The following is a 66,384-nucleotide window of genomic DNA, read 5'->3' on the forward strand; positions in this document are numbered from 1 at the left end:
ACACTCCTCCCTGCCATCTAATGGTCAACCCAAGGTACTGCATGTCCACTACACTTTCCTAGCTGTTTCCCCAGTGTAATAACTGACACCTACCTACACTGTGCAAACCTTTCCTTCTTCACTCTGACTAGTCCGTCCGTCCGTCAGGTCACCTTCCTTACACTCCCCCTTCCTTTGTCCATTGTCGTCCTCGACAATAGTCATCCCTGCCTTCGTCGTTCTGAAACTACACCTACATTCTTTTGTCGGACCAGCTGTTGAGCCAAACCCACTATCTGCGGGGGCAGAACCATACTGGGAGCACTATGCTCTGAGCAGCCTACTGCTACTCACCAACGCGCACGCCACATGACAACGTCTTTCAAATTGGGCTAGGTACACCCGTATTCTCTATACGGCGTGTATCTTTCCCCTACTCTCCCCTACTGTCACCTTCCACTATTCGGTACACCATGATCGAGGTCTCTTACCTTCCAGATCATTACCAGCGCCCGCCTTCCTCCTTCAGGGGTGTCCGTGGTGTTGGGGACCTGACCTAGGACGGCTGTCTTCCTCACGTCTTCCAACTCATTTTCCTTTCTTTCAATAACATGTCATGGTCGGCGTCCCGGTCTCCCAGACCTCCTCAACTCTTAGATCCCTACCGGATCTCACACTTTCCTTTGGTCCCGCAGACCTTCCCTTACCCGGACCTGTTGCATTTTACTTTGGCATATTATACATTAAACAACTTTATAATAGCACAAGTACCCATTTTTATATTTTTTTTCGTTTTCTTTTGCTTCTAAAACCAACATATAATATAACATTGCATGTCTTCTTTCTCCCCCCTTCCTTGGACATGAACACTCCTCCAATTCTCCATATCCACGTTCTGTAAAGTTTCAAATCAGCAACTAACATCCTGTAAGAGGAACATACTAAAAACAAACTCAACACATAAAACATTTTTTTTTTAAACTAGAACTGTTCTTCAGAACCTACACTACAGTGCACCGAACTCTCGACAGTCTACTTCACTACGCAGTGGCTAGTAGTGAGGGACCCCACAGCCGTGGAGCCCCCGGGGATACTGAGGGTGTCCATTCAAGTCCTCTTCTTTTCCATGACGGCCTCTCCTTGAGTGTGGAGCAGGTTCCACACTTCCTGCTCCCGGGCCTTCTTCCTGATCACCTCCGCTACCCACACGGAGGGAACAGCACGGGCCCTGGAATCCGGTGGGCGGGACTCCACTGAAAAAGACCACAAGACAGAAACGGCCGAAGATTTCTGCGGCCCAGCAGCCGCTGGGGTCAGGTGGCAAATGGGGACAACCGGGTCCTCGGGGGCTGGAATCACAGGGCCCGCTAAGTCGGCCGCAGCCGACTCCAGCAGCGGCATAACCGCGGCCTCAGGACAGGCCGCATCCACTACTTCCAACGGAGCCGGAGTAACGGCGGATTTCAACGATGCAGCTGCTATTAGCAGGGGAAGCGCAGCAGCGTCTTCTTTGGGTGAGCTCTGCACTAGTGACTCTGGGCGGGGTAGTTCGGGGACATGATTGGGAGCCTCGCTCAGTTCTGCATACACCACAGGGCCTGATGTAACTAGGCCTTCGGGTGCGCAGGGGGCCACGTGCTGTGACAGAATGGTGGGGGCCGCTTGCGGAGGCTCTGGTAGGGCCGGGGGTACTCTCACCTTCCCCGGCGCTGCGGCCTCCGTCCCATCATCACGCGATTTCCCCCGCAGCCTCCATTCCTTGCTCCACTGTCCTGCGGGCCTTCCCTCCGGACTCGGGGGCTCCGCTGAGAAGTCCTCTGCTGGTATTGGTGGCGGCCGTTCTCGCTGACTCCACTCAGGCTCCGCTCCCCAGCTCAGCATCCCGCTGCCTGCCCGTGGTTCTACAGATGACTTCTGGTGCAGCTCCATCTCCTGCTGCCATTGCCACTCTAGGCGGCCGATGCCCCGACACCCGCAGCGTCTCATACTGTCCGTTGGGCAGCACTCGAATGGCATCAGACAGCCGCAGCCAAGTTTTTCTTCTGTGCCACTCCCTCTATGAGGTGGGGTGTCGGCAGGCCTCTCCACCCACCTGTCAGGGTCCAATAAATGGAAGCGTCGATCTCCAGGCACATACTGCTTCCTTTTGGGGTACGTTGGAGGGGGTCCCAGTCCATTCTGATCAACTGCAAACACCCGGACCTCTCCTCTGCGCTGAAGCAACACCGCCATACTGCACAGTACCTGGTACCGCCCCGGATCCTCTGCTGGCCACACAGATCCGCCACAGCGCTCCCCATTTGTATTCCACAGGTAGGTAATTTGTAATCCACAGGTAATTGTAATCCAAACAGAGTAGTCCAAGTCCTTTTCCATTCTTTGAGGCAGGTCTGCCGCAGAAGATGATGTATTAGCGGCGGCGATCCTGCCGACTACGCCAAATGTAGGGTCGGTGGGCCGGGCTGGGGGGGTGGTCCCTCTTCTTACCGCGCAGAGATAAAAACAGAGACACGATGGAGGCAGATTCTGGGTGCAACAAGTCCAAGTTTATTTCTCACTTGCCGTCCGCCTGACGGCCTCTGAAGTACACCGCACTTCAATTCACTTCACTTTCCTGGGCCTCCGTTTCTAGGCCCGCTTTACACACCGTACCTTAGCACCAGGGACGTACATGCACCATCCCCTCCTCACTCGTCGACGCTCCTGACAGGTCCGTCACTGTGGCCGCCTTAGGCCCGTACACCAACAGCGCTTCCACTGATCAGTCGTTGTGTCAAATACGGTGTCTCACACCCAGTGCCTCGTCCCTTCTGCGGTTCTTCCTGTCAGGACCACCCCCCTGACGTTCTCTCTCCTCAGTCCCCCTGGTCTGGATTCTCCTCACAGCGCACAGACTGTCGCAGTCCTCCTGTCACTGGAGCTCCCCCTGGGGACTGGAACCTTCTGGAACCCTCCCTCAGTATTTATAACCAACCCGGTTCCTTGAAACTGTCACCACGCCCCCATGACCAACGGTTTCTAAAGCCCTAAGCTGTTGTCAAGTCCTTTGCTCACACTCCTCCCTGCCATCTAATGGTCATCCCAAGGTACTGCACGTCCACTACACTTTCCTAGCTGTTTCCCCAGTGTAATAACTGACACCTACCTACACTGTGCAAACCTTTCCTTCTTCACTCTGACAAGTCCGTCCGTCCGTCCGTCAGGTCACCTTCCTTACACCACACATAGGGGAAAACTAATTTGATCTTCCTTGGGTCTTCATGACTGCTACACCACTACCTTCAATGGACTCATGATGACAAAAGACCAACGAGTCCACCAAATTATTTCCTGCCACAACTAGAGAACAGACTCATGTCTAAGTTCCATCTCTATATGGACTGCATGGTCACTCAACTTGCCTGTGTAGATCGCCACCATATCTCGTCAGCACATGCACTCTTGGGGGGTTCTCTACAAGTGGGTAACTCCATCTAGCACAAGGGCTGAAGTCTCCTCAGTCTCAATAATAAAAGTTCCTGGAGACTTAACACTACTCTACACTCCAAAAGTTCTCTCTGCTACTGACCTCAGAGCAGAAGTCTCCAGCTACTATCACAGCGCTGGAAGCAGGACTTTCTGATGGCCCTCAATGATCCAAGCAACCTTTGTGTTCTGCTTGGACCACAATGGATTTGTCAAGCCTCTCCTTCTACATTTCCTGGTGACTCTACAGCGGATTGGTTTTAGCCCTTTTCATTCAACCAAAATGACAAATGGTGGTCAAGAAGGAACAGTCGGGCATATTGAGTCACAGACTAAACACCTGCAGCTGATACTGCCTGTCCTTTTGAGATAATGTAATAGAAGATATGGTGGGCACTCAGGGGTGAAAGTCAACTTTGGTGCCTAGTGGTAGAGTAGCGCACATATGTCTGTTCCTTTGCCTTGAACAAGATCTGAGAACCCCAACTTTGAACTGATTCATCCACTGACTTTTTTTGCTTCACTAATAAAATACGTTATCACTTGGAATACATGTGTGCCGCGGTACTCCATACTATACTATGTCCCTTAGAGATGTTGCTTGGGATGTCCATGGGGCCACCATGACGGATCAGAGGTTGGGATTGTTCTTTATTACCCTGCTGGTGTCTCACCTACAGCTCTTACAGTAAATTCTCGGTGACATTGGCTCAGGTCATCGCCTTCTTCCTGCCAGAACTTTCTGCCTGACGATTACACTTTCTTACGACAGTCCTAAGTCCCTCTGCTTAATATTAGAGTCTCAGAGTAAATATCACTGATCTGGAAATGCATCAAGTTTCCATGTGTTTATGGCTAAGAAGGAAATCTTAATTTAGAATTAATGATTAAAGATGTTATGTAACAAGTAGTCCGCGGTTTATGTCCAATAAAGGGTATTTTATGAAGGTCAATGTACTTATTTTTCTTCATTGATATCATGATCTTTGACCCAACCCCCATGACGTATTTTCTTTTCTTGTCTCATGATCTCATCATGTTTGTATATGTATATATATCCATCTTGTTTGTTATGGTAATATGGCCTGAAGAAGGCACTGGTGCTGAAACGCGCAGCCTGTATATACATGGTTTTACTATTCTGTCTGTCTTTTTAGAGAGGACCTGTCAGCAGGTCAAAAGTGGACAGTTTTTGCTTTGATTTTTTTATTTAGCGCTATATTTTAATGGTGTTTTAACCCCTTAATCCCATATGACGTACTATCCCGTCCATGCGCCCTGGGACTTAATTCCCAGGGACGGGATAGTACGTCATAGCGATTAGCGGCGCCCATGTGGTCAGCGTCGCTGATCGCAGTCGGGTGTCAGCTGATTATCACAGCTGACACCCGGCACAATGTGTCAGGGGCAGTCACGGACCGCCCCCGACACGTTAACCCCTTGCACACCGCGATCAAACACGATCGCGGTGTACCGGGGTTAAAGGGAAGCATCGGCAGGGAGGGGGCTCCCTCCGTGCTTCCCTGAGTCCCCCACGGCAGCGCAATGTGCAGCGCTGCTGCGGGGGGCTCCTTCCCTGCAGGCCCCCGAATCCAAGATGGCGACGGGGACCTTCGGGGGCCTGCAGGGAGCCGACTTCCTCAGTACCTGCAAAGTGCAGGCATGAGGAAGCCTGCTGCACTGCCTGTGATGTGACAGATCAGCGATCTGTCACAGGACGGTGATGTCCAACCTGGGACAATGTAATAAAGTTAAAAAAAAGTGTTAAAATAAAATCACCAAATAAATTAGAAAAAAAAAAAATTCCCCCAATAAATTCATTTTTTTGAAATAAAAAAAAACAATAAAAGTACACATATTTGGTATCGCCGCGTCCGTAACGACCCGCCCTATAAAACTGTCCCATTAGCTAACCCCTTTAGAGAACCCCTTAAAAAATAAAAGTAAAAAACGAAGCAAAAAATAATGATTTATTATCATACCGCCGAACAAAATGTGCAATAACGCGCAATCAAAATGACGCATATAAATATCCATGGTACCGCTGAAAACGTCATCTTGTCCCGCAAAAGCGAGCCGCCATACAGCATCATCAGTGAAAAAATAAAAAAGTTATAGCTCGCAGAATAAAGCGATGCAAAAATAATTATTTTTTATATAAAATAGTTTTCATTGCATAAAACTGGCAAAACATCAAAAAAGACCTAAATGAGGTATCGCTGTAACCGCACTGACCCGAAGAATAAAACCGCTTTATCAATTTTATCGCACGTGGAACGGTGTAAACGCACCCCCCCAAAAGAGATTCATGAAACGCTGATTTTTGTACATTCTGCGTCCCAAAAATCTGAATAAAAAGCGATAAAAAAAGTCACGTGCCCGAAAATGGTACCAATAAAAACGTCAACTCGTCCCACAAAAAATAAGACCTCACATGACTCAGTGAGTCAAAATACGGAAAAATTATAGCTCTCAATATGTGGTGATGCAAAAACTATTTTTACAATAAAAAGCGTCTTTTAGCGTGTGACAGCCGCCAAACATAAAAACCGCCATAAATAGTAAATCAAACCCCCCGTTATCACCCCCTTAGTTAGGGAAAAATAATAAAATTAAAAGAAAATGTATTTATTTCCATTTTCCCATTAGGGTTAGGGCTAGGGTTAGGGCCAGGGCTAGGGTTAGGGTTAGGGCTAGGGTTAGGGCTGAGATTAGGGTTAGGGTTAGAGTTAGGGCTAGGGTTGGGGCTAGGGTTGGGGCTAGGGTTAGGGCTAGAGCTGAGATTAGGGTTAGGGGTGTGTTGGGGTTAGGGTTGGAGTTTGAATTGGGGGTTTCCACTGTTTGGGCACATCAGGTGCTCTCCAAATGCAACATGATGTCTGATCTCAATTCCAGCCAATTCTGCATTGAAATAGTCGAATGTTGCTCCTTCCTTTCCAAGCTCTGCCATGCGCCCAAACAGTGTTTTACCCCCACATATGGGTATCAGCCTACTCAGGACAAATTGCAAAACAACTTTTGGGGTCCAATTTCTCCTGTTACCCTTAGGAAAATAAAAAAATGGGGACTAAAAGATCATGTTTGTGGAAAAAAATTATTTTTTTACTTTCACGCCCCGGCGTTATAAACTTCTGTGAAGCACTGGGGGGTTCAAAGTGCTCACCACACATCTAGATAAGTTCCTTAGGGGGTCTAGTTTCCAAAATGGGGTCACTTGTAGAGGGTTTCAATAGTTTAGGTACATCAGGGGCTCTCCAAACGCACATGACACCCGCAGACCAATCCATCAAAGTCTGCATTCCAAAACGTCACTACTTCCCTTCCGAGCCCCGACGTGTGCCCATACAGTAGTTTTCTCCCACATATGGGGTGTCAGCGTACTCAGGACAAATTGGACAACTTTTGGGGTCCAATTTCTCCTTGTACCCTTCGGGAAAATAAAGAAATTGGTGACTAAAAGATCATGTTTGTGGAAAAAATATGATTTTTTTATTTTCACGCCCGGACGTTATAAACTTCTGTGAAGCCCTTGGGGGTTCAAAGTGCTCACCACACATCTAGATAAGTTCCTTGGGGGGTCTAGTTTCCAAAATGGTGTCATTTGTGGGGGGTTTCTACTGTTTTGGTACATCAGGGGTTTTCCAATCGCGACATGGTGTCCGATCTCAATTCCAGCCAAAAACGTCAAATGGCGTTATGTACTCAGGACAAATTGCACAATAACTTTTAGGGTCCTGTTACCCTTGGAAAAATAAGAATTGAGGGTGAAAAGATCATTTTTGTGGAAAAAATATGATTTTTTAATTGTACGGCTGTGCGTTATAAACTTCTGTGAAGCCCTTGTGGGTTCAAAGTTCTCACCAGACATCTAGATAAGTTCCTTAGGGGGTCTAGTTTCCAAAATGGTGTCATTTGTGGGGGATTTCCACTGTTTTGGTACATCAGGGGTTTTCCAATCGCGACATGGTGTCCAATCTCAATTCCAGCCAAAAACGTCAAATGGCGCTGCTTCCCTTCCGAGCTCTGCCATGCGCCCAAATAGTGGTTTACCCCCACATGTGGGGTATCAGCGTACTCAGGACAAATTGCACAATAACTTTTAGGGTCCTGTTACCCTTGGGAAAATTAAAAATTGGGGGTAAAAAGATCATTTTTGTGGAAAAAATATGATTTTTTAATTGTACCGCTGTGCGTTATAAACTTCTGTGAAGCCCTTGTGGGTTCAAAGTTCTCACCACACATCTAGATAAGTTCCTTGGGGGGTCTAGTTTCCAAAATGGGGTCACGTGTGGGGCGTTTCCACTGTTTAGGTACATCAGGGGCTCCCCCAACGTGACATGGCATCCGATCAGAATTCCAGCCAATTTTGCATTTAAAAAGTCAAACGGCGCTCCTTCCATTCTGAGCTCTGCCATGCGCCGAAACAGTGGTCCCCCCCCACATATCAGGTATCTGCGTACTCAGGACAAATTGCACAATAACTTTTGCTGTCCAATTTCTCCTGTTACCCTTGGTAAAATAAAAAAATTGAACCTGAAGTATTTTTTTTGTGAAAAAAAGTTAAATGTTCATTTTTTTTTAAATATTCAAAAAATTCCTGTGACGCACCTAAAGGGTTAATAAACTTCTTGAATGTGGTTTTGAGCACCTTAAGGGGTGCAGTTTTTAGAATGGTGTCACTTTTGGGTATTTTCTATCATATAGACCCCTCAAAGGGACTTCAAATGTGATGTGGTCCCTAAAAATAAAATGGTGTTGCAAAAATGAGAAATCGCTGGTCAATTTTTAACCCTTATAACTTCCTAACAAAAAAAAATTTTGGTTCCAAAATTTTGCTGATGTAAAGTAAACATGTGGAAAATGATACTTATAAAGTTTTTTGTGTGCCGTATCTCTGTGATTTAAGGGCATAAAAATTCAAAGTTGGAAAATTGCAAAATTTTCAAAATTTTCGCCAAATTTCCATTTTTTTCACAAATAAACGCAAGTTATTTAAATGAAATTTTACCACTAACATGAAGTACAATATGTCACGAGAAAACAATGTCAGAATCACCGGGATCCATGAAAGCGTTCCAGAGTTATGACCTCATAAAGGGACAGTGGTCAGAATTGTAAAAATTGGCCCGGTCATGAACGTGCAAACCACCCTTGGGGCTTAAGGGGTGAAAAGTGTGTGTGGCTAGCTTTATGATCTGGGGGCGTGTCTTTATGCTGCGTCACTTTGTTAACCTGTGAGCCACACCCACTTGATAAAGACTGCCAAAAAAGGGGACTAAATATAAAGCCTCATATCTCTGGAACCGTATGGCGGATTTTAAAAAAAATAAAAACACAGAATCAGGGGAGAAGCGGGAATAAAATAAGAGCAAAAACAGAACAGGTGAACGGTCCTCTATGTCATTAGCACCATTCATTCCCTTTTTTTTCGTTTTTATATTTTTGTAACTATATAACAAGTAGATCACACCAACAAGGTCGGTGTTAGGATCACATGAGGAGGTGAGTTCAGAATGCTGCAGGATAGAATAGACACATTGACCCAGGGCACTGGAGCAGCAAACTGGAAGGACAGTGAGAACATGGACACTGTGGGCAGTGCTGGACACAGACAGGAGAGGCAGCTGTCCAGCAACAGTGCATGAGTCATTTGCAGTCCAATAACTCATCATAATGCACAATTTCTGCTTTTGGAGATAGATGTGGCCCCGATACCTTCTGGTCCGCTGTGCGGCTGCAGAGTTTGCACTAATATGTCTTCTCCTTTCACTGGGAACCATAGCGCAAGGAGAGCAGAAGAAGAAGGAAATGGCAAGTCCAAAGCAGAAAACAGTGCAAGGCAGGGTAACCGCAGGAGTTATGCAAACATGACCGTATACTACTGTGCGTTCCCGAAAATTGACAGTTTGGTCTGGTGGTATGGTCGGTCCAAACTGTGCTCTCTGCGATGCTGTAAGTAGAGGTAGCAAACAGCTTGCAAGCGCTGCGCTCCTTGCCCGGTAAACTGTCCTCTTGCAGCGTAACATGGGCAATGAGCGGTAAACCATGTGACTAATAATAATACCACCATTCTTGAGAGGGTTTTTAATAAATGGCGCCATTTAACTTTTTAAATAAAAGATTTATTTTTACAAAGGGGATATAGCAACTAAAGTCAAGTTCCATGTCATGCATCTACGCAACTTTAACTATCTCTTCAGTCCATGTAGTCCTATCTAAAAAATGAGTTTTTAAATACGAGGGTCGCCCATGAAATCTTTTTTGCATGGTCTTGTTTTGCAATGCAATATGTTATTTAGTTAGTTGAATGGTCTCATGAAAAAAATCAAAATAAATCCAGATTACTCATGAGACCATTCAACTAACTAAATAACATATTGCATTGCAAAACAAGACCACGCAAAAAAGATTTCATGGCTGGGCCTCAAAGTTTTCAGGTGCCCCTCGTATATCTATTTTTTATAACGCTGGTGGGTTCCTAACATCTATGGCACCTGGGTGTGATTTTTCCTCTAGTCCAGAGGAACATCACTTACTCCCAGCTAATGTTGAGTCACTTTCTTTATTTTCCTGACATCCTCCTGCTATTGTGAGTAAAGGGAATTATGATACAGTCCCTTACACGCAATGGACTAGTTGGTAAGTGGTCCTTTATTTACTTTTCCAAATCCGTATGTCTACACTTGCCTAATGGTCATATGATCTTCTCCAATGGAAGAAACTAGATAAACAACCCTTATGTCCAGGAATCGATGTGCATGGTGGTCGGTGCCAACATTTTTGCCTTATCCTTGTTATGAGTCATCTTCACTCCTTGTTCCTGTACTGCATGGCAGGTACACAAGGCGCAGTAATCCCCTTGTCCTCCTCTGGAGATGCCCACATGGAGACACGATGTCCGTGTGAGAATTTAGCTTTTGGCTCCGGAGTTGTCCCATTGTTGACATTTGCTTTGTCTTTGCGGCTTGATCCTTCTGCTAGGTTCTTATGTTCTTACACGTCACGGTTGTGCTGTTTTCTTAGCTAATTTCTGGACCATTTTTACACTTTGTCAACACTGCGTATTACTGATCAGTTCAATTACATAACGTTCTGATCATCTCAGGAAGAACAGATTGAAGGGCGTTGGAGCGATCGACTTCATTACAATCATCAGTTCTGTAAAACAGAAGGGTGACGATGTGAGATATCGGTCATTTCAGCTTCCTAGAGGGGCTATTACCAATGACAGACAAATCAGTCGGCCACTTACATGCTTCATCTGTATATTGGCGTTAGCTGTGACATCACGTCTACAATCCACATCCAACCACTGAGCTCAACGGCTCGTGCCCTTACATCCTCAGAGGTGTGGAGCTCAGTGATCGACTGCAGCAGTGATTGTGAAGAACGGGCTATGGACCTGGGAGTCCTGTCTGTGTTTTTTGTTTTACAATTATGCAATCACTTTGGCGCCATTTTTTAGTTTTATTTTGGAAGCGGAAAATCCCTTTAAGTTTCAAACAACTTTTTTGCTATTTCAGCATTACTAGATAGTCTCTCCATTGGAAAAGTAGTTGGAAGGAAGAACATTTAAGTTTTGATTATTTCAAGATAAAAGTGAAAACAATATTTTTTGGGGTCAAAAAGTTTGTATGAGCAAAAACGTTGTGCTGTGCAATGAGGAACACAGACAGGTAAAATTTCACATCCGATATTCCAGGCGCTAGTTTCTAAACTTTACTAGAAAGTCACAAAGTTGCAAAAAAGTTAGAAAACAAAGCAACAGAACCACAACCAAATGTTAATGGAGTCATAGTCCTTGTTACGACCTCCTTACTGGGTGAAACATGTCTTAGTAATCTGAGAAGACAACTTGATTCTGATGTAATTCTTGGCAATTCTTGGTAATACAATATTCCGACACCTTGAGTCTTGATAAGATATCAGTGAGATTCAATAACAAACACAGGAAAGAGGAATGAAACCTATATCTCGGGATGAATCCTATAAAACGTCACTGACCTTTATTAAAGAATTGACCCCCGGAGGTCTCGCCACGATGCCCTGTGTCAACCCATCCAGATCTTCTCACCATGGAGAGTAGGAAAGGTTATATATGGAGGAACGCATGTCTGCTCCTGGCCGGGGTTCTTCATGTTCTAGGCTCACGAGGACCCCTGGATTTGGAAATTGCAAGAAAGTTAACACATCCAGAACGAGAAGACATCGTACTTATGGAATGGGGATATGACAGAGAAGTCCAAGAGATTGCTATAGAGATACAGACACCACTGGCCTCCTCCTTAGCTCTGGGTTTTGGCTCAGACAATTCCATCAATAAGACAGACTTTGTGGTGGCAGGATGGAACGAACACAACGAAACATATTTTTATGTAAGTAAAACATCAAGATAATTGAAGACGGTGTTTTATGATACTATAGCTTCAAAAACAGACATACAGTATATCTTAAGTTACACAGGATATATTTGTAAAGGGTTGATAAATTAAAGCAGTAATAATCTTGTGCTGCCATGTTAGAGTAGTTACATTCATGTGTATAGGAGCAGTATTATAGTAGTTATATTCTTGTACATAGGGGCAGTATTATAGTAGTTATATTCTTGTACATAGGGGCAGTATTATAGTAGTTATATTCTTGTACATATTGGCAGTATTATAGTAGTTATATTCTTGTACATAGGGGGCAGTATTATAGTAGTTATATTCTTGTATATAGGAGCAGTATTATAGTAGTTATATTCCTGTACATAGGGGCAGTATTATAGTAGTTATATTCTTGTACATAGGGGGCAGTATTATAGTAGTTATATTCTTGTACATAGGGGCAGTATTATAGTAGTTATATTCTTGTACATAGGAGCAGTATTATAGTAGTTATATTCTTGTACATAGGGGCAGTATTATAGTAGTTATATTCTTGTACATATTGGCAGTATTATAGTAGTTATATTCTTGTACATAGGGGGCAGTGTTATAGTAGTTATGTTCCTGTACATAGAGGGCAGTATTATAGTAGTTATATTCTTGTATATAGAGGCAGTATTATAGAAGTTATATTCTTGTACATAGGGGCAGTATTATAGTAGTTATGTTCCTGTACATAGAGGGCAGTATTATAGTAGCTATATTCTTGTACTGTATATAGAGGCAGTATTATAGAAGTTATATTCTTGTACATAAGGGCAGTATTATAGTAGTTATGTTCTTGTACATAGGGGCAGTATTATAGTAGTTATGTTCTTGTACATAGGGGGCAGTATTATAGTAGTTATATTCCTGTACATAGGAGCAGTATTATAGTAGTTATATTCTTGTACATATTGGCAGTATTATAGTAGTTATATTCTTGTACATAGGGGGCAGTGTTATAGTAGTTATGTTCCTGTACATAGAGGGCAGTATTATAGTAGTTATATTCTTGTATATAGAGGCAGTATTATAGAAGTTATATTCTTGTACATAGGGGCAGTATTATAGTAGTTATGTTCCTGTACATAGAGGGCAGTATTATAGTAGCTATATTCTTGTACTGTATATAGAGGCAGTATTATAGAAGTTATATTCTTGTACATAAGGGCAGTATTATAGTAGTTATGTTCTTGTACATAGGGGCAGTATTATAGTAGTTATGTTCTTGTACATAGGGGGCAGTATTATAGTAGTTATATTCCTGTACATAGGAGCAGTATTATAGTAGTTATATTCTTGTACATATTGGCAGTATTATAGTAGTTATATTCTTGTACATAGGGGGCAGTATTATAGTAGTTATGTTCCTGTACATAGAGGGCAGTATTATAGTAGTTATATTCTTGTATATAGAGGCAGTATTATAGAAGTTATATTCTTGTACATAAGGGCAGTATTATAGTAGTTATATTCTTGTACATAGGGGCAGTATTATAGTAGTTATATTACTGTACATAGGGGGCAGTATTATAGTAGTTATGTTCCTGTACATAGAGGGCAGTATTATAGAAGTTATATTACTGTACATAGGAGCAGTATTATAGTAGTTATATTCTTGTTCTTAGGGGCAGTATTATAGTAGTTATATTCTTGTACATAGGGACAGTATTATAGTAGTTATATTCCTGTACATAGGGGCAGTATTATAATAGTTATATTCTTGTACATAGGGGGCAGTTTTATAGTAGTTATATTCTTGTATATAGAGGTAGTATTATAGTAGTTATATTCTTGTACATAGGGGCAGTATTATAGTAGTTATATTCTTGTACATAGGAGCAGTATTATAGTAGCTATATTCCTGTACATAGAATCATAGAATCGTAGAGTTGGAAGGGACCTCCTGGGCCATCTGGTCCAACCCCCTGCTCAAAGCAGGATTCGCTAAATCATCCCAGTCAGATGTCTGTCCAGCCTCTGTTTGAAGACTTCCATTGAAGGAGAACTCACCAATTCTCGTGGCAGCTTGTTCCACTCATTGATCACTCTAATTGTCAAAATTTTTTTTCTAATATCTAATCTGTGTCTCCTCCCCATAGGGGGCAGTATTATAGTAGTTATATTCTTGTACATAGGGGGCAGTATTATAGTAGTTATATTCCTGTACATAGGGGGCAGTATTATAGTAGTTATATACTTGTACATAGAGGGCAGCATTATAGTAGTTATATTCTTGTATATAGAGGCAGTATTATAGTAGTTATATTCTTGTTCATAGGGGCAGTATTATAGTAGTTATATTCTTGTACATAGGAGCAGTATTATAGTAGTTATATTCTTGTTCATAGGGGCAGTATTATAGTAGTTATATTCTTGTACATAAGGGCAGTATTATAGTAGTTATATTCTTGTACATAAGGGCAGTATTATAGTAGTTATATTCTTGTACATAAGGGCAGTATTATAGTGGTTATATTCTTGTACATAGGGGCAGTATTATAGTAGTTATATTCCTGTACATAGGGGGCAGTATTATAGTAGTTATATTCCTGTACATAGGAGCAGTATTATAGTAGTTATATTCTTGTACATAGGGGCAGTATTATAGTAGTTATATTCTTGTACATAGGGACAGTATTATACTAGCTATATTCCTGTACATAGGGGGCAGTATTATAGTAGTTATATTCTTGTACATAGGAACAGTATTATAGTAGTTATATTCTTGTACATAGAGGCAGTATTATAGTAGTTATATTCTTGTTCATAGGAGCAGTATTATAGTAGTTTTATTCTTGTACATAGGGGCAGCATTATAGTAGTTATATTCCTGTACATAGGGGGCAGTATTATAGTGGTTATATTCTTGTACATAGGGGCAGTATTATAGTAGTTATATTCTTGTTCATAGGAGCATTATTATAGTAGTTATATTCTTGTACATAGGGGCAGCATTATAGTAGTTATATTCCTGTACATAGGGGGCAGTATTATAGTAGTTATATTCTTGTACATAGGGGCAGTATTATAGTAGTTATAGTCTTGTACATAGGAGCAGTATTATAGTAGTTATATTCTTGTACATAGGGGCAGTATTATAGTAGTTATATTCTTGTACATAGGGGGCAGTATTATAGTGGTTATATTCTTGTACATAGGAGCAGTATTATGGTAGTTATATTCTTGTACATAGGAGCAGTATTATAGCAGTTATATTCTTGCACATAGGGGCAGTATTATAGTGTTTATATTCTGACCCTCAATTAATTTCTGTGTGGAGACAGCGAAAACCTTTCTTTGTGAAGAAAGTGTTGCTGTATCGCAGTACCGTTGATCCCATCAGCGTTACTCATCTCCATCAAATTTTTATCACAGGGAGCGATGTAAACATGGTGCTCACTGGCTATCATGATCTGTCACATAACTTTGGAGTGCAAAAGACAGAAGCTACAGGCCGTAGGCGATTCTATGGGATTGGCATGAGAGGGCACATTTAAAAATGTGCGCCGGAATGTCACGCGTTTGTGAGTAGGAAAACTGTGAAAGCTGGTGATAAACCACCACTGCATGTCATTGTGAGTCGAGGTCCATAAGAAATGGAAGCCATTGATCATCTGAAGCTGGATCCCGGCCATCAGGACAGGGCATAGCTACGTCTTAACCATCATCTATCAGTTCAACAAATTTGTAGTGCCAGTCCCAGTGAAGGATTTGACAGCCCAGACTTCACATCTGAGGAGCAGGGAGAGGTAAACATTGCAAATGCTGTGGCCCTGCCCAAGCAAGGTGGGCACACTCGTGGGTGTCGGTACTGGCGCTGGGCCCCTCATAGTACGGCGGTGTGTCTGACGGCGGGTGTGCACCCCCACTGTCAGAGACACTTGATTGCACTATGAGTGACCCTGTGCCAGTGGCTGCGCCCAAGAGTCGGCCCACCCACCAGTCCAGGGCAACGGCACTCGCATGGTTGGGTGCGCTAGGTGGTGACCCGGCCATGGGGGGGAGGCAGCCCAGTTAGGGAGGTTTACAAAATGGCATATGTTGATGTTGGACATTCAGTTGCTGCAAAAGGCGAAATTGAGCAAGTGCGAGGAAGAGAAGGACCAAAGCAAGTCATTTTTCTGGCAACCTAGGTGTCATCAGGGGAAGGTGGGACAAAATCCTTGGAAACCCATGCATGGTTCATTTTAATGAAGGTTAGATCATCCACATTTTGGGTCGACAGAAGGGTCCTTTTTTCTGTCAGGATTGATCCAGCAGCACTGAAGACTCTTTCCGATAGCACACTTGCAGCTGGACAAGCGAGCTCCTGTAAGGCATATTGTGCCAATTCAGACCAGGTGTCCAGTTTAGCGACCCAATAGTCAAATGGGAATGACCTGTGCGGGAGAACATCGATATGGGACGAGAAGTAGTTTGTAACCATAGTTGACAACTGCTGTCTCCTGTCACTTTCAATCGATGCAGTATTACCAGTCGTGTGAGCGGAACTTGAAAAATCAGTCCACAACATGGTCATGAAACCAATGTCTCCAATGCTACTTCTGATGTGTGCACCACGAACACCTCTTCCAAGCTGCCCCCGGCCCCTACGGCTCGTGTGAGAACCATCACCGCGGCTGTGTGCTGGGAATGCCTCAACCAGAGTTGCTTGTTTGTTAGCCAATATTAGGTCAAGGTTCTCCTGTGGCATTATGTTTTGGAATTTGCCTTTATAGCGTGGATCTAGGATGCTGGCCAACCAGTAGTCATCATCGTTCATCATTTTGGCAATGCGGGGGTCCCTTTTTAGGATCTGCAAGGTTTAATCTGACATGTGGGCCAATGTTCCCGGTGTCAAAGATGCACTGCGAGTGCTGGGTGGAGGAGCACTTTCTGGCAAATCCACATCCCTCCAGTCACGCACAAACCTGTACCAGACCTTGCCACGCCAACATTTTCTCTTGTCCCACGAGAAGCATCCTCCTCCCCTAAATAATCATCCCCATCATCATCCTCCTCCTCCTCCTCCTCTTCCTCTTCTTCCTCGACCTCGTCCAGGAGAGGTCCCGGAGCAGACAATGGCTGACTGTCATCAAGGCTTCCCTCCTCCTCTTCCTCCTCGTCTACCTCGGCTGCAGACGCCTGCTCCTTAATGTGCGTCAAAGTTTGCATGAGCAGACGCATAAGTGGGATGCTTGCTCATGCTTAGGATGGCTTACCAGCTTACCAGCCATGTGCATTCCTCAAAACACTGAAGGACTTTACAGAGGTCTTTCAGCTCCGACCACTGCACACCTGTCAACTCCATGACTGCTCTCAAAGTGCCTGGCCGTGTATCCTCCCACAAATGCCTCTGTTCGCACAGCCGCTCAACCATGTGCAGGGTGGAGTTCCACCTTGTTGCAACGTCGATAATTAGGCGGTGCTTGGGAAGGTGGAGCAATCGCTGCAGCTTCTGCATACGACTGGAATGTACTGGCGACTGGCGGATGTGCGAGCACAGTCTTCGCACCTTCTGGAGCAGGGCTGTTAACTCCAGATAATTATTGAGGAAGCACTGCACCACCAGGTTCAAGGTGTGAGCCAAGCAAGGTATGTGGCTGAGTTTTGAAAGGGCTATGGCTGCCACAAAATTCCGGCTGTTATCACTAACTACCTTGCCTGCCTCAAGATGTAGACTGCCCAGCCATGACTCAGTTTGTCACTGAAAGTAGTCGGCCAGTACCTCCGCGGTGTGTCTGTCGCCCAAACACATCATCTGCAACACAGCCTGCTGACGCTTTACACTAGCTGCTCGACACCTCGTGTGTAACACTGGCAGCTGCGGATGGAGTGCTCGTGCGACTGCGCTCTGTGGATGAGCTTTCGCTTCTGGAGGAGGAGGAGGAGGGTCGAACGCCTACAGCCAACTGTTTCCTATACCGTGGGCTAGGCAGCACTGTCCCACCACCGCTGTCCCTGTGGACCCTGCATCCACCACATTAACCCAGTGCGCAGTGATGGACACGTAACGGCCCTGGCCATGCCTACTGGACCATGCATCAGTTGTGAGGTGCACCTTTCCACTCACTGATTGCTTGAGTGCATGGACAATGCCGTCTTTCACATGAAGGTGGAGGGCTGGGATGGCTTTGTGGCGAAGAAGTGGCGACTGGGTAGGTCATAGCGTGGTACTGCATAGGCCATGAGTTCGCGGAAAGCTGCGCTTTCAACCAACCGGTAGGGCATCATCTCTAACGAGATTAGTTTGGCAATGTGGGCGTTCAAACCCAGTGTACGCGGATGAGAGGATGAGTACTTTCTTGTCCTACTCATAGTCTCTGGTAAGGTGAGCTGGACTTGAGAGATGCATATGGTGGAACTAGCGGTGGACATGGCGGACTGAGAGAGGGTTGATGATGGTGATGGAGTTGGTGTTCTTTCTGATTGCCTAGATTCAGTCTTTCGTTGATATAACATTGTGATTCCCTGACTGCTTTGGCCTTATAGTAGTTATATTCTTGTACATAGGAGTAGTATTATAGTAGTTATATTCTTGTACAGTTAGGTCCATATGTATTTGGACAGAGACAACATTTTCCTAATTTTGGTTCTAGACATTACCACATTGAATTTTAAACAAAACAATTCAGATGCAGTTGAAGTTCAGACTTTCAGCTTTCATTTGAGGGTATCCACATTAAAATTGGATAAAGGGTTTAGGAGTGTCAGCTCCTTAACATGTGCCACCCTGTTTTTAAAGGGACCAAAAGTAAGTGGACAGATTAAATAATTGTAAATAAAATGTTAATTTCTAGTACTTGCTTGAAAACCCTTAGTTGGCAATGACTGCCTGAAGTCTTGAACTCATGGACATCACCAGACGCTGTGTCTCCTGCTTTTTGACGCTCTGCCAGGCCTTCACTGCGGTGGTTTTCAGTTGCTGTTTGGGGCCTTTCTGTCTGAAGTTTAGTCTTTAACAAGTGAAATGCATGCTCAATTGGGTTGAGATCAGGTGACTGACTTGGCCATTCAAGAATATTCCACTTCTTTGCTTTAATAAATTCCTGGGTTGCTTTGGCTTTATGTTTTGGGTCATTGTCCATCTGTAGTATGAAACGACAACCAATCAGTTTGGCTGCATTTGGCTGGATCTGAGCACACAGTATGGCTCTGAATACCTCAGAATTCAATCGGCTGCTTCTGTCCTGTGTCACATCATCAATAAACTCTAGTGACCCAGTGCCACTGGCAGCCATGCATGCCCAGGCCATCACACTGCCTCCGCCGTGGTTTACAGATGATGTGGTATGCTTTGGATCATGAGCTGTACCACGCCTTCGCCATACTTTTCTCTTTCCATCATTCTGGTAGAGGTTGATCTTGGTTTCATCTGTCCAAAGAATGTTCTTCCAGAACTGTGCTGGCTTTTTTAGATGTTTTTTAGCAAAGTCCAGTCTAGCCTTTTGATTCTTGATGCTTATGAGTGGCTTGCACCGTGCAGTGACCCCTCTGTATTTACTGTCATGCAGTCTTCTCTTTATGGTAGATTTGGATATTGATACGCCTACCTCCTGGAGAGTGTTGGTCACTTGGTTGGCTGTTGTGAAGGGGTTTCTCTTCACCAAGGAGACTATTCTGCGATCATCCACCACTGTTGTCTTCCGTGGGCGCCCAGGTCTTTTTGCATTGATGAGTTCACCAGTGCTTTCTTTCTTTCTCAGGATGTACCAAACTGTAGATTTTGCCACTCCTAATGTTGTTTCAATTTCTCGGATGGGTTTTTTCTGTTTTTGCAGCTTAAGGATGGCTTGTTTCACCTGCATGGAGAGCTCCTTTGACCGTGTGTTTCCTTCACAGCAAAACCTTCCAAATGCAAGCACCACACCTCAAATCAACTCCAGGCCTTTTATCTGCTTAATTGAGAATGACATAACGAAGGGATTGCCCACACCTGTCCATGAAATAGCCTTGGAGTCAATTGTAAAATTACTTCTGGTCCCTTTAAAAACAGGGTGGCCCATGTTAATGAGCTGAAACTCCTAAAACCTTCATCCAATGTTAATGTGGATACCCTCAAATGAAAGCTGAAAGTCTGAACCTCAACTGCATCTGAATTGTTTAGTTTAAAATTCATTGTAGTAATGTCTAGAACCAAAATTAGAAAAATGTTGTCTCTGTCCAAATATATATGGACCTAACTGTATATAGGGGCAGTATTATAGTAGATATATTCTTGTACATAGGAGCAGTATTATAGTAGTTATATTCTTGTACATAGGAGCAGTATTATAGTAGTTATATTCTTGTACATAGGGGACAGTATTATAGTAGTTATATTCTTATACATAGTGAGCAGTATTATAGTAGTTATATTTTTGTACATAGGAGCAGTATTATAGTAGTTATATTCTTGTACATAGGGGCAGTATTATAGTAGCTATATTCTTGTACATAGGAGGCAGTATTATAGTAGTTATATTCTTGTACATAGGAGCAGTATTATAGTTATTATTTTCTTGTACATAGGGGCAGTATTATAGTAGATATATTCTTGTACATAGGAGCAGTATTATAGTAGTTATATTCTTGTACATAGGAGCAGTATTATAGTAGTTATATTCTTGTACATAGGAGCAGTATTATAGTAGTTATATTCTTATACATAGTGAGCAGTATTATAGTAGTTATATTTTTGTACATAGGAGCAGTATTATAGTAGTTATATTCTTGTACATAGGGGCAGTATTATAGTAGCTATATTCTTGTACATAGGAGGCAGTATTATAGTAGTTATATTCTTGTATATAGGAGCAGTATTATAGTAGTTACATTCTTGTACATAGGAGCAGTATTATAGTAGTTATATTCTTGTACATAGGGGCAGTATTATAGTAGTTATATTCTTGTACATAGGGGCAGTATTATAGTAGCTATATTCTTGTACATAGGAGGCAGTATTATAGTAGTTATATTCTTGTACATAGGAGCAGTATTATAGTTATTATTTTCTTGTACATAGGGGCAGTATTATAGTAGTTATATTCTTGTACATACGGGCAGTATTAAAGTAGTTATATTTTTGTACATAGGATCAGTATTATAGTAATTATATTCTAGTACATAGGAGCAGTATTATAGTAGTTATATTCTTACATTTTCTAAAAATTGAGTGCAATGGAATTTAGTTAACTAAATATGTACCGTCCATGAGTTATGTCTTTACTTAAGGGGGGGGGAGCATGTTGTTTAAGTAACTAATGTTAACCAATAATAGTTTAACTACTTCCCAGCATATGACATATACGATATGTCATGTCTTCTACTTTGATGCTTGCTCAGGAGCTAAGGCTTCATATTTCTCGACAGATGATGGCTGTGTTATTTAGCCATCATCAGCCTTTAACAGCCGTGGTTGGAACTCTGATCACAGCTTTTAATCTGTTAAACTGCCCTGGGAGCTGCACTGCTGTGACCGCCTAAAGGCTCCCCTGCTATGCATTCGCAGGTTCATGTCTCCTTTTACGCTCGTGCCCAGACTAGTTAGCACGAGCATGCACTGGGCTCCACTATGCCACAAACCAGACTTACCCCGGAGGGACATGACTAAGCAGCTGCCTTGGTGTTCGCTAGAGCCTCTAGTGGTGAGGTCAGGCTTGTGCGGCATGTAGCTGCCAAGACCAATCCAGGGTTGCGTCTGGTACTGGCAGCTGACTCCCAAGGGGACAGGACACTGTAATGACAGGTGCAGGCAAGCACTGTAGATATACTGTTTGGCTCAGCTAATACATTGACAGGCAAGTACTGGCAGCCACGGCTGGAATGCAGGCTGACGCTGGCGTACATGGGTGATGTACAGGCAGACACGTCTGTAATACGGGCAGGTTGGTGAAGGCGGGCACAGCTGATTCTCTGGCAGGCAGGCGGGCACAGCTGATACACTGGCAGTGATAGGAGCCAGTTCAGACTGGAGGGACAAGAATAGTTTCAGGATGCACTGGGACACAGGCAGATACTACTCGAATACGTGAACAGATAGGACGGGAAGAGAGGAATGAACAGACACGGGCACAGTCAGCAAAACATAGCAGGACAAATCAGGATTTAACCTGAGTCAGCTACTCACGCCGTAGCCAGAAAATATAAGTGACACTGCCTGCAGGATGCAGCGCAGAGATATAGCCGACCTGAAACCAGAACTAGGCAGAGAAAAGCTAACCCCTGATATGACCAGACCAGGAGAATCCCTGACATGATCCATGATCATGACAAAAAGTTTCAAAAAATAGGTGATAAAAAATGTTTAAAAATTAAAATTAGCACATTTTCTCCCACTAAAAATAAACAAAAATAGAAGCATAATCAATGTCCATAGAGATCAGATTTATCAAAATCTAAAATTAATTAACCCAATCTGTAAACACTGTAATAAGAAAAAAAAAACACTAGAATTTCGTTTTTTCATCCGCTGTAACACCGCAAAAAATGCAGTAATAGGCAATCCAAATATCCTATCTTTGCTAACATGGTATCGCTAAAAACGTCAGCTTAGTGCACCAACTACAAGCCCTGACACGGCTCGATTAAAAAAAATAAAATAAAATATTATGAGTGTCAGAAAATGGTGACACAAGCTGCGAAATGTTATTTTTATTCATTTCTGATTTTTTTCATTACTATTAAAATGAAAACTATACACGTTCGGTATCTCCGTAATCCTGATGACCCAGAGAGTAATACTGCCGGGTCATTCTTACCATATAATGAATGCAGTAAAAACAAACCTCCCCCCAATAATTGCAGAATTGAACTTGTTTTAACACATTTTTTTGTGCATTTGGAATTTCTTTTTCCGGTTTTCAAGTACATTACAAAATGGGTATATTGGATGAGGCACTTGAAAGGTACAACTCGCCTTATAGAAAAAAAAAAGCCATCATATAGCTGTATTGATGGAAAAATAAAGTTATGACCCTTGGAAGAAGAGTAGGAAAAAGAAACAGCAAAAATTGAAAATCGCCACGTCGGGAAGAGGTTTGAAGTGATGAAGTCTATTTCCTACAACATAAGCTTAGTTCTTAGGGCGACTACTGACCGCCGTCCTTCAGATTATGCCGTTAACACACTTTTTATTATTGCTATAACATATTAAACCCAATGCAGGATGCTCATACAGAAGACGACTGGCCACCAGTGAAGGACAAGTCCCAGGACTATGTACTGCTCAACCTGAGCCGCAATGACACTCACACCGTCATGAGAGTTTGGCGGAAATTCTTCACGTGTGACCGTCATGATCAGGAGATTGAGGTGAGTGTAAATTTACTATGGAATGAAACGGGGTAAGTATTATTTAATTATTATATCACCACAGATAGCATTATTTTACCATTACAATAAAATGAAAATATAATAGAAGGTTTTTCATTCATATTCAACAATCAACTCAATAAGTTCAGTCACTGTGTACATACATTACATTACCGATCCTGAGTTACATCCTGTATTATACTCCAGAGCTGCACTCACTATTCTGCTGGTGCAGTCACTGTGTACATACATTACATTACTGATCCTGAGTTACATCCTGTATTATACTCCAGAGCTGCACTCACTATTCTGTTGGTGCAGTCACTGTGTACATACATTACATGACAAAGGGGGTATTCGAGATTCCTCGTAGATCCTATACCTATATCCGCAACCCCAGCCCCCTTACCTCAATCGTCTCTTTACCCCCCTTATAATAAATAAAGACCCAAGCCAAGGATGTTGGATAACTTGGCCACAGCAGCCATTTATTTAACATAAAACAAACATTACATTAAATCACAACCCAGAGGGGTGGTCCTCGAAGCCCGAAACCAAAATTCCAAGATGTTAACCATCCCATATGGCCCCAGGTCGAGTTCTTTACCTCCAGTCGTAAAGCACTAGCTCAGAGGCACCAGAACAAACCGCCTGTCCAGAACCATTAGCCTCTCCCAGATCCTTTTCCCATCCTCGGGATACCTAAAATGGTCGTCCACTTAAGCCCGCTCTCGAGGGAGTCCAGGACCCCATTCCGATCCCCCCCCAGGGCGTCCAGCCTCACCAACTTCGAGGACCCCCCTGCGCCACCAACACAAATGTTTTGACCCTCGCCTCAAACATTTGTGTCCCTCCACACCTGCAAGCCTTTTTCAATGCCTTCTTGCACCGCTAGACACCACATGTCCAACCCCACAGCATTGAGATGAACTCCGTCTTTCCTCCAGAACTCCCCTTGTCCCGACTCCAGGTCCAAATGACGCACCACGATCGCCCCGTTTCATGCCATAAAACGAGCAACCACCCTATTCACTTTAATTCTGGTCCTATTAATGCCCTGAACAGACCGAGCCCCATGCCATACTTTCCTCGGGATAATATCCGACCAAATTATCAGTAACCTAGGGAACATCGCCCACAGTCGCAGCACGTCAAATTTAATGTCGCTGATCAATTCGCGGCATGGCCGCTTTCCCAGATCGTTACCCCCTAAGTGTATGACCAGTAACTCTGGGGGGTGATCTAGTCTTGCGAATCTGTGGATTCCGGAAGGAGCTGTTTCCAGACCATGCCCCGCTTTCCGATCCATCTCACGACGGCTGCATCACGAGGCACACCCAGCTGTCTCCCGTCCGGTCGAACTGCCGCTCTCAGTGCTGCCCAGAAAATGAACGAGTGCCCCATGATCCAATAGAGGAGATGTGCGGACTCTGAAAAGAAACAACAACACGTATCAACTACAACAAGCAATCACCATGCTTACACCAAAGTAGGGCGGACGTATGAGCGAAACCTCGCCGATTCCCAACGCCCAATCCTCTTAACCACCTCTTCGCCCAAGCCTCTTTTTGCCACTTCCGTGGCCGCTCTGATGCGAAAGGAATGGCCACTAAAGTTTTTGGACGGAATGCCCCCATTTTCCAAGCACGCCTGAAAAACTGTTACAAACTGATAGCGTGACAAAAACAAACCATCCTCATGAACCAAAAGAGGAGAATCCGGAACGCCCACATCGCCCAAAACATTTTTTACACATGTAACCGGACACATGGGGGAACCCCCAACCTCGAAAAGAACAGTTTTACAACCTTTACCCATTTTATCCGTTTTTGACCTTCGAATGAATATAACTAATCTATCCCCATAAACGTCAACATCATGCCTCAAAAGGCCACCTTTCCTTTTCTTTGATGGACTAACCAACTCCCCAATCCAAAAAGCCCCGAAAAAGGCCAAAGAGAACGCTGCTCTGAATAGAGCCCTTTCCCACTGAGAAAAACAGACCAAACCTAACTGGCCTTCCAAAATTAACAATATCTCATACAATACAGGCCGTCTCCCATCCACAGACTTCCAGCCTTTCCTCCAAACTTTTAACGCTTGTTGTACTAAAAAAATTTTTCTTCAAATCCCGCAAGCCTCTAAATTTAAAGCCGAACACCAAGCCAGACATGAAATTATTAATTTTTGCCACCGACCAACCTGACTCCCAACCGTGCCCCACCAGCATCAATAGCTTACTTTCCTCATCCATCTCATCGTTCAAAGAAGACTTCCATTCTTCCCAAACGCTCCAAGATTTCCTGTAATGGGCCCAAGTTCCTTCCGACAATGATCTGGATAGTAAATCCCTTACCGCGCCAACGGGAGGTTCCATAACTCTGCGGGACACCTCAACCCCCCTAGCGACGATTGTGGGGCCAGTTCTCGAAAACGATCCCACTGTGAAGTAAAAAGAGCATCAAGGAAAGGAAACTTGACCTCAGAAACGACCTCCGAAACGATCCACAAATTATTGCTTAAGCCTAACCAAACCAAATATTGGAGCATTCTCACGACAGCCCCCTCTGAGGAACACAAGGAATTCAGGGCCCTACCCGTGCCCACCGACTCACACCTGAAGCAAATCTTTTTGTTCTGAATTCTCGGCCCCCATAATGACAATGCGACAATTATGGGAAATATCTTTCGCACCACCTGACTAGATGACAAACCCAACTACTTCCATGTTTGCGGCCAGACTTCCCGTAGCCATTCCCCCTGGAAGAATGTACAAAAACCATCGCCATCCGACAAGCCCACCAAAAGACCCAGCTCCTCAGCTGACAAAACCGGTGCAATCCACATGGACCTGCCATTGTAGGAATCAAGGAACAATGCCCACACTTTCAAATCATCGCAAACTTCCTTCTTCAGTCTGATATAGAGGTTCGGGGATCGAACCCCAACCGTCGCCAAAGACAACCTGCGACCAAAGGCCCTCCCCACGGGCATGATATGGCAAGCAAAATTCAACTTGCCCAGCAGGGACTGCACCTCCCATAAAGTTGCTTTCTTCAAACCGCTGACCCGGTGAACCTCTGCCCTCATCTCCGCCACCTTCTCCACTGGTAACCTGCACTCCATTTTTAGGGAGTCAATTTCAATGCCCAGGAAACTCAAAGAGGTAGCCGGGCCTACGGTTTTGTCCTGTGCCAATGGGACTCCAAAATGTTTAGCCAAACTCTCCATGGTACACAACAACAACGAACAGTTGGTACTCTGCGCAGGACCAACGAATAAGAAGTCATCAAGATAATGAATACATGACTTCAGGCCCGACACTTCCTTCACTGTCCACTCCAAAAACGTGCTGAATGCCTCAAAGTAAGAACATGATAGTGAACAGCCCATAGGCAAACAACGATCCACGTAGAAACCCCCATTCCAAAAAACAACCAAGCTGATTCAATATCCGTTTTTGCCAGCCAGGAACCTTTTCCACAAGCACGAACCCAATACAAAGCAACGTCGAAGGATGTATACATCACCGAACACAGCTGCGGGTCAATGCCGTCGTTTACCGAAGAACCCTTTGGAAACGAGAGGTGATGAATGAGCCTAAACTTGTTAGGTTCCTTTTTCGGAACGACAACCAATGGGGAAACTCGCAAATTATCTAACGGAACTGAATCAAAGGGGCCTGCCATCCTACCCAGCGAAATTTCCTTAGCTAACTTTTTGGACACCACCTCGGGAAACTGAAGTGCAGATTTCAGATTTTTGGTATACAATTTAAACTCAACATCAACGCTAGGAATCTTAAAACCATCCCTAAAACCATCCCTTAATAACGACGCTGCCGGCCTATCAGGGTACTCATTTAGAAAGTGCTCCATCTCTTCCAGACGGACCGGAGTCACTCCTTTTTTCAGTACCTTCTGAACCCCGGTTTTTTCCAGCTTTGAAGCATTTCGATGCGCTGTGACTTTCCCCACACGAGGAACACTCATGTCTAAACTTACATTTTGTTCCAAATCTGCAGGAACCATCATTAAAGGCGAAGCACAGTCCCTTTGCATTGACACCGAGTGTCTGGACTGTCCTGAACCCCCGGTGCCCCCTTGAAACCCCTGGTAACTTTGACCCACCCTAGTCGGAACCATCACCCTCATCCACAAAGCTATGTCCTTATGCTCCCAACGAATGCTTGGTCTAACCGCTTTTCTTTGACGAAACTGTTCATCGTACCGCAACCAACCCTGCCCCCCGTAAACCCTGTACGCTTCTCCAATTGCATCCATATAACAGAATAGGCCTGAACAATTGTCCGGGGCCTTCTCCCCTAACACACTAGCCAGTATAGCGAACGCTTGCAACCAATTCGAAAAGGTCCTGGGAATTAGAAGAAATCTCCTCCTATCGTCATCCTCCCTCTTACTGTCTTTCCTTCTCACTCTATCCAGGTTGAAACGTTCTAAAGGAAGTAGGGAGAATATTTCAACGTATTCACCCTTCCAAATCTTTTCCTTAACCTCGAGCTTCAAATGCGTACCTAGGGGGCCCTCGAAACAAACGTAAACTTCCCCTTTTGCCGCATCGCCGATACGTACGTCTTCATCTTTCTCTTTCTCGGCTACGTCTAACGATGTAGCCCCTGAACTCTGCACCCCTAACCCCTCGCCGATAGCTGCTGAGTTGCTAACCACCGCTAATGAGCCTGGCAAAGTTGACCCTATTAGTCGACCCTGGCTCCCAGATTCCCTATCACCACCCAGCCAAGCTGACGTTGGAGAAACCCCACCCAGCACATTACTCAAATCCCAAGAGAGAACTAGCTCACGTAAGGTGTGTAAAAAGGACCCAGCCCCCATATTCACTTCCTCAGCTAAACCGACATTACCCCTGCTATCACGTAAAGACAAAGAAGGGTTAACATTATGATTATTATAAGCCTCACCTAGCTGCCTGGGTGCTGTGGTCCCAGCAGCCGAAGGTCCGTGGTCCAGGCGAGAGGAGACCACACCCATCCCTGGGCCGATCGATGGCTCGTTTCGCCGGCCACCATCCTCCAATGAATCCCGCCGAGACGCACCCCTCTGCGACGACATCCGGCTTCCTGGACCGCGTTCCGAGGAGCCAGCTAATTGCTGCCCGTTTCCTCTTCTTTCCGTTCCCCACGGAGATGCTTGCCACTGCTGAATGTCATCCCAGGGCCCCCCTGCGCTGCAAAACCCCACGCTGCCATGAGCTGTCATGTTGCACCTGGTACTGTTCACCTCTCCTCCCTTGGATGGCCAAGTGCTGCCTGCCCACTCCAGGCACCCCAGCATTCCCGTGGTCACTCCAATCCCTGCTAGCATCCCCCATATGCACAGGGGGCTGCTGACTTACAACCCCTGCACCCCCTATACTCCCCAAATGGTAGCAGCCCCAGAGCTCTCTCCTCCCCCGGGGCTTCTGGAAACTGACATGCAGCCGGCGAAGACGTAATCCCCACTGTGAGCGAGTGGGCGGAGCTACAACTGCCGCCCTGGAGTACTAGCGATCCTGGCCCCCGTTCCCCCGGTACCTCCTGCTGTGTGTGCAGAGCGGTCGCTGCGTCAGCCTGCAGCCCCACCTCCCCCTTGTCCCGGCCACCAGTCTCATTACCTCGGGTGGCCTGTGCTCCCGGCCGGTGGGCTTGGCTACGACTCCTCACTCCTGTGCTGGATCCACGCCGAGAGGCCTGTGCCGCAGGCCCCCGCCGACTCGCTGTGTCTCCTCTCCCACGCAGAGCGGGGCCCGTTCCATGGTGAGTCCCCGCCGTACCAGGCCCCGGATCCATATTCCCTGCTGCATCATGAGAAGGAGGGGGAGTCGATACTCCCCCCCCGTGGCAGGCCCCGCCGACCAGCAGGATTCCTCCCGGTTCTTTGTCTGCGAGCGCCAGGCCTGCAGCTCGCAGCTTGTACCGGAGGGTCCCTGGAGGGGCTCCTAATGCGGCGCCGGGCCCGAGGGGTGGGCTCAGGACTAAGGCGCACCGGAGGCCTAGATCTCTGTGGCCGACGTTCCTCTAGTTGGGGTTGAGGGGACCCCGCCACCCCTTGGAGCAGACCCTGGACAGAAGACTGCAACCATCCTGCGCCCCGGGAACCCGCGGCATCCCTCAGCATCTGGAGAACGGACTCGATCTCCATAATGACAGGTACCTCAGATTCCTATTGCTGCCATTGTGTACCCAAAATGGTTGTCCCTCTAAAATGGCTTCCCCTTTTTATACGAACAGCCCGTGACCCCTCCCCCCATACCATGTGACCGACCCACACCTTAGCCCAGCCCATCCATGCCAGCACAGAAAATTAACCCCCTATTCACTGTTCTATACACCAACCACCTCCGTATCTACTTCCCTCTCTACCCTGTCATGCCGGCCTCCCTTTTTACGGCCTATGGCCTAGTACGGCCTCACTTTACTGATCCTGAGTTAAATCCTGTATTATACTCCAGAGCTGCACTCACTATTCTGCTGGTGCAGTCACTGTGTACATACATTACATTACTTATCCTATACTGATCGTGTGTTACATCTTATACTCCATTACATTTTTTTGTTTTAAGTTATTTTTGCTCCTGTATGAACTATGAAAGTTATAAAATCTATTCTATCATTTCTAAACACTGTTTTTTTGGTGATTACTTTGTATCTCTGTTCATACTGCACCCCACACACTCAAATGATATACCATTTGAAAGGTAAACTTGCCCCCTTCAGCAAGAAAATAGCCAAGCAAACTACACATCCACGATTTGATCACAAATGCAGTTTTAACATTAATTTTCATAAACCTGCAGTAAGGAAAAATGACCTGCAGGTGACACCACACTACCACAAAGCTGCTTACAGACATCACAAACAATTCCAAACATTTGCCTTGGGGGCTTTCTAGCTTGCCAAACTGCTTGCCCAGCCTATTTTAGCCAAATTGGAGGATTTCACGCTTCACTGCAGGTGAATCACATATGCAAACACATTTGTAATTATGCTCTGCCTATTGAATTGCACACTTGCTTTGTTCATACTCCACCCACACAAACAAATGATACACTATTTGAAAGGTCAAATGACAGCACTCTACCACAAAGCACACTACCACAAAGCTGCTTACAGACATCACACACAAATCCAAACAATTGCCTTGGGGTCTTTACAGCTTGCCCAGCCTATTTTAGCCACATTAGAGGATTGCAGACTTCACTGTAGGTGAGTCACATATGCAAACACATTTGAATACATGCACTGCTTTTTCGCTGATTACTTCACCCCACACACACATATGATACACCATTTGAAAGGTAAACTTGCCCCCTTCAGGAAGAAAAGAGCCAAACAAACCACACATCCATAATTTTATCACTAAATACAGTTTAAACATTCATTTTCATAAACCTGCAGAAAAAAACAATGACCTGCAGGTGGCACCTCAACCGGAAAACATTTTTTGGCCCCTACTTATCAAACCAATTTATTGTATTACCAATCTACATATATAAATACCTGTCTGTGTTCATCATCTCATGAAATACATTTACACTTGACCAGCTTGTTTTGTCTGAAATTGCCTGCGCCCCCGACGACCGATGTGCGAAAATTTCACACGGGCCAAGCTAGTCTTTAAATATAGCTAAAATAGAGGTCAAGGTTTTCAGGTTCTAAAGTGTCATTGAAGAATCTGATTTATTTGTACAGCCTTAAAAGGCTTCTCCATGAAGGTGATATAATTCAATATGCAGCCTGTCTTAGTCAAGTATCAGTACTGACTGCAGAGTCAAGGCATACAACTCCTGAGACCTCTGTCTCAACTGATAGAAAAGCTGGATCATACAGATCTCAGTTGACCAGAAGCAGGACTGTTTATGCGAAATATATCTTCTCCTCATCAAGCATAAAGGGTTTATCTCCAGTTTTATCCTCCTCAATGTTTTTATGCATTCCCATTCCATACATTCAGTCTCCATGTGCTGCTATAAAGCTGTCAGACTGATGGAGGAGATTGAAGCTGGAGACAACTGGTGACCCATTGAAGAGAAGATGTATTTCTTCATATATCACAGCCCTGCAACTGGCCGACTGAGGTCCTTGTGATCTGTCTCTTCTGTCAGTTGAGACACAAGTCTCCAGAGCTGTTTGTCTCATTCTGAAGTCAGTCCTGATACTTGACTGGCTGCAGTTTGTGTCATATCTTGGGCGTCATTTTATCGCCGTCTCAGAAGAACCCCTTTATTGTTTTCTATTTAATTTACATTTTGTTTGCATCCTATCTAGAATGACACTGTGAGACTGACAGTTGTCATTGGGGACGGAGAACAATTGGAGCTAACGGATTACAACACATTCCGAAAATCTGTGTTTTTTTTGGAGATCCTGTGCCATCCGGAGTATCCTGAAGTAATGATACCCTACGATTTCAAAATAAAAGATGTAAGGACCAGATATATAAATTGTCAATTATTCAGCAGTTTTCTTTACAAGGAACCCAAGAGCTCATAGCTGCAGGCCAACACTACTGGGCTAAAAAATCTTCTGAAAATTAAGTATATGTGAAGAGGTAGATGTGATGTGTTGAGGGGTACCGGAAACTAACACTTTACACCACCACCAAACCATCCCAGCTCTTCCTAAAGGGAATATGCCAGCAGAAAATGATGTATTGTTTAACCTGATGATGACCATATATCAGAAATGTATGTCATGTGATAGCAGTGGGTGAATGAATCGGGCTCAGAAAAAAACATAAAAAAAAAATAAAAAAATAGACATGTTTGTATTTCACCGTGACCTTAATGTCGTCTACAAAAATACAACTTATCTCACAAAAAGTAATCCCTTTCCTTCACATGTTGAAGGATAAATTAGAAAAAAAATAATTATGAGCCTTGGAAAAAGCTGAAGAAATAAACAGGAAAACTAAAATATGTAAAAATTCTGGTTTTGTGCTTTTTTTGTTTTTTTGTTTTATTTTTCATTTTTGCAATATCTTTTTTTTTCATATAGCGATCTATATTAAAAGTGAAATGTATAGTCTTGCAATTTTCACACAGCCACTGGATCTTTTCTAGACTCACGCTCCCTGTCCTTCCATCCATGATGAGTTTTCAGCAGTCTCATTATGAGCAGAGGTTGGGTTGAAATTAGAGATGAGCAAATTGATTCGACTGGAATTCTACTCAAATATTGCAAAGATTCACTTTCACCAAAATGAGGATTTTTTTAAATTGGCTTTTGCATGGCCCCGGTCCTCCTTTTTTGCTAAAATGTAATGGATCATGAAAATGTAAAAAAAAAAAAAAAAAAAAAGAAAATACTTGGACTATATTCACATGTTGCGTTTTTGCTGCATTTTTTATAAAAATTTTGAGTTTTACAGTACAAGCAAAAGCTATAAGATTTCAGAAATCTCATGCACTTGTTTTTTTCCTGACTGATTTGGAAAACTCTTGTGTTTTTGCAGCCTGTCGCTTCTTTCAGCATTTTTCCACCCGTAGAAAGCAATGGGTAAGTGCAAAAACGCAGCAAAAAATGCAGGTATCAGATTATCTGCGTTTTTTGGTACAAAAACCTTAAGGATGTTACATCATGATTTCATCAGCATGCACAAGAGACGACAAAATCACCAGCAAAATCGCAGCGCAACCTGCTTTTTGTCTGCAGCTTCTGTACTGCCAAGAGAGCAGGTTTTGCCTGCAGAAAGAAAAATGCAGCAAAAACGCAACGTGTGAACATAGCCTTATACTTATCACCTTACCAGTCTCCTCACCATCACTTGTCCGGTCCTAATCGCATCTTCTTATGCTTTCCATGAGTACATGTGCGCGCAAGGTCACGGCACACTTTGTGACAACATGACGTTGTGACCGTATGTGGCGCATGTGCAGAATTGTCCCCAGGACTCATCAATGTTCACTGCAGTGGTAAGAAGATGCGATTAGGAGCGGACGTGGATGATGAAGAGCGGAGAGGTGAGCGGTAACGTGAGTATAAATATTCTTAATATTTTTTTTACATATTATGTTTATTATACTCTGAGGTCTGGAGACACCCCAGAACATAAGGGACATTAACTTCATAGAGAAAAAAACTACTCTACAAATTGAAAATTCCAGGAAATTCCGTGCAGACAGGTGAATTAGAACCTATCTTGCTCCGCTCATCTCTAGTTACAATAGCTGATAATATCTCTATAGATCTGATAACATGGGATCCACCAATCACAATAAGTGATGTCACAGCTGACTCTGATCCTCCTCCCTTCACAGTGACCATTGTGTAAAGGTTGCGGGAGCTGATTGATTGCTCCCCGACACACAAGGGTTAAATTTATTTTTATGCACTTCTATGTGGTACAGGTATAATATCCCCTAGGGCTGCAGTTAGCTGGGACAGGGTTAACTGTAGTGGCCAGCCCAGTAGGGAGGGGGGAACTGAGTGCTAGTGACAGAGGCAGTCAATGTGAGGGCAGCAGTAAGTGCGCAGCAGATCTTGGGCTGCTAGGGACAACATGATCCCAATATTTGGGGCAGTGGATTGCTGTAAATACCCTTCCCTGTGATTCCGTCTAATGGCCAGGGGCAACCTTATGATGGACGTCCTGGACCTGGGACATACTCAGCTTGTGAAGCTACATGGATAGATGGACTTAGACTACATGGGGCGGAAGGTATTGCAATCCAGATATACTGCTAGAGGTGAGGAAGATCCCCAAGGGCTCGGAAAGCCAGACATGCCACCTATACTGAGAACCAGGACTGAAGATGTATCGGGTACCTGTGGGAAAGATGACAACTCATTGGGCCTTATCCTTTAAACCTGCCTGTAAATAGTACACAGACTGCCATTCTCATAGTAAAAGTTTCTTTTTTTATGAACCACGTGTCTCCTGGATTATTTGCTGCCCTGGTTCCAGAAGAGGGATTCCTGGATTCAGAAGAGGACTGCAGACCAGAAGTAGGTGGAAAGCACCACGTGTCACGATATGTGACTGGCCCTGCATGATGGAACCTGACGATTGTTCGGTCATCAAATAACAAGACAAACAAACAGGGGAACACCGGGGAAACAATTACAACGGTGGGCCCTGCAATAGGGAATGGGGAAATGGACACCTCCTGCACTCTCCTAAGGATGTGCCCTGATCTCCCTGACGTTCCCTATGCAGGTTCTTTCAACCTGTCGCAGAGCAGGATACCTCAGCCCTCACTTGCCCTGCACCTATCCCTCAATAGGGAATTGGTATGTGCGGAGGCTGGTCCCACCGCTGCACTAATATAACACCAAGGAAAGATAACAGACAAGGTAAGACAAACAACACTTAGCTTTCTCTGCTGCAATGCACCGAGCAGCAGAGTAAGGCACCAGATCAGCATTCAGCAGAAGCACCACTGCTCACAGCCAGCTCTTGTCTTGACCACGGTTGGTATTCAAAAGGAAATGTATCACCAACACCAGGTGATGCCTTAGGTGACCTTTTATAGGAAAGTGGGAGTGGTCACCATCAGCAGGCTCAGACTAACCAAACATGTAGTAACACCAGCGGCCATCCGGGGCAAAAACTAATATTAACCCCGGAAGGCCTGAAAGGAAAAAAGTTTATATAAGAGAATCCAGAATCTGACACAGATCCAAAAATGGATCGTGACACCACGGACTCAGCAGCACACTAGAACTGGGACATACCTTGCCTGTAGGATGCCAGAGCGAGTGGGGACTGAAGCTCGTTCATGACTAGCTCTCTTGGGCATCTTACATTTGCACATGCTCATTAGCTGCTTTAATACAAAAAAAGGTCAGGGTCAGTTCATTGCACCTAATGTGCATGTGCATTTCCTGAAAGAACAGGTCATTGAAGTCTAACATAGCTCCAGTGGCCGATGGAAGAACTACAAGATTTCTAATATTTATTTTTTAGTACAGATTGAGATATTATTTTATTTTTTAAAATAATGCATTTAGCACAAAAAACATATTTAAGGTGTTGTTCCTTCTATTGATGATACATTTCCTTTGTCATCTAATATATAAAGCTCAAGTGTGTGTATGTATGTGTGTATGTCCGGGATTGGCATCCGCACCGTTGCAGCTACAGCCACAAAATTTGGCACAGTCACACGTCTGGACCCCGAGAGCGTCATAGGCTATGTTGTGAGGTGAAATTTTAACCCCGCGCGTTCCAATTCACCAATTTTGCCCCTATCTACGTAATGGGGAAAAAGTGTGTGCGCGTCAAGCCCCGCCCTTCATTATGATGTCATAATGGTTGACGATGGGATGGAGGATGTGTGATGGGTATATGGGCACTCGACTATGGGATGGAGGATGTGTGATGGGTATATGGGCACGGGACTATGGGATGGAGGATATGTATGACGGGTATATGGGCACGGGACTATGGGATGGAGGATGTGTGATGAGTAAATGGGCACGGGACTATGGGATGGAGGATGTGTATGATGGGTATATGGGCACTCGGCTATGGGATGGAGGATGTGTGATGGGTATATGGGCACGGGACTATGGGATGGAGGATATGTATGATGGGTATATGGGCATGGGACTATGGGATGGCGGATATGTTTGATGGGTATATGGGCACGGGACTATGGGATGGAGGATGTGTATGATGGGTATATGGGCACTCGGATATGGGATGGAGGATATGTGTGATGGGTATATGGGCACTGGACTATGGGATGGAGGATGTGTGATGGGTATATGGGCACGGGACTATGGGATGGAGGATATGTATGATGGGTATATGGGCATGGGACTATGGGATGGCGGATATGTTTGATGGGTATATGGGCATGGGACTATGGGATGGAGGATATGTTTGATGGGTATATGGGCACGGGCCTATGGGATGGAGGATGTGTGATGGGTATATGGGCACGGGACTATGGGATGGAGGATATGTATGATGGGTATATGGGCACTCGGCTATGGGATGGAGGATGTGTGATGGGTATATGGGCACGGGACTATGGGATGGAGGATATGTTTGATGGGTATATGGGCACGGGCCTATGGGATGGAGGATGTGTGATGGGTATATGGGCACGGGACTATGGGATGGAGGATATGTATGATGGGTATATGGGCACTCGGCTATGGGATGGAGGATGTGTGATGGGTATATGGGCACGGGACTATGGGATGGAGGATATGTGTGATGGGTATATGGGCACGGGACTATGGGATGGAGGATATGTATGATGGGTATATGGGCATGGGACTATGGGATGGCGGATATGTTTGATGGGTATATGGGCATGGGACTATGGGATGGAGGATATGTTTGATGGGTATATGGGCACGGGCCTATGGGATGGAGGATGTGTGATGGGTATATGGGCACGGGACTATGGGATGGAGGATATGTTTGATGGGTATATGGGCACGGGCCTATGGGATGGAGGATATGTATGATGGGTATATGGGCACGGGCCTATAGGATCGTGGATATGTATGATGGGTATATGGGCACGGGACTATGGGATGGAGGATATTTATGATGGGTATATGGGCACTCGACTATGGGATGGAGGATATGTATGATGGGTATATGGGCACGGGACTATGGGATGGAGGATATGTATGATGGGTATATGGGCACGGGACTATGGGATGGCGGATATGTTTGATGGGTATATGGGCACGGGACTATGGGATGGCGGATATGTTTGATGGGTATATGGGCACGGGACTATGGGATGGAGGATATATTTGATGGGTATATGGGCACGGGACTATGGGATGGAGGATATGTTTGATGGGTATATGGGCACGGGCCTATGGGACGGAGGATGTGTGATGGGTATATGGGCACGGGACTATGGGATGGAGGATAATTATAATTTGTTATAACTATCCACAGTTAGTCACTATGCCCGGGCAGCGCCGGGCTCTTCAGATAGTTTATGAATAAAAAAAGAGTTCATGTAAAAAAGAGTTGAGCTGGGGCAGCCAATAATGACCACTACTAAGTCTGGAACACTTTTCTCATTTACACTAATGGATGAATTAATTATGACTTGATTATTGCAAAAATTTGGGTACATTTTCCTGGAGACATCAGATGATGCTTGATATGACAGTATAGTTCGGCATTAAATTCTGGATATATTTTCCTCTTATTTTTCCCTACCAGTTTCTTGTTCCGGAATCAGATACAACTTACGCCTGTACGTTCCTTCCAATGCCCAGGGTGACCAAAAAACACCATGTTGTGAGGGTAAGCCCACGTCATGTTGTATGATACAAGATATACCGTATACAGGCCAGGTCATGTGCTGGTATGAATGCAAAAATAAACAGCAATTGCACCATTTCGAGATCGGCCATTAAAAAGTGTATGGAAACCGGAGCGTTCTGGCGCTGTATATATTTCCGATAACCCATTAATAGCTGATCAGTCGTGGTGCCAGGTTTCAGACCAAAGCACAAAGCTGATACTTAAGACTTATCCAAAGATAGGTCTTCAGCACACACTGTAAATCCTGGACAATTCCTTTAAATATAATAATACTTGGGGGATGGGAAGCCGCCAAATAAACAGATGATTATGAGACTTGGCAGCCATTGTTAAGCCATCAGCTGTCATAAGAATGCCCTGGCTCATGGTGGGTGGTGAGGGCATCAGGAGGGGAGCAAGAAATCCCGGGTTTTACGTGGCCTTACCACAAAGCCAATGATTGATTGTCATTTTAAAGCTCGTTTATTTGTATAACCTGTAATACCAGACACAACCTTCAGACCGGAGTGGTGCTGTTTCCTTATTTTTGGAATCCTTCTCTTATAATTGTTACTCTTTCTTTCTATAATGTGGATTTTTATCACTTCTCTTTTATATATCCTCCATTTTTACGACCTGAACAGTACGAGTTAATCGAAGACCCAGCCACTGCTGGCATAGTGCATCACATCCTGATATATTTTTGTGCGAATAATACCATCCTCACGTCAGAAGTCGGAGATTGCTACGGCCAGGATTCCCGATTTTCTCAGTGCATGTCTGCGACACTTGGCTGGGCTGTTGGGGGAGAGGTAAGTAGATGCCAGAGTTTGGGCAGACCAGCCAAACAAGTAAAATTCCTAAGGACTGACGTAGAGGAAACTTTTGGCTGTTTGTTTGATTTCAATATGTTTGATCCTTTTGTGCTAAAATTTTTTAAAAAAATATCTCAGCAATTTACAGGTAAGACAGAGAAAAAAACTTCAAGTATTCTATCATCTCTCCCCTCTCTTCCTCTTTATGGGTATAACGCAATATGCTGCAGCAGGAGCCTCCCCCCCTTTAACCTGTCTGCAGTATGATAAAAAAAAATTGCTAAACCACACCACCTTTGCTAGAGAAATATGAAAAAAATCTTCTCTTTAGCTCTCAGCATTATCCCCTCTATCCTTACGTTCCTGAGTTTGGGTGTAAGATAATTGGCTGCAGCAGGAGCCTCCCCCCTCTGTCCGGTTTACAGTAGGATGAAAAAATGGCAAAGCTACATGCCCTTTGCCAAGTGGGTGAAGTTTCTCTAGCTATGGGTAATTGACCAGTGGCTGTTCTTAATTTTCACACACTATCTGTATAGTTTCTTCAGTATTCTTGGCTTTTCCTCCATATCCTTATGTTAAGCTGTGAGCTGTGCCGTCCTCTCACTTTCCAGATTCTCCCAATAATAGATGCTAGAATCCCTGCCTTGGCTTTTATAGTGATTCAAATAGTTCCTCCTAATTGGTTCCGCTATAACTGGTGATGTAAAGCATTATGAGGAAGCCCACACAACTATGCCCGTCATGTGAGCCTTTTCTGGCTGATGCAGTTTTCTGCAATGTGTAAAAGTGCAGTTTACATTTTTGGCAAATTTTTTTAATTTCCCGGGTTTGGTAAAGTTCTCAAAAATTTGGCACAAATTCATTTTAGATTTGCTGGCGTAAAGTAGCTTAGAAATGACCAAATTGTTGAAATTTAGAATATTACATGCAAATTCGACATTGTCATTTTTCTCCTTCTCTCTTTTTGTAGCCATTTGATTATCCAGATGACACTGGCATTTCTATTGGCACAGACATGGACCCGCAGTATGTCAGAATCGAAATCCATTACAGTAACTTTGAAAACAAGGAAGGTAATAAGATCAGTTCTAATATCCCCTGCTGTCACCCCAGCGGGATGTCCAGTCATCTAAAAGTGGTCGTAGACGTAATATAATGGCAATGTCAACCAGTGGGTCCGCAAGGAGCCAAGGCAAGGCAACTATTGCACTCCCTAATCCAATAATAATGCCCCCTGAATGGCCCTTTAAACAAATTATTCCCCCTTTAGAATGTGTTAATCCCCCCTTCAAAAGTATTAATTCATTCCCATAAAAAATAAATGTTATATTACCTGACATCTTGTAAGCTGTAGCCTACAAGGTAGAGAGTGGTAGAGCTGGGGCGTCTATGATTTCCTGCTTTACCACAGAATACAACTGCATTTGTTAGGTCACCTGGTGAGGTGGATCCTGCAAGGTCGCATGGGCACATGGGCCACTGGCGTTGGTGCAGTAGACAGGTGTGACACTCAGAACACAGGTATCTGAGGCACTGGATGCCATAGGCAGACAGAAGACTGTTAGCAGAGGTACTGGAAGCAACAGACAGACAAGAAACAGTTAGCATAGGTAATGGAAGCCTCAGGCAGACAGGAGATGTCTTGGAGACTACAGACATGTACCAGAAGGTACTGGAAGCCGCAGGCAGACTGGAGATACCCTGGACATAGCAGACAGATAGCAGAGATACTGAAAGCTGCAGACAATGAGACATCCTGGCAAGCACAGACAAGTAGCAGAGATCATAGAAAACCGGGAGCAGATAGCAGAGGTACTGAAAGCTGCAGGCAGACAGGACATTCAGTTGCAGTGGTACTGGACTGGAAGACACAGGCAGACAGAACTCACTGAAGTCTTATTACCAAGACACAGGTGTGTGTCTTGGTGGGCCTTATATATTCCCATCTTATATAGGCAGACAATCACATGAGAGCATGCTGGACTACCTGAAAAGTCCGGTGTGAAGCAGAAAAGAGTCCAGAGAACTAGAGTCTAGCAGGGAGTCCGGATCTGGGACAGGCGTGTAACAGTATCCCCCTTTTAAGGAACCTGCCAAAAGAGTCCTTAACCCCCGACAATGGTATTGTAGCCGCAGAACCATTGGGATGGAGGTTCTTGATAGTCTTTCAAGGCTCACTAAGTAAGGTGGATCCTCTAAGCAGAAGGCACATGGATGTCGATGCAGGAGACAGGAGAGGCATGCAGGACACAGAAAGAAGAGCGACTTGAGACTGCGGGCAGACTAGAGACTATTAGCAGAGGTCTTGGAAGCTGAAGGCAGACAGGAGACAGCCTGAAGACCATAGACAGGTTGCAGAAGTACTTAAATTGCAGGAATACAGGTAACTGAAAAACTGGAAGCCTCAGGCAGTCTGGGGACATATTGGGACATATTGGAGACAGCAGACAGGTTGCTGTGCACAGACAAACTAAAATTCATAATAACAAGACACAGTTGTGTGTCTTGGCGGGCCTTATATAGGCTAAGGTAGATGATTATGAGTCGCCCTCCCAGGCTGTGGGGTACTCGGTACCGGGCCGGTATCAGCGGGATGTGTCACAGCAGCAGTGACCCGGACCGCGGCCCTGGGCACCCAAGTAATGGCAAGATGTGAATGGTTTGAATGAAAAGTTTGTGACGCCACCTGTGGTGTTCGACAAGTGGGATGTTAGGCCGACGCTGCATGCAGATCCTCTGGGGCTGGTGGTGTGTGGCAGCCAAGATGATGAAGCTCCCCACAGGTGGAGCTGTAGCCCCAGGGCAGTGTAGGTGTTATGGATTAGGAGAGGCGCAGGCGGAGTAAAAGCTGGTACCCAGATGTAGCGGTGCTGAGTGTGTTGGCGCGATAATGAATGGAGGACACCGGGGCTTGTAGTTCCAAAGCTTTACTCACAGTCTGTAGTACACACAGGTGCCTGCCTCCAGGCCGTGTCCTCCGGGTCAGAGACTCAGTCAACCTCCAGGCAAGATAGGATTCTCCCCTCCAACACTCCGCCAACATGTACCTTTCTGAACGTCTCCTCTATAGCGCCTATAAGTGTGAAGATCTCCTAGTACTGAGTTACACTGGAGTTCCTCCTGACAGATGTTCCCAAGAACTCTACTTGTATGGCAGACAGCTGTAGCCTGCTTCGGGGACTCCCTTCTCCTGAGTCCCGGCTCTCTATCCAAGTGCTGTTATGCCCCAAGTCTTAGATGGGAGTAGTGCATTTACAGCCTACTACTCCACCGGTGTCTGCTGCAGAACCATAAGTGTCCATACAACCTCGGGGACCGGGCCCCGGCCTTGCGCCTAGAACCTATAGGCAGGGTGCTTCCTTCCAACCCATGTCCTCTCTGTTCTATTCTCCTTCGTTCTGTACTAATCTCTCTTTCTTATGGATGCTTAGGTTACAGATCAATGTCCTTCTTCCTCCTTTCCTTTCATGTGCCAGCTGGCTCAGATCACTGAGGCAGCTGCAGCACTCCTTCCTCCATCCCTTCTCCCAGGGATCCCCACTCCTCTCCGAGTGGCTTCCTTCCTCAGACTCCCCATCTGACTGCCCTACTCAGACTGACTTCTAATTCTCAACCTCCCCAGTCTCTTATGTATCTTAACGCCACCCACCTCCCACCACATCCAGTGTTCCAAGCAGGGAACCACCAAAGGTGCTCTGCTACCATCTGAGCAATGAGCCGCAATGTGGCTGTGCAGAACTACCCTGTTGTGTGGGGTGCGAGTGTTGGAGTGTGGAAAGGAGTTCCCACCTTACCTGGATGGTGGGGCACCACACCTTAGGAGAAGGTGCAGTACCTCAGCCTCAGGGGCACCACAGTTACCTAGGAGCATGCTCGACTACTTGCAAAGCCCAACATGGAGCACAAAAACATTTAACAGACGGGCTAAAAGGAGCAGAGCCCAGACCTTTGACATGAGTGTAACAGTATGGATGTCATGCTGAAGTGGATGCAGTTCAAAGTGATGCTTGCCTGGGGACATGACCAGAAGTCTGGGAAATGTGCACTGCTCTGAATCTTCAGCAGTAGTGAAATCATTTGTTTTTTCTTTTGAAATTTTGCACAACTGAGAATTTTGCTCTGGTGATGACAACTGGCCTAGTAGCTCATCTCCACTGCATGCTGCTGATGTCGACTCTGGTGTCAAATTTTGTTAAAAGAAGATATATCACCTGAAAAAGTTAAATAAACGCCCTTGCTCTTCAAGAATGCATATCAGGTATCCACATGTCTGTAATGATACAAAAGATTTATTAAACAGTTTATTTAGAGTGGAAAAAAACTCAAAAAAAACCCAAACAAAACAAAACTAACTTTTTTCTTTTTTATAAATTTTCATCGCAAAATATAAATTACCCAAAATACCAAATAAATTCATAAGTACTTAATAACAGCACCAACAAATCATAGAATTTTCATTGCAACAAAGAACACCTCTTACATCCTTGTCAAGAAAAAACTAAGAGTTAAGGCTCCTGAAAAGTGGAGAGTCTAAAACTTTGATCACTAAAGCCCTTTAAGGTCTGGTCATAGAATCATAGAATCATAGAATGGTAGAGTTGGAAGGGACCTCCTGGGCCATCAGGTCCAACCCCCTGCTCAAAGCAGGATTCGCTAAATCATCCCAGTCAGATGTCTGTCCAGCCTCTGTTTGAAGACTTCCATTGAAGGAGAACTCACCACTTCTCGTGGCAGCCTGTTCCACTCATTGATCACTCTAACTGTCAAAAAGTTTTTTCTAATATCTAATCTGTGTCTCCTCCCATTCAGTTTCATCCCATTGCTTCTAGTCTTTCCTTGTGCAAATGAGAATAAAGTTGATCCTTCTACAATGTGACAGCCCTTTAGATATTTGTAGACAGCTATTAAGTCTCCTCTCAGTCTTCTCTTTTGCAAGCTAAACATTCCCAAATCCTGCAACCTTTCCTCATAAGACAGGGTTTGCAGACCGGTCACCATTCTGGTTGCTCTTTTCTGAACTTGCTCCAGTTTGTTGATGTCTTTTTTAAAATGTGGTGCCCAAATATTCCAGATGAGGTCTGACCAAAGAGGAGTAGAGGGAAATAATGACTTTAACTTCATTAAACAGTTTAATAATCTCGATAAAACAAACGCATCATCGAGAGCGGAGTATGAAAAAAGAATTGAAAGGACCTCTAATGAGTAAGTCCCAGAGTTTTGCTTGGCCCCCTCAGACAACACGCAGTCGTAAAATAAGGGGCTTTCATCAGTACCACCTATACTTACTAGGTAATATGAATAATCTTTTTTAATGACCGTCAAGACTAAGGTTGGAGTAAATATGCCAGTCACTGTGACTTTTTGTGTTTTGGATCTTTGACTTTCAGGATTGATAGATAATTCTGGTATAAGGATTTATTACACCCCCGAGTTGCGTCCTCATGACTGTGGCACCTTGATGACTGGAGTTTTTACTTTTCCCATGCAATTCATTCCACCTGGATGTGAAAAATTCAGAAATTATGGAATTTGTGACACTCGTTTGATGGAGGAAGTAAGTGATCCTGGCCTTCAAGCGCAGACGTATCTACATACAGTATAATGTCATCTCCCTTGGTCAAGACCATCCATTTGGAGGATAAGAATAAGTCAACAATGTCCTGTGTGTACCCAGTATGAATCAGGTCTTGATGGGTGTTCCTATTATATGGTAGATGTTTTGGGGTGTTCCTGAAATATGGCAGGTCTTGTGGAGTGTTTATGGCAGGGGTCCCCAACCTGTAGCTCGGGAGCCACATGTGGCTCACGGTCCCATGAATTGTGGTTCGCGACTGTCTGTCAGATTGGTGCATTAGGTCCAGGTCTAGAAAACAGGTATGAGGAGCACATCTCAAAATGGTGAATTTTGTGAGTAGCCCTGCACAGAAGTGCAGATATGGATGCACATTTACTGGTCTTAAGGGTTTAGAGATGTTTTACGTATGGTACACTGGAGGATGGTACTACCTGTTAGAGGAGGTGCTAAATGTGGCTCGCGACCCTCTCTCAGTGCTGAATGTGGCTCTCAAGGTCAGAAAGGTTGGGGACCACTAGTTTATGGTATATGGCAGGTCTTGTAGGGTGTTTCCTGTATAAGACACATCTTGCATGATGTTCCCAGTATATTATAGGTCTTGTGTGATGCTCCTGGTATACGTCAGGACTTGTGGAATGTTCCCATTACATGACAGGCCTTGTGGGGTGTTTAAGATATGCAGCCAGTCTTGTGGGGTATTCCAAATATAAGGCAGGTTTTGTGAGGTGTTCCCAGTATATCTCAGGGCTTGTGGGGTGTTCCCGATATGCGATGAGTCTTTTGGGATGTTTCCAATATATGGCAGTCTTGTTGAATGTTCTATGTATATGACAGGTAATGTAGGGTTCTCCCGATATAAAGTGGATCTTTTCTGGTGGTTTTTGCCAATATGCAGTAGTGAGTATCTACAAATAGTGATTTAAGAAAAGACAATAAGCAATCCTGTTACAGGGTCAAAAGTGGCCTGGATTCTTTGACTCGTATGTGAGAGTTGAAGGTGACTGTCTAGTCCAACCCTACAATTTTTGCGCAGTGGAGACAATTGGGAGATGGTGCGCAGTATAGAGAGGAAACAACATGTGGGAGAGATGCATTATGGAAAGGGGAAGTGTGGGAGGAAATTATAGTAAGAGCAATTGTGTTGGGATATTATGGAGAGGTTCATTGCAGGGGGACAATATAGCATGGAGTGGTTCTGGCGCTGTGTTCCTGTACTGATGATCTTTCTGTGTTCCTGTACTGATGATGTTTCTGTTTCTGTATTCCTGTACTGATGATGCAAGTTACAAATATGAAGATATCAAAAAACCTTTGGTGGGATATATACATAATTAACAAACTGGGGAGAACCCAAAATAAACCCTCGCTGGAAGGCTTTAAAATAAATTATTTATAAAATTGAAACCCTAATCTGGCTAAATTATTTTGATATTAAAGTGCTTACTGCTCTCTGTATTGATGTGGTGTGTAGCACCCCGGGATGCTAACACTTATCTGGCAGAATAGGACAGTATATTTTAGTGCTTTTAAGCCTATGTCCCATCCCCTGATGATGCAGCTAAAGCGGTGAACCATGTTGGGGGAATACTGCGCTACAATATGCTGTCTTATTGCTTTCAAGCCTATGTCCCATCCCTTGATGACTGTCCTAGTTTGCCAGATAAGTGATAGCATCCCAGAGTGCTACGCACCACATCAATACAGAGAGCAGTAAGCACTTTAATTAGGCCTTCCTGTACTGATGATGGTTCTGGTGCTGCATTCATGTACTGACAGTGTTTCTGATTTGTACACCTGTAGCAATCCATAACTTCTCAGATGGTGTGCTACATAGCTATGGTAAATCTCCTCAAAACTTGGAGTTTTGATATTATGAGGAATATTTTGATTTCTTTTGGAGCAGAAACCCTCCAAATTAGCATAAAGATTCATGTACTGACAGTGGTTATAGTGATGTATTCCTGGAAGTACACTTTTAATTTTTTTGCGACCTTCAAGATTGGTTTAAGATGACGTTATGGCCCTTGGACAAAAAGTGTTGAGCACCCCTGAGTTACAAAGCGCTACACAACATTAGGTAGGGGGTTTTAATATCATGGCTGATCAGTGTGTATGTTTCATATTTGATATTTTACTATCTGTTCTCAATTTGTCCGCTGAGGTGGCATGGCATGTGCCCTAGGTACTGGGCATCAAAAGAACCATAAACCCTTGACTAGGGTAGTTAGAGTTAAAACCAGGGCAGCAAAATGAGTCTTCTTCCCATTTAAGGAAAGCGTAAAGAGCAAAGAGGTATTCTTACTCCCGGAGGTGTAACTGGGGTCACTTCTAAAGATATCTCCTGGTCTTCTTTAGGTATTGAATGAGACCATTCCTGATCTGACGGTTAGAACATATCTCTTGCATGGACATCTCACTGCTCGGAGTCTGCGGGTAATGCACTACAGGTAAGAGTAGAGCAATGGATGCTTACGGAAGTCTTCATGACTTACTGTTAAAATATTGTATTGTATTTGCCCATTGATTAGAAAAAGCTGTCAGACAACCAATATGGCTTCCATTACATCGCCTCACCATCTGTTCCTATTAATTGTTTTTAGCGGAACCAATTGGCCATTTTTCAGATGGTGTCTGGTAAGGTTATTCATCTATACGTTAAAAAGTCATATCACTGGAATAATTTCTTCTCTCCATAGAAATGGAACATTAATAGGAAGCCTTGGGGAAGACAAGAAATACGATTTCAGTTTTCAGCAAATCAGAAATTTGCCAAATGAAATTACTGTAAAAATGGTAAAGGTTTATATAGATATTATAATGGACAGATGATGGATGTATGGATGCATAGATGGATGTTAGCGATGTATCAATAATAATCTATTTTCTTTGCTCAGGGAGACATAATAGTGGTTGAATGCACATCCAACACGATGGACAGGGAAGGCGTCACTTTTGTAAGTTTTATCGAGTAGCATATATCACATTTACTTTTTATTTCTTTCAGTATTATTTATTTCAGTATTTATTATATCAAAAAGTAGGCCAATATGTACAAACCCCTATTGCTTCCATACGAATTAAGAGGATAAGTTACAGCCTGGTGTCACTAAACAAAACCCCTAGATTAATTGTTCACCGAGAAGTTTGACCACCTCTATAAGCAGAAGTTTGGGCAAATTGCTGGTCTGAATATATTAAAACAATTCCAAGGAGGAAAGACATCAGCAATGATCCTAGGAATTAAGAAGGGTAAGTAGCAACCAGATACTGCAAATCAAATGTCCTTTACAAATTTTTCTCCAGGAAGTGTGGGCCCCTCTATAAAAGCAGAAGTTTGGTAAATTTGCTGGTCCAAGTCGTTCAGGTGTGTATTAACAAAGTGTCTTGGAGGAAAGACATTAGCAATGATCTTAGGAATTAAGAGGGTGATTATCAGCCAGTTCATGCCCTTAATTATTCATGAGAAATAGTGAGCACCCCAATAAAAGCAGAAGTTTCGGGCGTTTGCTGGTCATTCAGGTGTCCGTTAACACAATGTCAAGGAAGAGAGACATCAACAATGATCTTAGAGACGCAATTGTTTTTGCTTATCAATCTAGGGAGGCTTTCAAGGTTATTTCCAAACAATCTGGAGCCCAAGAAGCTAGTTCTATTATCTTCTCTATCAGAGGCATATCTAGGCTTTCTGGCACCCGGGGCAAGAATTTGGTTCAGCGCCCCCCCCAGCCCAAGTACATATGCGACTTGCACACTTAGCCATGTACCCACGAGCTGCTCTCCCTAATGCTCTCAATGTTCAGTAAAAAACTGAGAGAAGCAGGAAGAGAAGCTCGTTGTCAAGTATGAAAATCGCATATGAGTGAAGTGTCCGTGTGATGACTATTGGAACCTGCAGAGCTGAATCCTGACATTGCAGCTTCTGAATTCTCACAACGAATGCACTGCACACTTTTAGGATTCTCCCTTGCCGATGTACAGTCATGTCAGCACAAGTATGTGATTTATATACTTCTGGCCACATTCCGACTAGACGTGCCCGGCCTCGCTCCATTCATTTTCATTGAGTGAGGCCACACACGTCTAGTCAGCATGTGACCGCATGTATGTAAATTACCGGCACGAGAGAATCCTGACAGCGTTCAGTGAGCACTGTGAGAATTCTGAAGTCTGCAGTCACATAGAATGTCTGCAGTCTGATCACCGACCTGGACAACCCCTGTAATGTTCCTAATATAAATAAAACCATGAGAATAAGTCAGTGTCACAAATAACATTTACACCCAGGTACCTTATAGATGACGTCGTCTCTGCAGTCTGTCTCCTTTTCTTCTTCTTGTCCAGACCCCATAGTGAGTTTTCTCATCCACATCTCGTCTCTGCAGACTTCCATCTTCTCTGGTCTTCTGCAGCAAATCTCCACACGATGCCCTTAAAGATAGAAGTGTCATTATAATGCCCCTAAATAGAAATGTCTGCAATATACTGTCTCCTCACACTATTCCCCTCCCTCCTCATACTGTCTCCTCTAACATCCCCCTGTTCACCATACTGTCTCCTCATATATTTACCCCCTCACTCTCTATGCTGTCTGCTCACACATACCCCCGACTCCCCATACTGTGTCTGCACACATCTCATCACCCTCACTCACCATACTGTGTCCACTTACATTAACCCGTTCGCTCCCCATACTGTCTGCACCCATCATACTGTGTCAGCACCAATCCCCCATACTGTTTCCTCATACATACTCTTCATTTTGTGTCCTCAAATCTCCCCACACATTAAATCCCCCCCATCCCCACTCCAAATCCCCCCACACATTAACCCAATCCCCACTCATTAACCCCCATCACCACTCCAAATCCCCCCACACATTAACCCCCATCCCCACTCATTAACTCCTATCACCACTCCAAATCCCCCCACACATTAACCCAATCCCCACTCATTAACCCCCCCATCACCACTCCAAATCCCCCCCACATTAACCCAATCCCCACTCATTAACCCCCATCACCACTCCAAATCCCCCCACACATTAACCCCCATCCCCACTCATTAACCCCCATCACCACTCCAAATCCCCCCACGCATTAACCCAATCCCCACTCATTAACCCCCCCATCACCACTCCAAATCCCCCCACACATTAAATCCCCCCCATCCCCACTCCAAATACCCCCACACATTAACCCCATCCCCACTCATTAACCCCCACACACACATTAACCCCCATCCCCACTCATTGATGCCCCCACACATTAACCCCCATCCCCATTTATTAACCCCCCACACATTAACCCTTATTCCCACTCATTAACGCCCCCACACATTAACACCCATCCCCTCTACAAATCCCCCCCATCTCCACTCATTAACTCCCCCTCATCTCCCATCTTCGGTGGTTCTTCAGCTCCACAGTGGAGCACACTTACCACCAGGATTCTCTCTGGGCGCCGGGGAGTGACGTCAGCAGCGTGATCACATGACCTGATCACGCTGCTGACGTCGCTCTGACCCGGCGGTCAGAGCTTCAATTGTACTGGCGTCTGTATTGACGCCAATACAAATGCTCCCTGGGAGCCGACGCGGCCTCCTTCTCTGCGCCGGCTGTCACAGAGAACCGCCGGCTCCCAGGCCAGGGGGGCGGCAGAACGCAGCCGCCAGGGAGGACACTGTGGACCGCTGCATTAGGCGGCCCGACTGCGCCCCCCTGCTGGCTGCGCCCGGGGCAAATGCCCCGGCTGCCCCCCCCTAGATACGCCGCTGTTCTCTATAGTGAGCAAGATAATTGTCTGTTGGGATGCCCACCAGCACTCAGCTCAATAGATGGATGTGTACATTACTACATCTGTGGCAATGGGACGGAGTTTAAAGAAAAAATATATATCTATCTGAATCTATCTATCTATCTATCTGAATCTATCTATCTATACCTATCTATCTACAGTCATGGCCAAAAGTGTTGGCAACCTTGAAATTGTTACAGATTAAGTATTTCTCCCCAAAAATTATTGCAACTCCCCATGTTTTGCTATACACATATTTATTTTCTTTGGGTGTATTGTCGAAACACAAAAAAGGCAAATTGGACATGTTGTCCAATGTTGACAAAGGAACATCAGGATCTCTGGAGATGGACTTGTAACCTTGAGATTGTTGATAGTTTTCAACAATTTTGGTTCTCAAGTCCTCAGACAGTTCTCTTCTCCTCTTTCTGTTCTCCATGCTTAGTGTGGCACACACAGGCACACAATGCAAAGATGGAGTCAACTTCTCCCCTTTTAATCTGGTTTCAGGTGTGATTTTCATATTACTCACATCTGTGGCTTGCCACAGGTGAGTCTGAATGAGCAACGCAGGCTTGAAACAAAGTTGCTTATCTACAATTTTGAAAGGGTGCTAACAATTTTGTCTGGACCATTTTGGGGGCTTTATGTGATATTATGTCTAATTTGCCTTCTTATCCCCAATTGTTCCAATACACACAAAAGTAATAAACATGTGTGCAACAAAACATGTGTAATTGCAATATATTTCTGGGAGAAATTCTTCATATTCTTGAACAGTTTCAAGGGTGCCAACACTTTTGGCCATGACTGTATATATAAAAGCAAGATATGATATAAATATGTCATATAATGTGTCATATCTTAGCATTCCAAGCTTTTTTAAGGATATTGTTACAGCATACAGTTCTTGATTATGTATGGCCAAACAAACATTGTGCAGATCATGATAAACTGACCACTAGGTGGCATTGTTTGTAATGATGACATCTCTCCGCAGGGAGGTCCTAGTTCTCTAAATGAAATGTGCATTGGCTTCCTGTTCTACTATCCTCTGGTCCCGATCGCCGCCTGCTGGAGTTACATGGATATACATTATGTCGCCGAAGCTATTGGATTGCAAAGGGCAGATAGGTGAGTTCCACCAGATATAGTCTCGGCTTCATGGGGAAAAAATATAATATGTTGGATCACTGTAGTTACAGAATCTATTCAGAAGCCATCTTGAGATCATGGTTAGTCATAAGTAGATGGGTAAACCACAGGCTTAAAGCTCGTCCATCACCAGATATGACAATAAAAGCTCCATTCATTATTATATAGTTCTCTTAAACCTGATGAGGCAGGTATGCTCACAGCGAGAATGTATGTCAGAATGGCTGTATAATTCCCTGCTGCAGATCTAGCAGTTTTCTAATGCTGAGCTCTGTATAACCCCGCCCACAAGAAAAGGAAGAAAGGTCCAGCTCCACTGATTGGACTCTTACTGTGTACACTGTGCATAGGCAGAAAGCTGTCAGTGTTGGGGGCAGGGTTGGACTACCTGGCAGCAGGTTTTGTAGTCCACTAGTGATTTATTTTTTGCTGATAAAACAGCGATTTTATCGAAACTACAGCAAGCAGCTCAGTAAGCGACACAGCGCTGGAATCAGTGACTCTGTCTTTACATTAGGCTGCTGTCAAACTACATAGCAAAAACCTGGTGGCAGATTCCCTATAAAATGTGCATTTTTTTTTAAAGTTCAGCCAAAATCTCATGTATTGAATATCTGCCCACCCTGCCTGTCTGGAAGCTATTTAGCCTCTGCCAACCCAGCCTGACTGGGAAGTCTCAGCAGCACCAGGTTGTAGTTCTTCTGGTGGAGAAGTTGATACATTTCCGAAACGCGTTGAGAATAAAGCTCTACGTCCTCCAGATTTCTTCAACCTTCTTGAGACTACTATCCTCCTTCCAATTATTCTACACGGTGGGATCTCCCAACCTGAGGGTCCTGCAGCAGCTGTCATACCTTGACTCTTTAGTTGTGGGTTAAACCACCCTAAAAGGTGAGAAATTCCTATACCTCTCACCTAGACCAATTTCACCAAAACCCTATTGCGCTTGGTGTCTCCCCAAATCTTTTCTCCTTTAATCATATGATGTCATAGACCTAATGGAAAAGAGAAGAATTATTTGGGTGGAAAGGCAAAATGAGCAATTGTAAATGCACAGCGCTATATAAAATGATGACGGAAATATATTAAGATGATACAAATTTTGATGAGAGGAATTCTTTAACTCAGGTGATCGGCGCAACGGCAGCATCGATCATTCCAGAAGACATCAGTGGTCTGTGTCCTGAAACGTCCTGGGTATTATAAGTGTTATATAATGAATTCTCTCACTCACAAGTTGCCATTGTGTCTTTCAGCATAATGGATGCAATCTTAAACGTTGATTCTTTTGAATGGGATGATGAAAGCCGGGCGAATGCCCAGAAAGCAGTCATGACAGTGACTCATCTGGCAATGGCTGAAAGTCGGGAGGTTGGTAAAGTATCCACTTGTCCTATCAAGTTAGCAAGCAATCTTGTTGCTTCTCTAAGTCTTCACTACTCATCCAGGTTAGGTAGGACTCATCTGCAAGTCGTCCAGCCGGGATGACCATGTGTATGAAGTAGGAAAACATATCTCCGATCCATCATTGTTCCATCTACTGTTTATTATTACACTACCCCAATGGTTCGATGGGTTACCTCATCCCTAATGGAGAAGAATATTTAGGCTTTGTAGAGAATAGTGAAGAACTTGAATTGGAGGAAACTGGTGGAGGGAAATACAATGGGAGTTGGAGAATGAGCGGTCATTCAGCCGTCACCTCTCTCCCATCCCCACCAGAAGGATGCAAGTTCATCCAAATTTAAAGACTCACATAAGATAATTTCTTGAAAAAGTCTGGTTTAGATGACTATGTTCCTAAGTGCATAGGTAGCCAAGTCCATTCATTACAAGGACCAAGCTAATATGTTATTGGTAGTTTACTGTATGAGAAAATAATAGAGATATTATTAGTGGCCTTACCCAAAAGTGTGATATACAGACTTGTTTGCTGTAGATTGGTTTGTCTACTAATGAACCTAATGGGTAACTGAAGATAAATCTTATCCCCTAGATGACCATGCATCTTGTCCCCTGGTTGAAGATGCATCTTGTCCCCTGGTTGAAGATGCATCTTGTCCCCTGGTTGACCATGCATTTTCTCCACTGGTTGAAGATGCATCTTGTCCCTTGGTTGAAGATGCATCTTGTCCTCTGGTTGATAATGCATCTTGTCCCGTGGTTGAACATGCTTCTTGTCCACTGGTTGATGATGCATCTTGTCCCGTGGTTGACCATGCTTCTTGTCCACTCGTTGATGATGCATCTGTCCCGTAGTTGACCATGCATCTTGTCCCTTGGTTGAAGATGCATCTTGTCCCTTGGTTGACTACACATCTTGCCTACTTTTGACCATGCTTCTTGTCCCGTGGTTGACCATGCATCTTGTTCCTTGGTTGAAGATGCATCTTGCCCCTTGGTTGACTACGCATCTTGTCCATTTTTGACCATGTTTCTTGTCCCCTGGTTGAACATGCATCTTGTCCATTTTTGACCGTTCTTCTTGGCTAAAGTTGACTATTCATCATATCCACCAGTCAAAATACATCTTTGTCACTGGTTGATCATTTATTCTGTCCACTGGTTGACCTTGCATTCATTGTGTTATCTTGTCTTGTTGTATTTATTTTTCAGATTTTTTTTTAACATAATTGTGCTACTTTAGGTACCAGAGCTCTTGTGTTGAATACTATTAGTATATGCTTATACTTTCTGTGCATTTTCTTGTTCGACAGGGTAAAAGAGCAAATGAGACGCTTTCATTACCGACCATCTCTCTACCTCCTCCTTACCACTGTGAAGAGGATTCATCTGAGTTATAGAAAATGAGATGGACCCCTAGTAGAAGTCCAACTATCTACAAACTACAAAGAATTCCTTAAAGAAGTTACATATTTTTCCTTTTATTTTAATCTGGGATCTAATATCACCTGTATGGAGAAGAAAGGATACAGTATAGATTATGCATTTTTTGATGGGCTTCTAGATGCTTTTTTTTATTGAGGTCTCCAACCTTTGGCTCATCAACCATTAGGACATAATTCCTAGAGACGTCAGCCACTGGTGGGAGATGACTGTTTCATAACATACAGCAAAGATGACAACACCCTGTTGTTGGACAGAAGTGTAATATTGGGCCATGTATGTAAGGAAGGCACTACTATATCTTTGTGACTAGTGGAAATCCTACCCCATAAAATATAATTCAAAATTTTGAGCAAAATTAACGTGTTGTCTGACTGGAATTTCCCATGATCTGAAATAGGGAATCGGTACCATTCTATAATGCTATACGAGAAGGTGCATTAAATTTCCCTACAGAAGAACTGCTTTGCTTGGCTTTATTACACAGTCTTTTGATCTTCAAATAAATTTATCCTAAAATGGCAACACCCCATCCTCCAAACTCAAGACTGGAACGTGTAAAGGTAGAGTAACAAAAATCTCCCCCCTACGGTCAGGAGAAGGTTGGGTCAGGCATGCCTGCCACTTCTCTAGTTACTTTCCTGCTTGCTATCTCTGGAGTCTTCCTTATACACACCCCCAGGTTCTCCTCCTTCTCGTCTCATCAATAAACACCTAACATCCAGCCAGAAAATAACTTCCTTTTACTTCCTAAAGACTTCTCCTAACTACAAGACGTGGCTGACAATGAACTCTCCCTACGTCCTGCATCTACACTTTACATCTGTTACCTTCACTTCCTCCAACACAAGTGCGTTAAGATAAATGGTTGATCCACTATTATATATTTCTGCAGAACATAATAATACTGTGAACCATTGCATGAAACATCACTTATAGGAAGAGCAACAACGTAACGCATAAGCCACAACATCTTCAGTGGGATGAAGGGCACTTTTCTTTCCTTTACCAGGGGATAGTTGTCTGATCGCTAGAAGTCCTGGAACCACCAGCGATTCTGGAATCAGGGATCTGGAACCTTGATAACTGGGCTCTGCGGCCCAATCTTGAATGGAGCGGAGGTTCTTAAGCTCAACTTCCACTCCATTCATTGCCTATGGGACTTCAGGAAATATCCGAACGTTAAACTCAGCAGGCCCATAGACAATAAATGATGCAAAGGCTGAGCAAGCACACCTCCTCTTCATCCAGGGTTCCAGGACCCCAATTTTTGGGATTGCTGGAGGTGTCAGTAGTCTATCCCCCAACGATCATCAAGGTTTCCTCTATACATACTTGATTTTCTGTAAATAACCTTATAAAGAAGTACTTGCCTTCTGACCATTCAAAAGTATTTGAAGACTTTCTGTCCCTTCTCCGGGATTTGGAGCACAACTTGTAAAATAGTTTTGCTTTCCTACTTTATCTTCTAAACCTTCACTTTATCTCTTATTCTTTAATAGTACCTGGCTCAGGTTCTAGGTATTGATTTGTCAATTTGAATCATTAGGAAACACTTGTTACAAGTGCAATGGCTGAAAAATTGACCTTTCTACTGTACTGTATATGTGTAAAGGAGTGGCCACCGCTCCGGCTATTACCTATCTACTCTTTAATAACTTTTGTGCCTATTAGGTGGACAATGTCATGGCTCTTTGACCTGATAATGACTCTAGTTTTGGAAGGAAGATAGTAAGGTCTTATATAAATCAATGGGTCAAGAATGGGATAGCAACATTATCATCAGTCTTGGCATTTTTTCCTTCAACTTTTTATATCAGCAAAGACTGTTCTTCACCGCTCCAGCTCTGTCTACTTACAGAATGCCCCTTTTGGTAGGAGACGTTTGCGCGTCGCTGCTGTCATTGACAGAAATGATTCCACAGGCATCTTGTAGAATGTTTCTCCACCTTTTTCACCTTGTCACTACATCTTCTTGCTTTTGAACTCGTTAACTCCTTGCGTCTTGTGCTTCTTTCCTTGCTACAAACCTTTCACTAACAGCTTCTATGCTGGGTCATGAATGGTGGCTGTACGACCCTGACAGCTCAATCGTAAAGTGTCGGAGTGTCAGTGTCTGCCTCTGTCCTGTTACATTCCTATTTGATTAGAACCAAGAAAAATCTCAGCACATCTGTAACAGAATAACGTAGTCGAGACCCAAATACAATTATATCAACAAAAGGCGACAAGATGGTGCTCTAAAGTCTCATAAAAGTGAGATCCTTTATTGACGTAAGTATGACAAAAATAGATAAAAAGCAGAGTAGCACAATGGAGGACCACGAATGTATAGTAAAGCTTAGAAGTTGTTTAGCATGCTTCCCGGTGCCTATAGTATGTATCCCAGTGGAGAATACAAAAATAATGTATATAATTAAATGCTCTTACATCAATTGATGATGATGAGACCTAATTGCTATGTGGTCCTGATGCCCCTAAGGGGGTTCCACCCTAACTTCTTCAGGGGGCAAGTCACAACAGGAGCAGAAAGGTGAGTATATATAGGTAGGAATAATGAATCAAAAGCCAATAGTAACTAATGACACACCCAGGGGCAGACACTGACAGCTTGGGGCCCCTGTGCAAGAAATGTGTCTGGGCCCCCCTCCTTTTATGGCGACAAAGCTACATATATATATATATATATATATATATATATAGTCACACACACATACATGTAAATATATTACATAGTCTCCTTTATTATGTATATTGCTGTCCCTTAATAGTGCCCTCTCATGTTATGTACAGTACCGTCCCTTACATATTGGATTATATAGAGCCCTGTTTTTTATTACATACCGTCCTGTCTTGTTAGCTGTATAATGCAATGATGGCTGATGGAGCATGGGAAAGCTTCCTTTCTAATGGAGGAGCTGATGGACTGGTCGTCTAGTCACCGGCTCCTCGATCAGCAGTCATTTTAAATCTAAAAAAAGAGGGGACTATGCAATAAAAGAGGGCGCTGTGAATAACAAAATTAACAAGAATACACTATGCAAGAGACATCACTGTACATAACAGCAGAGGAAGCTATATAATAAGGGACAGCACCACATAGAACTAGAGAGGATGGTACATAATAAGGGACGGTGTTATACATAATAAAAGAGGAAACTAACTAAGGATGGTGTTATACAGAATTAGTGAGTACACTATATACTAAGGAACTGTGTTATACATAATAAGTACGCACACTATATGGTAAGGGACTGTGTTATACATAATAAGTGAGTACACTATATACTAAGGGACTGTGTTAGACATAGTGATTACACTGTACACTAAAGGAATGTATTAGACATAGTGAGTACACTATATACTTAGGGACTTTGTTAGACATAGTGAGTTCACTATATGCTAAGGGACTGTCATATACATAATAAGTGAGTACACTATATACTAAGGGACTGTGTTATACATAATAAGTGAGTACACTATATACTAAGGGACTGTGTTATACATAATAAGTGAGTACACTATATACTAAGGGACTGTTATACATAATAAGTGAATACACTATATGCTAAGGGACTGTGTTATACATAATAAGTGAGTACACTATACTAAGGGACTGTGTTAGACATAGTAAGTGAGTACACTGTACCCTAAGGAAATGTATTAGACATAGTGAGTACACTATATACTAAGGGACTGTGTTAGACATAGTGAGTACACTATATGCTAAGGGACTGTGTTATACATAATAAGTGAGCACACTATATGCTAAGGGACTGTGTTATACATAATAAGTGAGTACACTATATACTAAGGGACTGTGTTAGACATATTAAGGCCTCTTTCACACATCAGTTTTTTGCCGTCAGGCGCGATCCGGCTTTTTTTTGTAAAACCGGATCCGGCAAAATGCAATGCCGGATCCAGTTTTTCCCCTTTCACTTGCATTAGCGCCGGATCGCGCCGCATGGCATTGCGTTTAATCCGTTTTTTGCCGGATCCGGCTTCTTGTCTCTTTCCGGCGTCTGGAAAAAACGGCTACTGTAACGTTTTTTGTCTCCGGCAAAAAAGCCGGAAGCGCCGGATCCGGCGCTTCCAGCTTTTTGCTACAATGAAAGTCTATGGGCGCCGGAATGCGCCGGATCCAGAAAAAGACGGATCCAGCCACCGGATCCGTTTTTTTAAGTCTGCGCATGCTCAGATCCAATTGGCCAGCCCCCAGGAAACAGATATAACCTGCTAGACGGATCCAGCAAAAAAACGGATCCGTTTCTACAGTTGTCCAAAATTTATGCCGGATCTGTTTTTTCTAAAAATAGCCGGATCCTGCCTGACGGCAAAAAACTGATGTGTGAAAGTAGCCTAAGTGAGTACTCTGTACACTAAGGGACTGAGTTAGACATCGTGAGTACACTATATACTAAGGGACTGTGTTAGACATAATAAGTGAGTACACTATATACTAAGGGACTGTGTTAGACATAATAAGCGATAATGTCTTCCTCCACCTCCCCCTGTTCCTAAGGTCATTATAAGTCCCCCTTTCTCTCATCCCAATCCCCCACACCCCTCATTGTCCTCCTCCCCCTGCATCCCATTATTGTCCTATCCCCCACACCATCATTGCCCTCTTCACCACCTCCATCATTTTTTTCTCCCCCAACACAATCTTTGCTTTCTCCCCACCACTGCCACCATTTCCCATCACACCACCTCCATCATTTCTGTCAGGAACACCGCACTGAACTTGCTCACTGAGCCAGTGTGCGTGTCCTGAGTAAAGCGAACAGTGCTCAAAGATACCTGTTGAGCGGGCAGCAGCCGAGTAGATGCGTACTTCAGAGCCGCAAGACCCGAAGCACGTGACTGCTAGGGGCGGGGCCTAAACTCCACAGAGCTAGGAGCTACAAGATAACTCCTAGCAGGGTAACTGCGAGACAAAGTTACCAGGGGGCATAGACAGGGAGAATAGTCAAGACATAGCCAATGAATCACACACAGAGATAGCTGCAAAGGTACAAGAGGGGCGAGCAGAGAGTAGTCAGATCACAGGCAATGAGTCATACACAGAGATAGCTGCAAAAGTACAAGAGGGGTGAGCAGAGAGTAGTCAGGTCACAGGCAATGAGTCATACACAGAGATAATAACGCAGTACAAAATCAACAGGCAAACTCACAACGGGAAACAGAGCCGGGTCAGAACCATATAAACAAGCTATAGCAACAAACAGGCACACAAGGGTCAGCACACTAGGCCAAAGGCAAAAGTATAACTGGCAGGGATTGAAGCTTCCCAGGGGTTTAAGAAGCTCTCCCAGAACCAGAAAGAGGCCACAATCATTAACCCCAGGTTTGCAGGTCAAAACCTGCACCGAGCTCCAGACATTAACCCCAGGTGTGCAGCTCAAAAACCTGCACTGGGATCATGACAGTACCCCCCTCTCAACGGGGGGCCTCTGGACCCCCAGGCTTCCCTGGGTACTTGGCATGGAAAGCCCGAACCAGGTGATCTGCATGTACCGAGCAAGCAGGGACCCATGAGCGCTCCTCTGGTCCATATCCCTTCCAGTGGACCAGGTACTGCAAAGAGCGGCGCACCCTCCGAGAGTCCACAATATGTCTGACCTCATACTCCAATTGACCCTCCACCAGCACTGGAGGAACAACAGACTCAGAGTTCTCTTTGACAGATCCTGCGGGTTTCAACAGAGATTTATGGAACACATTGGATATTTTTAAGGAGGCAGGGAGACACAACCTATATGCCACTGGGTTGACTATCTCCATAATCTCGTACGGTCCAATGAACTTTGGTCCCAACTTAGCTGATGGTACCTTTAAGTTGATGTTACGTGTGGAGAGCCAAACCTTCTCTCCCACCTGAAACATGTCTCCCGAGGCTCTCTTTTTGTCAGCAAAATATTTGTATCTCCCCTAGGCCCGAGATGTATTACGCCGGACTTCAGCCCAGAGGTTTTTTAACCGTTGAACGGACCCCTCTGCCCCTGGACAACCGGAATCCACCAGAGAAAACTCCCCAAAATGCGGATTAAACCCATAGTTAATCAGGAATGGCGACATATTGGTGGACTGACTCACCCGGTTGTTAAAAGCGAATTCAGCCAACGGTAACGCCTCACACCAGTCCTCCTGTCTGGCGGAGGACAGACACCTGAGAATTTGTTCCAGGGATTGATTGGTGCGTTCTGTCTGACCATTACTCTCCGGGTGATATGCCGACGAGAAGGAGAGTGAGATGCCCAATTTCATACAGAACGCCCTCCAAAATTTGGCCACAAACTGCACACCTCTGTCAGACACAACATTCAGGGGTACCCCATGCAATCGGACCACATGCTGCACAAACAACCTTGACAATGTTTCTGCTGAGGGTAATGCTGCCAAGGGAATGAAATGGGCCTGTTTAGAAAACCTATCCACCACCACCCAGATCACGGTATGGCCCCTGGAAGGTGGAAGGCCGGTAATAAAATCCATGGAAAAATGAGTCCATGGCCTATCAGGAACCGGTAAAGGTATGAGTTCCCCAGCCGGTCGGTTATGCAAGCTTTTGGAACGGGCACACATGCCACAAGCAGAAACAAATTCCTTGACATTGGACCTTAATGAAGGCCACCAAAAACCCCTGGCTACTGCCTTTCTAGTGGCCGTGATACCTGGATGAGCACTCAGCCTAGACTCATGAAACTCCTGCAGAAGTCTAGGCCGCAATGAATCTGGAACAAACAGTTTATCCCCTGGCCTGGTTGCCGGAGCTAGGGCCTGAGCCCTTAGAATTTCTTGTTCCAACTCAGTTGAGACCCCCGCCACTACCACCCCTGGGGGAAGAATGGAGGACGGCGGCTCAGGGGGAGAAACTGGATCAAAACTTCTGGACAGGGCATCTGCTTTAACACTTTTGGACCCCGGTCGAAAAGTAATGGAGAACTGAAATCGTGAAAAAAAAAGTGACCAACTGGCTTGTCTAGGAGTAAGCCTCTTAGCAGATTCAAGGCATGCCAAATTTTTGTGATCCGTGACAACCGTGATAGGGTGAGCCGCCCCTTCCAAAAAGTGCCTCCATTCCTCAAACGCCAGCTTGACCGCAAGAAGTTCCCTATTGCCTACATCATAGTTTTTCTCAGCTGAAGAGAACTTCTTGGAGAAGAAGGCACAGGGTTTGAGATTGGTAAGGGTGGCCGGACCCTGGGACAGCACAGCCCCCACCCCCACTTCAGAAGCATCCACCTCCACAATGAATGGTTTGGACGGGTCAGGTTGTACCAACACCGGGGCAGACATGAAACATTTCTTAATCGCTGAGAAGGATTCCTTAGTGAGTACAGACCAATTTTTTACATCAGCACCCTTCTGGGTAAGATTCGTGAGTGGTTTAACCACTTGTGAGAAACCTTTAATGAACCTCCGGTAATAGTTCGCAAATCCTAAGAAGCGCTGGAGCCCCTTGAGATCACGAGGCTGAACCCAGTCAGCGATCGCCAGCACCTTCTTAGGATCCATACGAAACCCCTCACAGGACACAATCAACCCCAAAAAATACAGCTCCTGTACAAAAAAACGAACATTTTTCCAATTTAGCGAATGATTGGTTCTCCCTGAGTTTCTGGAGAACTGTCTTTAGATGTTGCAAGTGAGATTGACTGTCCGGGGAATACACCAAAATGTCATCCAAATAAATAATAACAAAACGGCCTATCAGATCAGAAAACACCACATTGATGAAATTTTGGAAAATAGAGGGTGCATTAGTTAACCTAAACGGCATTACCAGGTTCTCAAAGAGTCCTTCTGATGTGAGGAATGCAGTTTTCCACTCGTCCCCTTCCCGAACCCTTATCCGATTGTAGGCCCCCTGCAGACCTAACTTGGAGAACCATTGGGCCCCAGCTAACTGGTTACATAAGTCTGGGATGAGGGGAAGTGGGTAAGAGTTCCTGACCGTTATCTTGTTCAGTTCCCGAAAGTCGAGGCACGGCCGCAAACCACCATCTTTTTTCTTCACAAAGAAGAACCCTGCTGCCACAGGTGACACAGAAGGCCTGATATGCCCTTTGCGGAGACTCTCAGCTATGTACTCCTTCATGGCTTGGCGCTCAGGCCCAGACAAATTGAACAATCGAGCCTTAGGTAACTTGGCTCCAGGTACTAAATCAATGGCACAATCGTAGGGTCTATGTGGTGGCAGCGCCTCAGCCTCACTTTCGGAAAAAAGTCTTCAAAATCCTTCAGGTACTCCGGAATACCTTCCAGACCGACAGACGACACAGACACGGATTTAACAGCGTTAACAAGATGTCCCCGGTTACCACATTTACTATTGCACCCCCATTGAGTGATTTCCCCTGTAACCCAATCAATGGTAGGATTATGGCGTTGAAGCCAAGGCATCCCAGTACCAGTCCTGCAGGCAAGTTATCTAGCACAAGACAACTTAGTTTTTCCACATGAGTGGAACCCACTTTTAGAGAAAAAAGTTCAGACCTGCAACAGATACCGTCTTGGGTAAGAGGCGACGAGTCAATTCCAACAAGTTTAACAGGATCGTGAAGCCTGACTGTCCCTATCTTATTAAGGGTGGTTTCACATTAGCGCTTTTTAAGCGCACGCACGGCCGGGGGTAGCTCCGCCCCCGAGCCGGCTCTCTGCCCGGCGTGCCCGCCCCTTGCTTGTAGCGCCGCCTCCTAGCGCACAGCGGCGCCTGCGATCGGCGCACCCTATCTTTAGCATAGGGTGCGCAGATCGTGCGCAGGCCGTGCGCTAGTTGCGCTTTGACCTGCGCTGCGCACTTTTGACGGTGCGCCGTGCGCGCCAAAATCAAACTTTTCGGATTTCAGCGTGCTCGGCGCACCGTCAAAAGTGCGCAGCGCAGGTCAAAGCGCAACTAGCGCACGGCCTGCGCACGATCTGCGCACCCTATGCTAAAGATAGGGTGCGCCGATCGCAGGCGCCGCTGTGCGCTAGGAGGCGGCGCTACAAGCAAGGGGCGGGCACGCCGGGCAGAGAGCCGGCTCGGGGGCGGAGCTACCCCCGGCCGTGCGTGAGCTTAAAAAGCGCTAATGTGAAACCAGCCTTAGAGTCATAACCTTGGTATCAATCAGGTTCACAGCAGAACCGCAGTCAATAAAAGCAGTAGTCTGAACAGGACCATAACCAAGTTCCAGTTCCACCTGCAGCACCATTTTTGCACATGAGGAAAATTGTACCTGAAGGTCTGGGTAGCCTCCTCGTCTACTACCCAGATCTAGTCATTTCCCGCCATCTTGGAGGATGACGGACAGGAGGGTCAGTCCTTCTTCCAATGTCCAGATTTCCCACAATAGAAGCACAACTGCTTTTCCCGGCGGCGTCTTCTTTCCTTTCCCTCACAGGTGACAGCGCTCACCTCCATAGCCATAGGAAGAGTCCGGGTCTCGTCTCCACTGAAGAATAATGGTGTTTCCCATTGCATAATGCCTCTAGCCCGCAGCCTGCGATCCATGCGAACCGCTTGGATCATGGCATCCTCCAGGGAGTCAGGCGGAGGATGAAGTGCCAAAGCATCCTTCAGACGTTCACACAGGCCTCTGTGGAACAGCCCCCGAAGGGCGGCATCACTCCAGGAAATCCCGGCTGCCCAACGTCTGAATTCAGTACAGAACCATTCGGTCGAGTGCTCCCCCTGACAAACACTCATCACCTTGTCCTCAGCCAACCGCACTCTATCAGGCTCATCATAGATAAGCCCTAAGGCTTCAAAAAATGCATCCATAGACATTCTCTCAGGGGCAGAAGAGGAAAGCGAAAATGCCCAGGCTTGTGAGGACCCCCTAAGCAGGGACATCACCACCCCCACCCTCTGTTTCTCATCCCCCGAGGAGCGGGGTCTCAAAGAGAAAAAGAGCTTACAGCCCTCCTTAAATGCCCTGAAATCATCCTTGTTAGGCCTCTTTCACACTTCAGTTTTTGTGTCAGTTAAAATCCGCCAAAAAGGCGGAAAAGCGGATCCGTTCCTAACTGATGTGAACGGATGCCACTGGATCCGGTTTTTGACGGATCCACCGAATGTAGAATTTTAAAGGAACCGCTGCCTGGGAAGGAGAGAGAGAGAGAGAGAGAGAGATTTTTTCGTCGGCCAGAAATGATTTCAGGGTTAATTTTGCCCCGAGTTCCTTTCTCCGGCCACGCGCACTGGCAACTGCGGATCCTACAACAAAAAAAATGTTGCAGGGTCCGTCCAGGCATGCCAGCGGATGAAAAATATTTGGCGGATCCGCAAAAAAACGGATCCAACGGTTGGCCATCCGACAAGATCCGCCAGTAATGCAACTCAATGGGGAAAAAAACGGATCCGCCAAAAAAAATGGTGGATCCGTTTTTTCAAAAACTGGCGGATTTTGACTGATGGTCAAAAACGGAAGTGTGAAAGAGGCCTTACCAGAAAATGTATCTGGCAATTTAACCGGGGATTCGGGTGGGACTAAAATGACATCTCTATTCCCCACCTGCTGAAAGCCTGCGGAAAGCACCCCCTGAACTGAGTCCTCCACCCGCCGTTGGGACTGGGCCAGAGCTTGGTGTTCCAAACTAAGCTTCTGCAGCGACTGAGCCAAGCATTTCACCTGCTCAGATAAAGCACACATTGGGTCCATGCTGCAGAAGTGAGGAGAGAGAAAGAAAAAATAGTAGGCCAGTTATAATGTCAGGAACACCGCACTGAACTTGCTCACTGAGCCAGTGCGCGTGTCCTGAGTAAAGCGAACAGTGCTCAAAGATACCTGTGGAGCGGGCAGCAGCCGAGTAGATGCGTAATTCAGAGCCGCAGGACCCGAAGCACGTGACTGCTAGGGGCAGGGCCTAAACTCCAGAGAGGTAGGAGCTGCAAGATAACTCCTAGCAGGGTAGCTGCGAGACAAAGTTACCAGGGGGCATAGACAGGGAGAATAGTCAAGATGTAGCCAATGAGTCACACACAGAGATAGCTGCAAAGGTACAAGAGGCGCAAGCAGAGAGTAGTCAGGTCACAGGCAATGAGTCATACACAGATAATAACGCAGTACAAAATCAACAGGCAAACTCACAACGGGAAACAGAATCGGGTCAGAACCATATAACCATAGCTATAGCAACAAACAGGCACACAGGGGTCAGCACACTAGGCCAAAGGCAAAAGTATAACTGGCAGGGATTGAGGCTTCCCAGGGGTTTAAGAAGCTCTCCCAGAACCATAGAGAGGCCACAATCATTATCCCAGGTGTGCAGGTCAAAAACCTGCACTGGGATCATGACAATTTCCTTCTCCACCACCCCCATTATTGCCCTTTCTACCACCACCATCATTGCATTCTCCCCCATCACCCATCATCATTTCTTTTTCCCATCCCACCCATCATTGCCCTTTCCACCACCCCATGATTGCCTTCTTCCCATCACCCCCATCATTGCCTTCTCCCCATCACCCTCATCAGTGCTCTAAATATTTCCTGGTAGACGGCTGCGCTGACTTTGGTCTTCATAAGATACAGTGGACCTACACCAGCAGATGACATGGCTCCCCAAACCATCACTGATTGTGGAAACTTCACACTACACCTAGACCTAGGCCACAATCCAAGCTGCTAGAGGTCTAGTGTGAATTTTCCACAATCATTGACGGTTTGGGGAGCCATGTCATCTGCTGGTGTAGGTCCACTGTGTTTTATCAAGACCAAAGTCAGCGCAGCCGTCTGCCAGGACATTTTAGAGCACTTCATGCTTCCCTCTGCCGACAAGCTTTATGGAGATGGAAATGTCATTCTCCAGCACAACTTGGTACCTGTCCACACTGCGAAGGGTATCAATACCAGGTGTAAAAACAACAGTATCACTGTGCTTGATTGGCCAGGAAACTCGCCTAACATACATTTCAGTAGCACAACATTTCAGATTTTAAAATAATTTTTCAAGCTGGTGTTTTAAAGTATTCTAATTTACTGAGATAATGACTTTTGGGTTTTCATTGGCTGTAAGCCATAATCATCAACAGTAACAGAAATAAACACGTGAAATAGATCTCTCTGTGTGTAATGACTCTATAGAATATAGGAGATTCACTTTTTGTACTGAAAAACTGAAATAAATTCACTTTTTGATGATATTCTAATTTTGTGAGATGCACCTGAGCATATAAACCCCGTTCAAACTTATGGAACTACAAGCAATGTCCCATTTGAGGTTAGTATAGACCATAACATTTGTGTCCATATGGACATTACCACACTAGGACTGATGGAAGATCCAGGGAATATACCGCTTCCAACCATGACACGGCGCTTGAACATGTTGGGATTCCGATATTGAATCCCGATACTGTCTCATTTCACACTATGATCAGAGTCCCAGTTTGCGGAAGTTCACAGCGGGTGAGGTATCTGTTTGCGCATGTGACGCTTGACGTTCCAATTGATATCCTTGGATGTGCTCGTATATCCATCACAAGCTTTCCTATAGGCTGTTCTTTTATACATACATAGTATAGGCTGCCTCATTTTAGTATGATATACGTGCCTTATGATTGACTATTCAAATACACTGCTCAAAAAAATAAGGGGAAAACTTAAACAACAGAATATAACTCCAAGTAAATCAAACTTCTGTGAAATCTAACTGTCCACTTAGGAAGCAAAACTGATTGACAATCAATTTCACATGCTGTTGTGCAAATGGAATAGACAATAGATGGAAATGATTGGCAATTATCAAGACACCCTCAATAAAGGAGTGGTTCTGCAGGTGGGGACCACAGACCACATCTCAGTACCAATGCTTTCTGGCTGATGTTTTGTTCAC

General features: G+C 44.6%; 1 protein-coding gene across 1 annotated transcript; it reads left to right on the plus strand.

Moving 5' to 3' along the window:
- Nucleotides 1–11,484: 11,484 nt before the first annotated feature.
- On the plus strand, nt 11,485–53,939 carry LOC141056068 (putative DBH-like monooxygenase protein 2). The gene is made up of 13 exons (XM_073552734.1): nt 11,485–11,819; nt 22,983–23,129; nt 31,414–31,569; nt 37,292–37,375; nt 38,020–38,187; nt 39,161–39,263; nt 43,578–43,744; nt 46,121–46,212; nt 46,462–46,558; nt 46,660–46,719; nt 50,558–50,691; nt 51,969–52,083; nt 53,430–53,939. Exons 1-13 carry the CDS (start codon nt 11,520–11,522, stop codon nt 53,514–53,516), a joined length of 1,710 nt encoding a protein of 569 aa, XP_073408835.1. The 5' UTR covers nt 11,485–11,519; the 3' UTR covers nt 53,517–53,939.
- The last annotated feature ends 12,445 nt before the right edge of the window (nt 53,940–66,384 follow it).

Source organism: Dendrobates tinctorius, unplaced genomic scaffold, assembly GCF_039654945.1.
Source record: "Dendrobates tinctorius isolate UK_male_01 unplaced genomic scaffold, ASM3965494v1 ptg000196l, whole genome shotgun sequence".
NCBI classification, from domain to species: domain Eukaryota; kingdom Metazoa; phylum Chordata; class Amphibia; order Anura; family Dendrobatidae; genus Dendrobates; species Dendrobates tinctorius.

Coding starts and splice junctions, on each gene's coding strand:
- LOC141056068 (XM_073552734.1), top strand. CDS start 11,520: ATGGAGAGTAGGAAAGGTTATATATGGAGGAACGCATGTCTGCTCCTG. Junction 38,188..39,160: donor GCTGGGCTGTTGGGGGAGAG/GTAAGTAGATGC, acceptor CTCTTTTTGTAG/CCATTTGATTATCCAGATGA. Junction 43,745..46,120: donor ACACTCGTTTGATGGAGGAA/GTAAGTGATCCT, acceptor GGTCTTCTTTAG/GTATTGAATGAGACCATTCC.